This window comes from Pristis pectinata, chromosome 25, assembly GCF_009764475.1.
Source record: "Pristis pectinata isolate sPriPec2 chromosome 25, sPriPec2.1.pri, whole genome shotgun sequence".
Classification (NCBI taxonomy): Eukaryota; Metazoa; Chordata; class Chondrichthyes; order Rhinopristiformes; family Pristidae; genus Pristis; species Pristis pectinata.
This window is the reverse complement of record NC_067429.1, coordinates 31,592,456-31,659,849: the sequence shown is the minus strand read 5'-3', so window position 1 is coordinate 31,659,849 and position 67,394 is coordinate 31,592,456. Positions and strand designations below refer to the sequence as shown.

Sequence of the window (67,394 nt, the reverse complement as noted above, 5' to 3'; positions counted from 1 at the left end):
AACTTTCAGTGTGGAAGATTCTGCCTCATCATTGAAGTGGAGGTCGAGGTCAATAGCAGAGCAGGGATTATTTATGAGCATACTGGTAGGAGCCAGTGGGGAGAGTGCAGATTAATCCTGCAGAGGGTAAAAGAGCAGCAAACTGATCAGAATTAAATAGAGTCATAGAGCGAAACAGCATGGAAACAGGCCCTTTGGCCCAACTTATCCATGCTGACCAAGTTGCCGAACTGAGCGAGTGCCATTTGCCAGGGACATTGTGTTGTGCGACTGAATACAACACCAGGGTATCTTTGGACTGGTCAGGCTAATGTCTGTATTTGTGGTCTATAGCCGAGGTGACTAATGAGTATTTTGAAATGTAGGGGTGAACTTGGAATAGCCAATGTGAATGGTTAAAACTCAGTTAACTATTACGGTACATTGAGATATTTGGAGGGAGCTCAATATGATGCTTTACATGTTGCTTACTTAAAAACAGAGTAAATGACACAAGAATGTAGTGGGATGTGCAGAATGTTGGACAATGGACAGGAAACAGTTGGGGGCAAGTGGGGACTACTCAGACTATTGAATGCTTGAGTCTGATGGCACTCTGGTTCAATGTTTGGTTTAGTTTTATTCTCTGTGTAGAGAGATCATTTAAATTTTGGTATCAGAAACGCACTCTCAATATTTGTTGTTGACTGAAATGTAGAAAGGGTTGAAAAATAGCAGGGCCAGAAGATGGACTACTTATTGGAATGAGCTGATAGTGGCAGGTAACCTTCGGCATTTAATAGGTGTGGAAAACTTTGAGGCTAAAGAAGTGGCTGCACAGGTCTGTGTGTCCCCACACATGAAGCATGTGAAGCTCGGAACAAGTAATTAGAAAGACAAATGGGACCATTGTAATCAGGGTGCAGTACAAAGATCAGGAAATCAGGGCACTGGTGAAACCCACCCCTGGATTACCGTGTACAGTTCTGGTCTTGTTTCAGTGGGGCATACTTGCATTGGAAGTAGTGCAGGGAAATGATCCAGTGAATAGGAAACCAGAACTCTTTCAATGGTGAGATATAAATAAAGTGCAAAGTAAATGAATGCAGAGGGATTTGGGTGTTGGAGGCAAACCAGAGAAAGTTAATGTGCAGGAAGGTGTGGCATGGCAAAGAGATGCAATAAGGAAGTCTGCGATTAAGTTGGGCTTTGGAGGACTCATCTGGAGTATGTACAATAACTATCTCCATACCCAAAGAAAGGTGCACTCTCCTCAGAGGGAGTGTCGTAGACGTTCACTGAACTAATTTCCGAGATGAGGGAAAGCTCATTGAGAAGCGATCGAGAAGAATATCTCTATACTGGAGTGTCCTAATTGAGAAATATAAAATTCCTAGAAAGGTTTGACAGGGTTAATACGAGGTTTCTTTTAAGAGAGCCTAAGTATGTTGAGTCTTGCCTGCCTTCAGTAAAGGACGTTTGATTAGAGACTCAGTCCTTGTTACCTACCTAACTGAACAGCAATGTGTGGTGGCTATTTTGACAATAAGGATAGGGTGTTGATGGTGAGGAATAATAAGCAGTAACCATGGGTGAGAGAATAGACTTCCCCAGGCAGGTATGGTGGTACTTGCTGGGCATGTTGCCCAGCTGGAGAAGTATGAGAGCTCAACAGCTATTTGCTCTGTGGAAGGAACAGCTGGAGATGTTCCTGAGGAAAAAACAACATTGTTGAGATCTCAGAGGAGGACAGAACTGAACAACATGGACAGAAATGAAAAGAGGAAGGTGATACCTCAACTAGCAGTTGATCTGGAGATGTACAAAATGCTAGTGGGCTTATTAGTACTACAGACCATGAATAAAGACTTGTGAGGACATTATAAAAAGTTTGAAAGGACTTTTTAATCCTGTACCTTCAGAGATATTCAGTTCATGCCTTTGGTATGTGCAGAAGCTGAAGACCCTGGCGAAGAGGGGCAATTTCAAGACTTTCATTGACTGGGTGCTGTGGAATTGATTTGTGTGTGGGGGGTCATTGATGAGGAATCCAGGTGGAGCAAATTGACGTGGAATCCTCATGTTTGAGAGAGCATGGAGGATGGTCTCCATTGTGGAAGTGCTGTGCAAAAGTGTGAGGCAGCTTTGCTCGGGGTGTAATTCTGGAGGGCATGTGTTGGCCTTGGTCCACCATGGCCGACACCTGCCCTCCAGGAGAATCTGGTACAACCGTGGTGGGCAATGCCCAAGGAAGGAGTTCCACCAAAGCACACAAGTCAGTCTCCAAAATGAATGGTACCTTCCCAGAAGTAGATGCCGGACCAGGATTAGACATTTAGTTAAAATAAGTGATGGTTTTCATGGCTGCAGATGCCTTAAGGATGGGTTATGGTTGTTCATAAAGGTAGGCAGGAGAAAAGGGGAACTATAGACCTGTTAATCTGACATCAACGATAGGGGAAATGCTGGAATCTATAAATCAGGAAGTTTGAACTGGGCACTTGGAAAACGGGATTGTCCTGAGTGAACATGGATTTCTGAAAGGGAGATCATGTTTGACAAATCTGTTGGAGTTTGAGGCTGTGACCATCAGAACGCTCTTTTGATACTGGGGCGATGCCAGAGGACTGCAGGGTGGGAGTTGTTGTTTCCTTGCTCAAAAATGGAAATAAGGACAAGCCCAGTGGCCACAATTTCACCTTGGTGGTGGGAAAGCTTTCGGAAACACTGATCTGAGACAGGATTAACGGTCGCCTGGAGGAAAATGGGTTAATTAAGGCAAGCCAGGGAGGGCAAGGGCAAATCATGTTCAGCCAACTTGGAATTCTTTGATGAAGTAACCAAGGAAATGAGGGTAATGTGGTTGATGTGGACTTACTGAAGGCTTTTGATAAGGTGCCATGTAACAGGCTTACAAGTTACAACAGGATTCCGTTCCTGATCACTGTTCATATCCCGAACTGTTTGTAAGTCAGAAATGAACAAACATCTGTGACGGGAGAGCAAGCAGGCGGGGGGAAGAGCGGCCGCCAGCTGGTCTCACTGACTCAGTGAGTGAGCCCACAGATCCATCCCTGTCCATCCCGCCCCCCCCCCCCCCCCCGTTCTCCCAAACGCTGGTCTGTAGGTACGGACTGTCCAAAAGTCGGGCGTTCGTAACCCGGGGAGGACCAGTATTAAAGTTCAAACATATGGGGGTAACACAGTGATGCAGCAGGTAGTGTTGCTGTCTCATAGCTCCAGCAGCCTGGGTTCAGTCCCAACCTCCAGTGCTATCTCTATGGAGTTTGCACGTTTTCCCCATGACTGTTTAAGTTTCCTCCAAATGTTCAGGTTTCCTCCCACATCTCAAATGTACACAGGCTGACAGGTTTCAGTGGCCACTGTAAATTGTCCCTAGTGTGTAGTTGAGTGTGGAATGATGCCTAGTTGATGGGCACGTGAGAAAGAATAGATTACAATGGGATTGATGAGATTTCTATAAGAACCGGCATAGCCTTAAGGGGCCAAATGGACCCTTTCTGTGTCATGAGAAAACCTGATTATAAAGGGGACATTGATGGCATGGTTCAGTAACAGGCAGCAGAGGGTGTTTCCTGACTGGAGAAGGTGAGGAGTGGCGTTCCCTAGGGGTCAGTGTTGGGGCTGTTGCTACTTTGATCTGTGTTAATGACCCAGCTTTGGGATGCGAAGCATAATTTCTAGATTTGTGAATGACACAAAACCCGACAGTATCGTGAGCTGAATGGAGGGTGGAAATGGATTGGAATAGGATATAAACAGGCTGGCGGCAGACCTGTGGCAGATGAAGCTTCACACGGAGAAATGTGAGGTGACGCATTCGGCTGGAGGGGATGAGGAGAGGCAATGTACGATGAAGGCTACTGCTCTAAAATGGATGCAGGAGCAGGAGGACCAGGGTTAGGGTGTACAAGTCATCGATAGGGGCAGGACAAGTGGAGGAAGTTCTGTCTCACCTGCTGCCCACTCCCACTTTTTATTTCCGATTTCCAGCCCCTGTGTCACTTCCTCCTGAGCTCTTCCATCTGCATTTAAATCTCAGCGGACCTTATAGCCACTTGGTCAGCGCCAGGGCAGCACAGTGGCTGCTGCCTCCTAGCTCCGGGGATCTGTGTTTGTGCCTGACCTCCAGCCAGCGCTGTCTGTGTGGAGTTTGCACATTCTCCCCATGATGTGTGGGTCTCTGGTTTTCTTCTACATCCCAAGCTGTGCTGGTAGGTTAACTGGCCCCTATAAGTTACCCGCCAGGGTAGATAGGCGGCCAAAAAAATCAAAAGTGAAGTCGCTGGGCGTGCAAGAGAAGTTGCAGGAGTACAGGGAATTTAGAGGGGGATAGGGATGATGGGATTGGGTGAGTGTGTACTGGCATGGAATTGATGGACGAAATGGCCACCATGTCATGGCAAGTACCCCGGAGACTTGGGAAGGGAGCTCCTAACTCATTCCAGCCAGGAGCTGATGGTGATGGGTTGCAGGCCACTAATCTGACTGGTTTCACATGTGATTTGGAAGGCTAATTCTAGTGTCTGGCAGGTTCTGACAGAGCCCCACATGTAGGAAATGTTTAGAGGAAGATGTGCCAAACACAGGCAATTGGAACTAGCTCAGGTAGGCACTTTGTTCAGCATGCATGAGTTGGGCCAAAGGGCCTGTTTCCATGCTGTATTTGTCTCTGGGGCATCGAGTATAAGGGTCAGGAAGTCACGTTGTAGTTGTGTAAAACTTTGGTTATGCCGCACTTGGAGCATTGTGTGAAGTTCTATCTTCCCACTACAGGAAGGATGTGGAGGCTTTGGAGAGGGTGCAGAAGAGGTTCACCAGGATGTTGCCTGGTTTAGAGACTATTAGCTATGAGGAGAGGTTGGACAAACTTATTTCCTCTGGAGCCCCAGAGGCTGAGAGGAGACCTGATAGAAGTTTATAAGATGACGAGAGGCATAGATAAGGTAGATGGTCAGAGTCTTTCTCCAAGGGTAGAAATGTCAAATACTGGAGGGCATAGGTTTAAAGTGAGAAGGGGAAAGTTTAAAGGAGATGTGTGGTGCAAATTTTTTAACACACAGAGTGGTGGGTGCCTGGAACGTGCTGCCAGGGGAGATGGTGGAGGCAGACACAATGGTGGTGTTTAAGAGGCATTGAGACAAGCACATGAACAAGCAGGGAGTGGAGGGATATGGACCATGTGCAGGCAGATGGGATTAATTTTAGTATCATGGTCAGCACAGACACTGTGGGCTGAAGAGCCTGTTCCTGCGCTGCACTGTTCTATATTCAATATGAATCAAAGGGGAAGTGATTCAAAACAAATGTTGGAGAAATTCCTGGAGCGAAGCGGAATAGAATGAGCACATCATGCTGGCATCTCTGTCCCCGCCTCACGGATTGCTCCAAGACCCTTAACCTCAGCGATGCAACTTAGTCCATTAATGGAAGCATTTATTGCTTTACTGATGAGTTAAATGATCTATACTGTTCCACGTCTGCATAATGAGCTGAGAGACCATCACAAGGACAAGAGGTGCCAGACACAACTTTTGCAACACACCCAATTGCTGTGTGTTGCGTTCCAAGTGTTGCTTATTCAGTCTTCAATAGAGAAGATCCATTTTTTTTAAATATAGGGATGCATGGAGTGGCTTCAGGCAGGGTAGTAGGACATTCACCTGAGGGATAAATTACTGGATGTAATCCAGAGATGTGGGGCTAATCCCACCAATTTGTTCAACCCCTACCACATTGGACTGGGAACTTTAGATGAGAAGGCCTGCTGTCAGTGAAGGTGCCCTGGAGTTGGACGGAAGCCCATTTGTCCTTGTGCAGTCAGGTTTAAGTGTAATGGCTCCTACTTGCTGGCTGCCCTCTGACTAATTTAACAAACCACTCAAAACTGCTGTTGATTGTTAAGTGGTGCTGCAACAATAACCTTGCACTCAGCATCAGCAAGACCAAGGAACTGATTGTGGACTTCAGGAAGGGGAAGTCGGGAGGACACACACCAGTCCTCATTGAGGGGTTAGCGGTGGAAAGGGTGAGCAGCTTCACATTCCTGGGCATCAACATCTCAGAGAATCTATCTTGGGCCCAACACATTAATGCAATCACAAAGAAGGCACGCCAGTGGCTCTACTTCATTAGGAGTTAGAGAATATTTGGTATGTCACCAAAGACCCTTGCAAATTTCTGCAGATGTACAGTGGAGAGCTTTCTGACTGGTTGTATTACAGCCTGGTATGGAGGCTCCAATGTGCAGGATCGAAAGAGGCTGCAGAGGGTTGTAGACTCAGCCAGCTCCATCACGGGCACAACCCTCCCCACCATTGAAGACATCTTCAAGAGGCAGTGCCTCAAGGCAATGGCATCCATCATTAAGGACCCTCACCACCTGGGACATGCCCTCTTCTCATTACTACCAGGAGCCTGAAGACCCACACTTAACGTTTCAGGAACAGCTTCTTCCCCTCTGCCATCAGATTTCTGAACGGTCCATGAACCCACGAACACTACCTCATTATTCCTCGTTTGCACTATTTATGTATTTTTGTAACTTATAATAATTTTTATGTCTTTATGTCTTGCACTGTACTGCTGCTGCAAAACAACAAATTTCACAACATATGTCAGTGATAATAAACCTGATTCTGATAGCCCAAGACCCACATCCCCATCCTGGGTCACGGTGAAGCTTGGGTTTGCCGGTGACACCGAGAACGTGGGTCAATGGAAATAATTGTTTCATTTAATCTCACAGTTAAAATGATCACACAACCTTAAATCTACACACACATTCCACTGATCTCACCTCATTTTATTGTTACATTTGCATTAGAAAAGCAATCAGACTTTTAGGCAGAGATGATGTACATAAAGAACAGTAACAAGGAGTTAATACCAGAAGTTGTTAGAATGTTTGGAGACACAAAAAAGTTCAAGAATTCTTCCACTGTTATAGTTAAAACAGGTGCTGCCACATTCAGAGATCAATTAATCTGAACAGCATTTGCTTTTTTTTGCATCAGCACTCTTCTGTTCCTTCTTCTGTACCTGGAGATGACGGTGTGTCAGCGGCACTGGATGCTGTGGGATTCTGGCTGCTTTAATCCCACCAGTGAAAAGTAGTAATCTGGCATCTGGGGTTTGGAGGCAGACTGTAGTGTCTACAATGGCAGCGATGGGATGTCTCGCTGTGTGTACAGGGATGCAGCACATTGGTTGCCTTATTCCCCATGTACAGGATTTTGCCTCAGGCTCCATCTGAAGATTGTAGCAAGGACATTGCCCTTGTAGGGAGTATAGGAAGGACATTAATGAAGTAAAAACACTGCAGAAACTGGAAATCCAATATTAAAACAAAACGTGCTGTAAGTGCACAGCAGGTCAGGACACTGTGTTGGAGAAAGTTGGGGTTTCAGGTCAGTGATGTTCACCAAGGCCATGAAGGTCATGGCTCTCCACAAAAACCTAAACTCTCCACAAACACAAACCAACATGCTGAGGATTCCCAGCAGTATCAATGGGACACAGCCCCTGACCGCAGATATGGGTGCAGGAGGGAAGCTGCCCCTACCTGTGTACACGGGGACCAGGGGGATGAAGCCCCTGCCTGTGTACACAGGAACCAGAGGTACAAACCCCCTGCTTGTGCACACATACTGTATGTGCCGATGTGTCACACAACCCCAGGATTCCACTTCCTTTTTCTCCCATCCTACTCCAATGGCGGCTACAAAGGGCTACTCTAGATCTGCGAGCGAACTACAGTGGGGTTTCCACACTAATCTGTTCCACTGAGCTGGAACACTCAGTTACGCCACTTCCTTGTGTTCTGCACTGGACTCATTAATTATCTGTGGGCAGAGAAGCGAAACAAGAGTTAGACTAAGCGTGCAGGACGAGCTTGCTGAAATCCGATGAGGTGTGGTGTCGGGGGCTGAAAGATGTATTTTAATTTTTGTAAAACTTCAACAAGGTGTCCAACATAATGTCATAATGTCCAACAAAACAGGCATGATCTAACCACCCGATGAGATTGGTGACTGGCTGTTAAGCACAAGGCCACGTCACCACAGCTTCGAGAGCCACGGCCACCTCGCTCCTGGGGGAGTGCAGCTATACCTTAGGTGCCATCTTTCAGGTGAGGTACCAAGGCCTCAGTGGCTCTCTTGGTGGTGTGCCATAGGTCCCGTGGGCAGGATTAGGGTATGTGCTGGCGTGATGCTAATATTTAATCCACAACTAACATCAATCGAAAACCTGTTAACTCATCAGATGGGAATATTTGCACAGAACAAAACTGTGAAAGTACTTCATTGTCTGTGCAGAATGTTGGAACATTCAGGTTGATGAAAGACACTCCTTCCTTTTCATGTAATCCAGGGGAGACTTGCTGTACTTAACAAAAATGAGCTATGCCTATTTTCCTCAGTTTAACACAGCCCCAGAACAAAAACCACAGCAGTGTTGGAGTCCTTGCTGGTGAGATTGGGGCCAAGTAACGTCAGGACTGAAGACAGCCCTGGGCATGGGTGGGGAGACGGGGGGCAGCACAGTGACACCTCGCAGGGCAGCTACAGATTGCAGCAGGTCCTTACTTCAGCTGGTGTCACTCGGTTTGTCCACTCACCTGCCCATCGCGGGTCTCCACCGTTTTTATCAGAATATTCCTTCTTGCTTGAACGTCAGTGGAACCTTTAGATTCCAGGCTTGTCTCTACGGTAACAAAGCATGGATCACTTAACGTCGATACCCAAGCCCAGGGAGAGAGAACAAACATACACCAGGGGTCTGCCCCACGGCAAGAGTGGAAGACAATCCAATCTTCGGAAGGACTTGGGAGAAGGGATAAAGGAGTTTTACTCCGAATCCAACCTGCGCTCTTCCTGCTTTGGGAACTGGTCCAGTGTAGAGACTGTCAGTGTCCTACAGCACAGAAACAGGCCCTTCGGCCCACCACATCCATGCCAACCTCTTTGTTCATCTTCACTAATCCCATTTGCCTGCATTAGGACCATATCCTTCTCTGCATTGCCTATTTAAGTGTCTGTCTAAATGCCTCTTAAATGCAGTGACTGAATCTGATTGTACCACTTCCTCTGACAGAGTTCCAGTCACTAGCCACTGTGTAAAAAACCTACCCTCAGGTCCCCCTTAACGTGCTTTCACCTTAAACCTTTTCCCCCCTTCGGACCCCTACCATGGTAGAAAGATTTTGATTATCTACCTCTCTCTTATCTCTGCCTCTCATAATCTTACGTACTTCTGTCAGTTCACCCCTCAGCCTCCTTCACTTCAGGGGAAAAACAGGCCCAGTCTATCCAGCCTCTTAACATAGCTAAAGTCGCCTCATCCAGCCAACATGCACTCTGCACTCTCTCCAGAGCAATCACATCCTTCCCATATTGCACACAATACTCTAAGCCAGGCCTAACCAGTGTTTTGTAAAGTTACAACATACCATCCCAGCTCTTATATTCTATGTCCTTACCTCTGAAGGCAAGCGTGTCATATGCCTTCTTCACCAGCCTATCAGGGAACTATAGACTAGGTCCTTCTGTTCACCAACATTCCTTAGTGCTCTACCATTTACTGTAAAGGCCCTACCCCTATTTGACTTCCCAAAATGCATCACCTCACATTGGTGAGAATTAAATTCCATCTGCCAACATTCTGCCCAACTTTCCGACTGATCTATATTCTGCTGTAGCCTTAGACAATGTTCCTTGCTGTCAGCAAAATGACACCACCAATTTTTGTGTCATCTGCAAACATACTAAATCATACCTCTTGCATTCACTTCCAAGTCATGAATGTATATTGTAAACAGTAAATTCTGACCTGAAGTTTGTGGCTAGTGGTGTGTCACTGCACCAATCCCTGTGATACACCACCAGTCACAGACTTCAAATCAGAAAAACATCCTTCCACGACTGCCCTCTGCCCCCTATCACCAAGCCAATTTTGGATCTAATTAGCCAGATCACCATGTACCTTAACCTTCTGGACCAGCCTGCCATGTGGACCCCTGTCAAAGTTAGCAATCGAGAGAGTACAGAAAAGATTCACCAGGAGGCTGAGGGGTGACCATATAGAGGTTTACAAAACTATGAGGGACATAGATAGGATAGATAATCAGGCTTTTTCCTAGTTTATGGGAGTCTAAAACAAGACAGCACAGGTTTAAGGACAGAGGGGGAGAAATTTAAACAAAGGGGACCTGTGGGGGAAATTTTCACAGTGAGGAGTGGTGAATATTTGGAATGAGCTGCCAGAGCATGTGGTAGAGGAAGATATTATTACAACGTTTGAAGGGCATTTGGACAGGTACTTGGATAGGAAAGGAGTACATAGAACATAAAGCTGTACAGCACAGGACCAGGCACTTTGGCTCACGATATCTGTGCATTTGTCTATATTACCTTCAATTCCCTGCCTGTTCATGTGCTTGTCTAAATGCCTTTTAAATGTTGTTATCATACCTGCTTCCATCACCTGATCTGGCCGCACTTACCACACTCCATGTAAAAAAAACTTGCCTCGTAAATCTCTCCTTTAAACTTTCTCCCTCTCACCTTAAAACTACGCCCTCTAGTATTTGACATTTCCACCCTGGGAAAAAGATTGACCATCTACCCTGTCTCTGCCTCTCATCGTTTTATACACTTCTATTAACTCACCCTTCAGCTTCTGACGCTCCAGAGAAAACAATCCAAGTTTGTCCAACCTCTCCTTCAAGCTCATACCCTCCAATCCAGGCAACAATCTGCTGAACCTCTTCTGCACCCTCTCCAAAGCCTCCACACCCTTCCTATAGTGCAGTGACCAGAACTGCACACAGTACTCCAGATGTGGCCTAACCAAAGTTTTATACAGCTGCAACGTGACTTTCTGACTTTTATACTCAATGCCCCGACCAATGAAGGCAAGCAGGCAGTACGCATTCATCGCCACTCTATCTACTTGTGTTGCCAGTTTCAGGGAGCTATGGACCTGCACCCCAAGACCCCTGTATATATCAATCCTAAGGGTCCTCCCATTTACTGTGTACTTTCCTCTTACACTTGACCTCCCAAAGTGCAACATCTTACACTGTCTGGATTAAACTCCATCGGCCATTTCTCTACCCATATTTCAAACCAGTCTGTGCCCTGCTGTATCTTTTGGACAACCTTCCTCACTATCCACAACTCTGATAACTTTTGTGTCACTGGTATACTTATTCATTAGCCCAGGTATATTTTCATCCAAATCATTTGTATATATCAAAAACAATAGAGGTCCCAGCACTGATCCCTGCAGAACACCACCAGTCACAGGCCTCCTGTCAGAATGACACTACCTATGGCCAAGCCAATTTTGACTCCAATCTGCCAACTCACTGTGGATCCCATGTGCCTTAATCTTTTGGATCTGCCTAGGGACCTTGTCAAATGCTCTACTAAAGACAACATCCACTGCCCAATCCTCATCAATCATCTTTGTCACCGCCTCAAAAAACTCAATGTTTGTGAGACGTGACCTCCCCTGCACAAAGCCATGCTAACAATCCCTAGCAAGTCCATGCTTTTCCACATGTGAGTAGAATCCATCCCAAAGAATCTTCTTCAGTGATGTCCCTACCACTGACATAAGGCTCACCGGCCGATAATTTCCAGAGGGTAGAGGGACACAGGCCCAATGGGATCAGCACAGATAGGCATTGCAGTCAGTATGGGCATGGTGGACCACAAGGGCCTGTTTCTGTGCCGAAGGGTTCTAGGATTCTATGAAATGCCTTACTCAAGTCCATACAGACAACATCCACCACTGTACCTTCAACAGTTTCCTTTTCAACACCTCAGAAAGCACAAGCAAATTTGTGAGGCTGGATTTTTCCAGACACAAAGCCATGCTGACTATCCTTAATCAGTCCCTGCCTTTCCAAATGTACACTAATCTTGTCCCTTAGAATTTTCTCCAATAATTTTCCTACCACTGATGGAAGGCTCACCAGCCTGTCGTTACTTGGCATATCCCTGCTGTCCTTTATTTAATAAAGGAACTACATTAGTTACCCTTCAGTCTTCTAGCACTCTGCCTGTGGCTAATGGAGACAAAAATCTCCATCGGGGCCCTAGTTTCCCATGGCATCCTGGGACAGATCTCATCTGGCCCTGGGGATTTATCCACCCTTATGCATTCCAAGACGTCTAACACCTAATACTGACATGCTCCAGTTTATGAACATATCCCTCCTGGAACTCGCTCTCCTCCACCTTGGTGAATACAGATGAGCAGCTTTTATTTAGGACCTCGCCCACATCCCCTGGCTCCACATATCCCCACTCTTACCCTGGCTGCCCTCTTGCTCCTGTGTTTCCCCCAGCACCCCTTGCCGACCTATCAAAGAACCTGACAGCCTCTGGGTTCCCGACTCAAAGTGCCCCCCTTCTTGCAACGTGGGGAAAGCAGCAGCCTGTCCATGCACAGCAGGATCCCACAGTGATGATCAGCCTGACCTCGCTCTGTTGACTCAGAATTAAAACCCCAACCCTGGTCACCCCCTGCCCCTCTCTCAATACCAGCCATGGGACCTTGAACATCCACCTGACAGGACAGGGTTACTGGAAGTGAGGAGGGACCTACCCTCTGTGTTTAACCGATGCTGTTCCTGTCCTGGGAAGGTGTGATAGTTGAGCGCAGAGGTAGATTTACTGTGTTTAACCCATGTGTTACCTGCCGTGGGTGGAAAACTGCAGAGTGTCTCTAGTATCAAATCCCCTGATGCCACTGAACGGTACAAATACAAGCTGTTGTTGTGCACGCTTACCTCGTATGTGGAGAGTGGAGAAACTCTGGATTGGCATTGAAATTCTGCAAACAGAGAAACATTGAGCTTTCAGACTGAATGACTCCTCCGTCACATCAGAGCTCCTTCACACTGAGGGGGTATACGTCGGGGCTTGCAGGGCTGTGGTAGTGAGGAGATACTGAGCTGAGTGAGGCAGCGCCTGTGCCAGTGACAGCAGAGGGCAGTTATGGGACCAACAGCCCAGGAACACGTGTGCCAATCCCCTGCCTTGGACGTCTGGTGATCACACTGGGCTGGGTCATGCTCAGAGTTCCACCCAGAACCACCGGCTTGCTCCAGTAGGTGGATAAACAAAGGACTGCAGATGCTGGAATCCAGATACACAATGATGCTGGAGGAACTCAGCAGGCCAGGCAGCATCAGTGGAGAAAAGCAGGCGGTCAACGTTTCGGGTCAGGACCCTTCTTCAGGACTGAAGATAGGAAAAGGGGAAGCCCGATATATAGGAGGGAAAAGCAGAGCAGTGATAGGTGGACAAAAGAGGGGAGGCGGGGTGGGCACAGGGTGGTGATAGGTAGATGCAGGTAAGAGATAGTGATGGGCAGGTGTGGGGGAGGAGGGGAGAGCAGATCCACCGGGGGATGGGTCAAAGGGAAGGAGAGAAAGTAAAACAAAAAGATGGAGAATCAAAGAGGCTGGGTAAAGGAAGAAGAGAAGCAGCGTGGGGGTGGGGGGGGGGGTTTGTGGGGATTACTTAAAGTGGGACAATTCAACTGACCCATCCCCCGGTGGATCTGCCCTCCCCTTCTCCCCCGCACCTGCCCATCACTATCTCTTACCTGCATCTACCTATCACCATCTTGTTCCCACCCACCTCCCCTCTTCTGTCCACCTATCACTGCTCTGCTTTTCCCTCCTATATATCGGGCTTCCCCTTTTCCCATCTTCAGTCCTGAAGAAGGGTCCTGACCCGCAACGTTGACCGCCTGCTTTTCTCCATAGATGCTGCCTGGCCTGATGAGTTCCTCCAGCATCATAATGTTTATCATCCGGTAGGCGGATCACTTGTCCTGAGGTGCCTGTACACTGTGGCACAGAATGCGGGCTAGATCAATGCGCGTGTCTCGCTCTGCCCCCCAAGGTAACAGTGGATCCAGTGGGGATCCTGGATGGTACTGAACTGAGGAGGTGGATACAACTGGTCCAACCTTAACACCAGCCACAGCATGCAGTGAACTGGGCAGCCACCCTCAATGGAGAGGGCAACGGCTTGCTATTTTAAAAGTAAATTACGTTAATTCATGTTTTTAATTAATTTGTTATATTTAATGTTTTCAATTAATTTCTTTTTAATTAATGCTTTAAAAATTATAGATGTTTTCACTGTTATTTGTCTCTGATCTCGAACTGGTGGACAGGACAGGCTCTGACTGCACAAGCTGTGTGTAGGATCGTCACGTCAAGGTAGAGGCCCAGCTGGTCACACACACCCCCAGCTTCTGATCAGAAACCAGAAACATTCCCGGCCCAGCTGTCTCTGTGGCTGGAACAGAAACAGCCCCGCAGTATCTCCCCTTTGCCCTTCCCACCTGTGTAAAACAGCAAGTCTGGGCAGTGGGGGGAGGGGGACTGGTAGGTGGTGGTGATAATCTGGGCCTGGGGTCAGCCACACAGAACCAGGCCCCACATTGGCACGTTGCTTTTGTGCAGTGAATGGTTTTCATTTTATTTGATTCCAAGATATCCTGTGAGAGAGAGAGAGCGAGAGAGAGAGAGACAAGACAATAGGTGCAGGAGTAGGCCACTCAGCCCCTCAGACCTGCCCTGCTATTCAATGTGACCATGGCTGATCTGCCCCAGGCCTCAACTCCTCTGCCAGTTCCCCAGAACCCCCAATCCCTCGATCTTTCAAATATTCATCTATCACCACCTTAAATATATCCAATGATCTGGCCTCCACCACCCTCAGGGGCAGAGAATTCCACAGATTCACTATTCTCTGAGAGAACATTTCCACGTACCTCAGTTTTAAATGACTGGCCCCTTATTCTGGAGTTATGTCCCCTTGTTTGTGACTCTCCCACTAGTGGTAACATCTCGAAGTCCACCCTGTCAACCCCCCTTAGGAGAGAGAGAGGGAGAGAGAGGGAGAGACAGAGAGAGGGAGAGACAGAGAGAGGGAGAGACAGAGAGAGGGAGATTGTTTGCAATAGCAATTTGTTTTTTCTCAAAAATGGTAAACGTGATGTTTCAGTGACCATAGTCAACAATGAAGTGCTGGTTAGATCAGCAACACAGAGCAGTGCGACATGGGATGGATGAGGGTTGAGGACGATGAGAATTTGTCTGGGGGGGTTCAATACTCGTAAACAAGAGTGGACGAGCAAACCAAAATTCGTCTCTTAAAATTATCCATAGTTCAAGAATCAGAAAATTTGTGACCGTATATGCAGAAGAATAGTAGACAAAAAGGAAAAAAGTACAGGAGCTGGAGGCCTGACAATGATAGCAGGTGGATTAGAGGGAGGAGGTATGGAAGTGCTTGTGGGATGAACGGGAAGTGTTGGAATGTGCCTCTCCCGCAGCCTTACCGGCTCTCCTCGCCCTCCAGCAGCTTCCTGTAGGTGGCGATCTCGACGTCCAGGGCCAGCTTGACGTTGAGCAGGTCCTGATACGCCTGCAGGTGACGTGCCATCTCCTCCTTCAGGTTCTGGATGTCAGCCTCCATGTGGCTAACGGTGTCCTGGTAATTATTTGTCTCGTAATTGAAGCGCTCCTCCATCTCACGCAACTGGCGTTCTAATGACTCGTTCTGTCAGAAACCAAAACCAGGACCAAGAATCACATCCAGATCCCAGCAACGTGCTCTGGATCCCAGCTCCCAGTGTTGGATTTACTAAAGTGTTATGACTTTAGCCACCACACCCCAATCCTTTCCCCGTCTCTCCATAAATATCAGGCATGTGCTGCGGCAAAGACATTGGACAGGCCGTTATTCTGTAACTGTTAACCTGAGATGCAATTATTGGCGTTTAGTCAAGATAGACATTGGACACAAGCTTAATCCCACATCTGTCCATGTCCACACTTGTAAATCCCAGGAGCAGGAGTGCTCCCGATCCTGACCTTGAGTTTTCTATGGTCCTGTTCAGAGGGTTTACTCAGCTTAATCTGTGATAGGCAGAAGCTTTGTGAACTCAGCCAAAAGGACAGGAATAAGGGCAGCTGCCTGCCCAGATCATCCAGAGATCTCTACAATCCTCAAATTTCAGATATTCCAAGGTTAATCCTGGAATTCTGGAGGCACTGTGGAACTTGTGAATGAAAGGCATGTTGTTCTGTATTCCTCACTCGTGGTATTTACATTCAAAAGGAATCAAGGGACCAGTGTGCATTGTGCATAAATCTTTGAAGTGGTAGGCTAGACCACAGCAAATCATACATCAGGCTGCTGTTTATTGATTACAGCTCGGCGTTCAACACCATCATCCCCTCAAGCTTCAAAACCTGGGCCTCTGTACCTCCCTCTGCAACTGGATCCTCGACTTCCTTATAGGGAGACCACAGTCAGTGCGAGTTGGTAGTAACATCTCCTCCTCACTGACAATCAACACAGGCGCACCTCAAGGATGTGTGCTTAGCCCACTGCTCTACTCTGTCTGTACTCGTGACTGTGTGGCTAGGCACAGCTCAAACACCATCTATAAATTCACCGATGACACCACTGTTGTTGGCAGAATCTCAGATGGCGATGCGGTGGCGTACAGGAGTGAGATAGATCGGCTGGTTGAGTGGTGTCGCAACAACAACCTCACACTCAACGTCAGCAAGACCAGGGAATTGATCGTGGACTTCAGGAAGGGGAAGTCGGGAGAGCACATATCAGTCCTCATTGAGGGGTCAGCGGTGGAAAGGGTGAGCAGCTTCAAGTTCCTGGGTGTCAACATCTCAGAGGATCTATCCTGGGTCCAACACATTGATGCAGTCATGAAGAAGGGACCCCAGCGGCTCTACTTCATTAGGAGTTTGAGGAGATTTGGTATGTCACCAAAGACTCTTGTATATTTCTACAGATGTGCGGTGGAGAGCATTCTGACTGGTTGCATCACCACCTGGTCTGGAGGCTCCAATGTGCAGGATCGCAAGAGGCTGCAGAGGGTTGTAGACTCAGCCAGCTCCATCACGGGCACAACCCTCCCCGCCATCAAGGGCATCTTCAAGAGGCAGTGCCTCAAGAAGGCGGCATCCATCACTAAGGACCCTCACCACCTGGGACATGCCCTCTTCTCATTACTACCATCAGGGAGGAGGTACAGGAGCCTGAAGACCCACACTCAACATTTCAGGAACAGCTTCTTCCCCTCCGCCGTCAGATCTCTGAACGGTCCATGAACCCATGAGCATGACCTCATTATTCCTTTTGTTTGCACTATGTATTTATTTTGTAATTTATATTAATTTGTATGTCCTTGCACTGTACTGCTGCCACAAAACATCAAATTTCATGTCATACAAGTCAGTGGTAAGAAACCTGACTGATGTTGGCAGAGCAGTTAGTAAAGCAGGTGGGATCCTGGCATCCACAATTAGAGGCATGGACAACATGAGCATGAAGGTTCTGTTGAACTTGTACCAAACACTGGTTAAGCCACTTCTGGATTAATGCAATTCTGCCCAGCATATTAGAAAGGCCATGAAGACTGTAGACAGGGCGCAGAGGAGATTTACTAAAAAGCGGTTCCAGGGAAGTTAAGATTGTGGCCACAGTTGGAGCAACGGATATTGGGAGATTTGATGGATATGTCCAAGAGAGGGATGTTGCTCTCATGAAAGATGCTTCAAGGGCCAGAAGGTAGGAAGCGAATGGCAAAATATACAGATGTGATGCCAAGAAAACATTTAATTAAAGAAAAAAAAACCTGAATAAGCTCTGGAACTCACTGGCTGCAACAGAGTCACACAGGAAAAAGAGACATCCAGGAATTGGAAAGGTATTTGAGGGAAATAATTTGTAGGTCTCTGGGGAAAGAGCTGGCAATGAGGCCAAATAGGTTGATCTTCAAAGTGTTGGCAGCCTCCTGTGTTTTAATGATTACATTTCATACACATTCCAAACTGATTGACTCTGAAATATTGATTAAACATTAAGTCTGTTTCTTACAGTTCTCTCCCATGCCCTTAATTTTTGCAACACAAAATGAAGCAAGATGTCGGGTACAGAGTAAAACTCCCCCTACACCCGTCACGTCCAAACTTCCCTGAGCTGGTGCTGTGAGGTTAGGTACAGAGTGATGCTCTCTCAGTTTGGCACCAAATCCCCACCATCTAAAGACCTTTTACACCATGTCAAGTCTGTGCTATGCTTTAATTAGGAGTGTTTGAAAGTGACAATGGGTACTCAAGGGAAATGGGGAAAAAAATTAGGCTCTGGTTGGCAGAGCTAATTACAGGAGAGAATAATTGTCTGCAAGTTGTCCTTGTCTCTGTACGCTCTACTGTGGAACTAAACATGTAGAGGCAAGTGAACTGGCAAATAATACTGACAGATATGTGAGGTACCAATTTAATTGCTCAGTGGTGTTGTTCTCTCCGATGAGAAGAGAAATTCCCTTTTCAACCCAAAGTACATGTTCAATGTTTTGGATTTCCCCAGAATTGACCTGGTCAGCTGGAGAGGTTGCCCCTGTCCAGTTTCCAGGGAGAACTCACCGTGCCCCTCAGACCCTCCAGGTCACACGTCAGGGACTGGATCTGCCTGCGATAATCGTTCATCTCCTGCTTGGCCTGACGCAGTGCTTCAGACTGGCGAGTAGCAGCATCGTTCAGATCGGAGAACTGCGCACAGAACGTCAAGGTTAGGGCTTAACAGCACATTGGGCACCAGCGGGTGCGGACAGGGGTCCAGGCTGTTTCTATCAGCCGGCACGGGACAATAGCCCACCCTCCCAGCAAGCCCAGCACCTCTGCTTCCTCAGAAGGCTAAAGAAATTTGGCATGTCCCCTTTGACACTCACCAACTTTTATTGATGCACCATAGAAAGCATCCTATCTGGATGTATCACGGCTTGGTACGGCAACTGCTCTGCCCAGGACTGCAAGAAACTGCAGAGAGTTGTGGACCCAGCACAGCGCATCACAGACACCAGCCTCCCCTCTTTGGACTCTGTCTTTACCTCTCGTTGTCTTGGTGAAGCAGCCGGCATAATCAAAGACCCCACCCACCCGGGTCATTCTCTCTTCTCTCCTCTTCCATCAGGTAGAAGATACAGGAGCCTGAGGGCACGTACCACCAGACTTAAGGACAGCTTCTACCCCACTGTGATAAGACCATTGAATTGTTCCTTTATACCATGAGGTGGACTCTGACCTCACGATCTGCCTTGTTGTGACCTTGCACCTTATTGCACTGCACTTTCTCTGTAGCTGTGACACTTTACTCTGTACTGTTATTGTTTTTACATGTACTACATCAATGCACTCTGTACTAACTCAATGTAACTGCACTGTGTAATGAATTGACCTGTACAATTGGAATGCAAGACAAGTTTTTCCACTGTACCTCGGTACGAGTGACAATAATAAACCAATACACATCACATAAAGGAATATTAACAAGTTAGTGAGCAGAGGGGTTACAGACATTGAATGTATTCAACACTGCACTAAATCTTTGGACTGCAGGGGACTTGAGCATTATGGGGCACAGGCAGAAAAGTGGAGCAGAGGGCAAGATCAAACCCGCCCTGATCTAATGATGTAGTGAAGCAGGACGGAGGTAAAATGGGCAGTTCCTGCTCCTGTGCAATACTCACCCTACTCCAAACAAACCTGAAAATTATTCCCAGTTTAACATCTGTTTGATTTTGGAAAGTTGATTCCCAAAGTGAACCTTGCATAAAAGAGTTGTTGTCGAGTTATCATTTGGCTTCCTGGTGTTTGGAATTCAGCCGGTGTGCGGTAAAGTTGATGACAGTGGAAAGCCAATTCGCATTCAGAACTGGAGTCTCTGATACCTGTCTGACAAGCAGTGGCCCCGTGGGAACAGATTAAAGGTCACATTCCCTAGCTGTACTGGATGCGGAGGTTTAAGCTTCCACCTGCCCCGCAGTCAGAATAAAATGATGATCTTAAAAATAAAAGCAACTATTCTAGAAGATTCACTACCCTGATAGTGAAGGAAGTTTTCCTCCCCTCAGTCTAAACAGCCTACCCCTTGACTTCAAACTGTGGCTCTGATCCTAGACTCCTCAGTCAGCACTGTGCACGGTTTCAGTCTTATTTTGGAAAGGATGTATTTGCCAATGGGAGTGCAGTGAAGGTTCGTCAGACTGGTTCCAGGAATAGTGAGTTTGCCGTATGAGTGGATCCTTCCTGCATCCAGACTGTCAGCCCTCTTAAGAACTTTGTACATTTTGATAAAATCTCTCATTCTTTTAAACGCCAAAGAAAACAGTCCATGCCTACAAAATCTCTGCTCATACGGCAAACTCACTATTCCTGGAACCAGTCTGACGATCCTTCACTGCACTCCCATTGGCAAATACATCCTTTCTAAAATAAGCCTGAAACTGTGCACAGGGCGGCAGGTACAGCCTTACCAAGGTCCCGTACAGTTGCAGAAAGACTATCGTAATCCTGTCAAACTTACCCATAATAAAAGCTAACATACCATTTGCCCTTTTAACAGCTTCCTCTCCCTGCACGTTGGCCTTCAGTGATGTGTGTACAAGGATATCCAGGTCCCTTTGAACATCAACACCACCCAATCTCTCACCATTTAACAGATTCTGTCTTTTTGTTTGGTGCACCAAAGTGACTGAAGCACTACCTGTATTCCATCTGCCATGTTCTCTCCCACTCACTCAGCTTGTCCATCATCCCCCTCTGTACTCACCTAGTTTAGTATCAACAGCAAACTTGGAACCATGATGTTGGTCCCTCAGTGGAGATGGTGGGGGATTCTTCTGGTGTGCTGTTTGTGTGGGATTTCCAGGCAGTCATCCATTTACCCACACCGGAAGCTTTGGAGACTGCTTCCATTGTGGTTTGGCATGGGGCTGCTTCAGTGTGTGAAGGATTTGGTGGCGTTTATTTGTGCATTTGCTCATTGCTGCAGGATTCTGACTCAGCCGTAGTTGTGTGTTAAAACTCTCTGGGAAGAACCGTGGTTGCGAAAAGCTCTTTATAAGTGCTGTCCTCTCCTTTTCAGAGGGAAGCTTGTGTGTGACCACCGAGTGCAGAACGCGCTCACCTTGGCCTTGTACCACTCTTCAGCTTCCTGCATGTTCTTGCTGGCAACGGATTCATACTGAGTGCGAATGTCCTTGAGGGCAGTGGTGAGGTCAGGCTTGGAGACATCCACCTCAACGTGGACCTGCTGCACCTGCAGCTGTTCCTGCAGCTCCTGAATTTCCTGAAGGATCAAGAAGAGGAAATGGATCAGACAGACCATGTCTCTGATAAACCAGTCTATCCTGATCACGGTTCCGGTCACTCGAGGCCCATCCCTGGCCACAGTGGGGCAAGTCTCCTCACCTCATCATGGATTTTCTTCAGGAAGTCAATCTCGTCCTGCAAGGAATCGATTTTCCGCTCCAGATCAACCCGAACCAAAGCAGCATCATCAATATCCTGGGGACATGAGGGTGGAGAAGACAGGATTAGGTACACCGCAAGAGATATCAGTAAAGGTGCCCACCAGGAATTGCCACCTGCAGGATGCCTGGTCCCAGAAGTTTCAGGGTGAGAGAGAATCCTGAAATGGACAAGAGGACATCAGAGAGTATTGTGAAGGGAGGGTTTCCATTTCTCACCAGTTATTTGCTGACTAACACCAGTCAGGTTCTACACTCCCCAGCCTCAGTAGGTGGGGGGGGGGGGGGGGGGGGTGGTTCTGGGCCAATCTGCTATGATGAAGGTATTCGCACTGCACGAGAGAACGGTCACAGAACGATAAGATTTCTTTATTAGTCACATGTACATCGAAACACACAGTGAAATGCATCTTTTGCGTAGAGTGCTCTGGAGTCTGACCAGGGTCTCCAGGTCAGAGCAGGAACCCAGAGCTTCGTCCCACGGCAGCAGCGAGGGAGAACACCAGCTCCATTTACCGCCTGCACTACCCTGAGCCAAGGTCTTCTCCAGACGCCTTGGTTGCTGCTGATAACCCTGTCACCGTTCCCCTCGTGAATGGGGGAAGGGGAGGACATCGATTCAGACTCTGTAGAAGCTAGTACTGTCTAATCCAGGCGACGTCCCGCTGCTGCACCCTCTCCAACAGAGGGGGTTCATTTTGTTCCATGCGGTCAGTCACATTCTCAGCACTCACGCCACCCTTGGGTGGACTGGATGGGGAGAGGGGAGGGCTTGGTCCTTCAGATCACTAACCTGCTGCCTATTGCCAGCTTTGGCAAACAAGTAGAGGTGATGTGAGGTTCTCCTTACACTCTTTAGAGATATATGGGACCTAAGTTAAATTAAGTTACACATTTGGCCATACGGCCCATCAAATTGTCCTAACAGTTCTGAGGCCAATCCAAAGCTAAGCCAGGTGTCAATCTCAGTCTAACCCTCCTTTGTTCACCCTTTCTCGGCGGTCCCTCAGGATCAAACATAGAACACAGAACAGTACAGCACAGGAATAGGCCCTTCGGTCCACCATGTCTGCACTGACCAGGATGCCAATGTGGACTAATCCCATCTGTCTGCACGTGGTCCATATCCCTCTATTCCCTGCCTTCATATGCCTGTCTAAATGTCCCTTAAACATCACTTTTGTATCTGCTTCTACCACCTCCCCTAGCAGTGTTTTCCAGCCGCCTACCACTCTCAGTGTGAAAAAAAATGCCTCACAAATCTCCTTAAACTCTCACCTTAAACCCATGTCCTCTAGTTCTCTAAAATTTCCACTCCGGAAAAAAGACTCTGTCTACCCTATTTATGCCACTCATAACTTTATATCCTTCACCCCTCAGCCTCAGACACTCCAGAGAAAACTATCCAAGTTTGTCCATCCTCTCCTTATAGCTAGTACTCTCTAATCCAGGCAGCAGCCTGGTGGACCTCCTCTGCACCCTCTCCAAAGACTCCGCATCCTTCCTGTAATGCAGCGACCAGAGCTACACACAATACTCCAAATGTGGCCCACCCAATGTTTTATACAGCTGCATCGTGACGTCCCAGCTTTTATACTCAGTACCCCAATCGACGAAGGCAAGCCTTCTTTACCATCTTATCCACCTGTGTTGCCACTTTCTGGGAACTATGGACTTGACCCCAAAGGATGACTTGCTTCAACTCAGATTTTGTGGATCCGAGGTGTCCGATGTGGAACCACAGACTCTTCCAAAGATGGTGCAGGAGATGTCTGACAGGGCAGGTGGTTTGTGAGGTGGTGCACTCCTTCCACTGCTTATTCATGGTTTCTGTGTGCTTCTGATGCATGGCCTTGAAGTTCTCAGTACCATTGTGGTTGTCGGTCAAAGACTCCTGGGAGTTGGTGGGGATGTTGAACTTCAAGGCAGATTTCGGCACATTCTTGAATCTTTCCTTCTGTCGGCCTGGTAATTCCTTACCAGGCAGACTTACCAGTAAGACTGCCTGCCTTACAAGAGGATGTGGAATACAGTGACTGCTTTGGGAGCCCAGTGTTGAGCAGGTGAAGGGAGTAGCTGACTGAGAGATAGCAGGACCACTACACGAGGAGTGCTGGCCTACCAGAGGAGTCTGATGTTAATTTGCTCTTCCTTCCATTGAATTTGGATGAATCTTCAGAGACAGTGTTAGGGGCGTTTTTCAGTGCCGTGAGATGCCCACTGTAGGTAGTCCAGCTCTCAGAAGCACACAGGTGGGCAGCAGTCATGGCTGCCCAGTGGATCACGAGATTGGTGCCAGGTCTGAGGCCACCACCTTCAAACATCCTTTCCCTCAATTGACCCAAGGCTGTGCTGGCACATTGAAGCTGAAGGTAATTTTCATCTTCACTGGGAAGTGGCTCCCAAGAATGGTCCACATTTTCCAGGGTGTGAACCTTTATTGTCGGAGAGCAGTGTGGTGCATGGGTGTAGAGGGCATTCGCCTTATGAATGTAGAGTTTTAGGCTCATCCTATCATCTGCTTCGGTGAACAAGAGCATCGTCTGCAACCTGCAGATCCACCACCGAGGTCCAGGCAACCTTGGTTCTGGAGCGTAGCCACCAAAGGGCAAACAGTTTCCCATTAGTTCTGAAGCTTAGCACAACTCCCCTGGGAAGTTGGAGTGAGGTGCAACATTGCAGCAAGAAAGATTGAGGCAATGACCCAACTATGGTTGATGCCGGTCTGTACCGAGAGTGCTTTAGTTGTGGACCCTTTGGGATCAGGGTTTGCATATCATTGTGAAGCAAGCACAAGAGGGAAGTGAACTTCTGTGGGCTGTGGAATTCGAGGAGGATGTTGCACAGTCCCTCCTGACTGATGGAGTCCAATGACCAGGTGTTCAGTCCCTGCACCTTTCTTGGAGTTGTCACATGGTGAAAACCATGCCCAACGGTGCCCCTGGATGGATGGATGGATCACACTGATTCAGGGAGCACCTCTTTGACGACCGCGAGAAGGTAGTTGATGAGGACTCTGGCATTGATTTTCCCTCTGGAAAACAACAGGGAGACCCTCTATAGGAAAATTTTGTCACTATCTACCTCATCTCTGTCTCTCATAATTTTGTACACCTCTCTCAGTTTCCCATTCAGTCTCTTCTGCTTCAAGGAAAAGAGACCCAGCCTCTCCTCATAACTGAACCACTCCATCCCGGGCAACCTCCTGGTGAGTCATCTCTGCACCCTCTCCAGTGTAATCATGTCCCTTCTACAGTGTGGCAACCAGAACTGCACACAATATTCTAGCTGTGGCCTAACCAATGTTTTATAAAGTTGTACCAAGACTCCCTGCTCTTCTGTTCTATGCCTCAGTTAATCAAGGAAAGCATGCCATATGCCTTCTTCACCACCTGTGCTGCCACCTTCAGGGATCTTTGGACTTGTATGCCAAGGTCCCTGTAGTGTGAAAGTTCATGGCTGTCATGTGACTGTGACAACACCAACCCCTCTGGCTGGGATGACACCATTGAGCACATAGCCAAAAGCAACACCACTGTCAATCAAAGTCTGGCTCCACGCACCCATTAGTACACACCTTGACCATCGGGACTGGGTAAATACCCTTTGTACCTGGCCATGGCCCATTGGACATTTTTGAATCACCTAGGCTGGCTCCACCCAGCTCTCCGGCACTACAAAAAGTGCTGCATGTGCTGGTTCGTTCTCTCTCTCTCTGAGGATGTTGAGGTAAGCTGTGCACTACTTCAGGGTAGATAGTTAAAGATCCTGGGGAGCATTAGAGCCAATGTTTGTCCAGATTGAAGGTGTTCAGCCATTGTATTGTTTATCCCTTGATCGTTTGTAACCAGTTGTGTGTGTGTGTGTACGCATCTCACCCCTGTTGCAATTTCCCCCACATCTCGCAATCACCCGTGTGTATGTGTGCGTGAGTGTGCATCTGTTCCCATCCATTCTGTCCCTGCGTTTGTCTTTGTAAATAAATTTTCCCTCTTTAAACTATAAAGACTTGTGTCTGAAGCCCTCTGCCTTTAAGACCTGAAAGAACCTTTTCTCTCAACATTTGGCGCCGCGAGCAGGTTCTTAAAGGTCTTGGCTGGACACAGATGTGGGGAGGATGTTTTGGAACAGGGATAAGAAGGCTAGCGTAGGCACTGAGGAGAGAATTCCTGGTTGGACTGATGAGAGTGAGGGATTTGGGAGCTTGGCCAGTATGCTGGCAGACCACAGTAAGCCAGTGGACTGGGCCGAGCAGTTAGATCCACGTGGTGAGAAACTGGGGCACCATGTGTTTGCCCTCCTCCAGAAGTCGGGGTTCCCCAGGGCCAAAGGGGTGCCTTCTAGCTGCTTGCGTCCCTCCTGAGATGCCAAGCTGGGATTACTAGCCAGATGCAGAATACATGTCTCCAGAAATACATGGAGATAAAGGAGCTCCAGCAGCACTGCTGTGTTCTGCAGCAGGCAGTCCAGACTGCTCAGACCTGAGCCAGTGACCGAGGCCAGAGGGACTGAGGTCACCTGCAGGCTGATTCAGCTACAGCAGGCACAGGCAGCCTGCCAGTCTGGCTGGCAGCTAGACCCATTAAAAATTTGAGCCCTGGTCCAGCGCGGCAACAAGCTGGACACGTGGCTGGGGGATGGGGATATATGGATGGATACTGACGAGGAAGGGGTGCCAGAAGAGCCTGGATCCCATCACACCCGCCCTCCCCCCTACCCACCCAAACCCCTGCATGCTAGACCCGTCACCACGCTGTCCCGGGTCCGCCAGAGGGGAGGGGAGTCAGGATGAGGACCCTGTTGGGGGGGGGGTTGGGGGTGGGAGAGAGTGCCCATGGTCCCTCCAAGACTACGGAGACCTGGGATTTCTCCGTCAAGAAGCTCACCCAGCTGGCGGATCAGTACCACCAGCAGCCGGGCAAGTACCTGGCTACGTGGCTGCTCCGGCTGTGGGATGAGGGGGGCCCCTCAAACTTGAGCCTCTCATCAGGAAGCGAGCACCCTAGGGAGCTTGTCTGAACAACAGAGCATTAACAATGCCCTGTGGGCACCACTGGGAGGGGCTGGGAATGTCACTACCCTGTGGGATTGGGTAGTGACTGCAGTGAGGGTCTGGGACCCTACCCTCCTCGAATGGGACTTACACAGGCAACTGCAGTGGAGCACGGTCAGTGAGGGCACCAGGGTTGTCAGGGAATGGGTGCTGGTGACTGGCATCTGAGAGGCCCAGCAGTCACAAGCTGTTAGAAAACACCAGGGTGACCAGCGCGCAAACGGGATACCTGGTCACCACTGTGTGCCCCGATTTTAAGGCCAGTGGTCCTACCCCTCATGGGACCGGCTAATGGGAAGACAGTGTGGGATGCCATCACCCTCCTGGAAGGGCTAGAGTTCTTGCAGCAGGGGAAGCCCACCCAGGTCCGTAGGACAAAGATGAGGGCTGGAGACACAACCCCCCGTTTTACACACAAATGGCTATTCTTTGACCTGCTGCGCGCAGGGGTGGACCGTGCCAGCATAGATGGGATCCCAACCCCCACCATTTACACAGTTTGGAAAGAGCGTTGCGGGGGGACATCTGGCCAGGGGAAAACCCACAATCCCCCTGGGATCAAGCCTGACAACACTGCCCCTGTCCCTCCCCCACTCAAAACAATCTCTCCTGCCCCCAAGGCTGAGCTCCAGGACCTGCTGAGACAGGAAATAGCCCATCTCTGCCAGCAGGAACCTTCACCCACGGGGTGGCAGACCCCCACCCCCCCTCCCACAGGAAGGCGGCCAGGGGTCCCGGCACATTTGTTCCACTGCCCTCTCCTGCCTGGGAGACCTGAGGCCACATATACCCGTCGCTGTACATTGGGGAAGGGGGAACATACAGAGGTGGATGGCACTCATCGACATGGGTCCCCAACACACCATCATCCCGGGTAACCCTGCTGTGTGAATGGGGGCACAGATGCAGATAGAGGGGTTAGGGGGTTCCCTTTTGCCCGCGAAGGAGGTCACAGTCCACGTGGCCATCGGGAACCAAGCCCCTCGACCCATAACAGTGCTGATAGAAAACTTGCCCGAGTGCATCCTAGGGATCAATGTCTTAAAGGGACAGTCCCTCCATACTAACTGGGGCATGTTTACATTTGGGGTCACGCGGGCTACAGTCATGGTTGGGGCAGCCAAATGTGAACCAGTTGTTCCCCCTCCCTCCAAAGTTGGCTATAGCCGACAGTACAGAGTGCCAGGGAGATGCAGAGATATCACTGAGGCCATTGCAGGGGGCCTGGACAAGCCTTGGCAGGCAGTGGTAGATTTAGATATTCATAGCCCCACTATCTGCCATGGCTTAATCTCTTGTAAAAAAAAAGTCACATTCTTATGGGGACCTGAACAACAGGCCGCTTTTGAAGCAGCAAAGCAAGCTGTGGGACAAGCACTGCCACTTACTCCCCACCAGGCAGGTGTCCCTTTTGAATTGCAGGTCTCGGCCAGTGAGACGGTCACCGAATGGAGCCTCTGGCGGAAGATCCAAGGGCGCAGAGCTGCTTATGAATTCTCCAGCACCTCCAATCAATCAGACTGTGGGACTTGTGCCCAAACCCCAGCACACGCCGGTGAAGCTCTACCACTAACAGATCCCCCTGGATGATCTTCAAATGTACTGTTTACACAGACTTTTTGCCTGTCAGGTTTGGTATATTGGTTTTGGGGGGGTGGGTGGGGTTTGCCAGATGGCAGTTCCTCACCACTCCCCTCACCACTACAGCACATTCCTTCCAGTGATTCCCGATGGGGTGGGTGTTTCAGGAGCTGGTATTTCCCTTCTTACAATTTGACCTCAACCAGAGTCCCGACCCTCAGAGTCATCCAGTCAGCCGAGAGAATATTGCTGCAGACTCCAAAACAACCACACTTCCACCTTTCCAGTCAGCTACAGTGACTGCGAGAGCAACTGGTACCCAGGGGCCACAGCCAGCGGTGCCACTAAGCTGGAAACTCCCTGGACTTAGAATGGCATCCACTGGGTCTGCAGGCACCATGCCTACCTGTGGCTCCCCACGAGCTGGTACAGTTGCTGCTTCCCAGCGTTTGTGGTACCCTATATCAACGCACTCGATGACCTCTGGGAGCACCCAGCATATATCGACCATTGGAACAAAAGAGCCATCAATGAGACAGAGGTTCTGGATGATTGCCTTCCCCACATATGGTACAGCCCAACTGTCCCGTGAAGTCATCAAGATGACCAGTGTGCTCCAGACAATGGCTGATGAACAGAAACTGTCACTGCAGCATACCAAGTATGCCCTGACGCAGACAGCAGTGGAGCTGGCTGCCATCAGGCTGATGGCCCTTCAGAACTGGATGGTCCTGGACTACCTACTCACTGCAGAAGGTGGAACCTGAGCAGTGGTTGGGAAGGAGTGCTGTACCTTTATCCCAGATGCGTCCAGCAACATCATGGACCTGGCTGCTCACATTAGGGACTCGGTGGCCAAAATCCAAAAAGCAAGAGACCAGCTCCTCCAGCATGACAGCTCATGGGGAAGCTGGTGGCCATTTGGGTCTCTGGGGGGGTGGGGGGTGGATGGTGGGCAACTGTCATCCACTGGGCCACTACCCTCATTTTAATTGTTATGGCTATCTGTATTTTGTGCTGTGCTTGTCAAGTTATTAAAGCCACTTCTGCCTTCCATTAGTACTGCACCCTGACATACGTTTCTTAGTTTGGTTCTAGTTATTCCCTTGATTGGCATGTGATGTAGCTTTCGAGGGGTGGAATGTAGTGTGAAAGGTCATGGCTGTCACATGACTGTGACAACACTGACCCCTCTGGCTAGGATGACACCATTGAGCACATGGCCGAAAGTAACACCACTGTCAATCAAGGTCTGGCTCCACGCACCCATTAGTACACACCTTGACCATCAGGTGTATGTAAATACCTGTTGTACCTGGCCATGGCCCATTGGACATTTTTGAATCACCTAGGCTGGCTCCACCCAGCTCTCCGGCACTACAAAAAGTGCTGCATGTGCTGGTTTGTTCTCTCTCTCTCTGAGGATGTTGAGGTAAGCTGTGCACTACTTCAGGGTAGATAAAGATCCCGGGGAGTGTTAGAGCCAATGCTTGATGCTTGTCCAGATTGAAGGTGTTCAGCCATTGTATTGTTTATCCCTTGATCGTTTGTAACCAGTTGTGTGTGTGTGTGTGTGCGCGCGCACGCACATCTCACCTGTTGCGAGTTCCCCCACATCTCGCGATCACCGTGTGCGAGTGTGCATCTGTTCCCATCCATTCTGTCCCCGGTTTGTCTTTGTAAATAAATTTTCCCTTTTTAAAATACAAAGAATTGTGTCTGAAGCCCTCTGCCTTTAAGACCTGAAAGAACCTATTCTCACAGCAGTCCCCTTGTTCCTCAATACTCGAAGTACCTACTGTTCATTGTGTACGTCCTACACTTATTAGAACCCCCTCAAATGCATCACGTATCAGGATTAAAATTCCATCTGTAATTGCTTTGCCCAGTGTGCCAGGCTCTACCTCATTGTCCAGCCAGACTACCAACTGTCCCTCAAAAGATGCAATGAGGAGTTTCATCAACCCATAGAGCACGGAAAGTGACCAGCAGGCCCCAACTGTATTAATCCCATCTTCCAGCACTTGGCCCTTAGCCCTTAGCCTTCTATATCTAGGTGAAGAAGTCTCAACCATTTCTCGTGATAAAGCATCCAGTATTCAAATCTTTTTGACCACTTAATCACAGCTATGGACAAGTGGGATGGAGTAGCATACATCTCTGGGCATCACTAGGGTAGGATGTCAGTAACAGGCCAGTTCCAGCCAATTCATTCTCCTGCCCAAGCGCCCAAAATCTGGCCCTGGACATTACCTCCATTGTTGACCTGCACACTGGATTAACCAGCACGGATTCGGATTCTACTCCGCCACCTGTCCAACCCATTCTCAGTCAATCCTCCGCAGCGCATGGTTTTATCCTTGTAGAGTCCTGTCAGAGCCTGGATTTCTTACACCGTTTCTCACCTGTCTGTACGTGGCCAAGTTGTTCTCGGTTTCTGTACGCAGATTGATCTCGTCCTGTAACCTGCGGAACAGAATTTAGGGGAGTGACTCTGCTCAGTCAGATAAAGAGCGAGGAGTTCAGCGATAACTGCAACAGTTCAGGCTTTCAAAGTTGACAGCTCAAACTCACGAGGTATGCAGCAGACCCCACATGATTCCCAACAGGTGTCAATCTCTTATCTATAAGCTTCCTTCTAAGGGCTACTGACCCAGAATCAGTCAGCAATTACCCGTGAGTGATCAGTTCTCAAATTCTCTCTTAAATCCACCTCCTACCCAAGCATTGATCCCATGGAACATGTAAATTAGATAATGAGAGCCAATCAGATTACACCTTCATAAGTGCAGACATTTTTGTTGCTCATTCTGATCACCGGTACTGCCCACTCACTGGGACATCACTGCTGTGTCCCTCCTGAAGGAAGGAGCAGACTACAGAGTCAATGGGAAGTCAGCACTGACCCAGAGCTCTCGGTTTCCACATTGGGTGTGATTCCAGTCTGAGTGTCGTGTGACATCAGACAAGCAGTGTGGTCAATGGGTCAGGTCCTTCTTACCTCTGATGGTTCAGCCCAGACTGACGTGTGGAAGGAGTCTGGTCTTTGACCTCCATACCACAGGATGGCAGTGGGAAATGGGCAACAATGTCCAGTCGGAAAGAGAGGCTTTCAATTTTGTGTACCTTCCAGACTATGATTCCCTATCTGTTCACAGGCAAGAGATGAAGTAGTGATTGGAGATGCTGGTTGGAACTCCTGACTGTTAACTCCGGCTTGGTCAATGTAATACTCTTCCTCCAAACAGGAAGAGCTCAGTGCTGAAAGCTCTCCTAATGATGGCATGCAAGGCCTTCTGGCCTGAGATGTCCCAATTTCTACTGTGGTATGAAGATATGCTACCCAATTTTATTCCACAACCAGATATAATCTCATTTTAAGGTCTTTCCCAGTGTAGGTTTCTAACACACTATCAGATCTTTGGTTCATTCCAAACACCTCAGTTAGATCAACCCTCAGTGTTTGAAACCCAAGGAAATACAAGCCTGGTTCATGCAAACCGGCCTTCATTTAACAGGCAAATCTGTGCCCTGCAAGAGTCTGCTGCAAACTACCCACCCACTGCTCACTGGGACACACGGCAGGAAGGTAGCTGGAAGCAAGAGGCAAGAAAATGGCTGGGCTGGAGGTTGGTTAGTACAGAACCAATAGGATAGTTATTTCAAAGAGATGGGCCAAATGGCCTCTTTGTGTATGAGTCTAAGAATGGTGGATGTGGCAGAGTTCATCAAATTTGGAGTGCCCACTTGAGTAGACTGATCCTCAGCCCTTCCTGGGGGGAATGCACTCTCCCACAGCTGGGAGACTGAAGGTGGGCAGCTCCCTCCCAGAATATGTGGGGCCCGTACCTTTGTTTCAGGTTGTGGTGGTCCTCCAGCAGGTTGTCCCTCTCGATCTCCAGGCGAGCCTTGGCACTGTTCAGCTGGTCCATCTGCTGCCGCAGTTCCCGGATCTCGTCCAGGTACATCTCCCCCAGCCGGCTGGGCTCCTTCCCCTTGATCTGGTTGAGCTCGGTGGCCAGGACCTTATTCTGGTTCTCCAGGAAGCGCACCTTCTCAATGTAACTGGCAAAACGATCGTTTAGCTCCATCATTTCAAACTTCTCATTGGTTCGAGTTTCCTTGAACTCTGCGTTGAGGGCATCTGACAGGGTGAAGTTGACCTTCTCCTGGTACATCCCTGTGACTTTCGTTGGGTAGTTAATATGTTTCATCCGAACTACAGAGCTTCTGGAGGAGACTGGCAAAACAGGCCTGTGTAGGAAGGTAAAAATCGCCAAACAATAAAGTTTTAATTAGGACACACGAGACTGCAGGTGCTGGACTCTGGACCAAAAACTGCAGGAGGAACTCAGCAGGTCAGGCAGCATTGTGGAGACAAGGGAATAGTTGATTCTTTGGGTCGAGACCTGATTCATTTTAACTGCTTCACCCTACTACTTACCCCACCCCTGAGCTTTCCCAGTTAAGATACTTTATTCTTGTCTCATTTTCTCAAGCATTCTAGAGGTCTGAGACTGTAAATAACTTTGCCCTGTGGCCTCTCTGCCTGCAGTACATGGTTTGATAATGGGGTGAATCACAGCCAAAATCTGTGATTTCTCCTTGTTATCAACTGAACCACTGTCCTTGCAAATTAAATAACTAAGGGGCTGAGGAGAAGGTTTTAACTTAAGCAGCAGTGGTGGAGGAGGGAGTGGGTTCAGATGAGGGAAAGTGGTTTCAGGTGAATTTCCCAGTTCCAGTGAAGTGACTTCAACCCAAAATGTTAAATGCATCTTTCCACAGATTCTGCCTGACCTGCTGCATTTTTCCAGCATTTTGCTTTATTACTGATGAGGGGAAATTTAGCGAGAAGGGACAAGACAATGGTGTAGAGTAGCCCAATGAATAATGATAACTTGAGCTGATCAGGAAGGGAGAAAGTGTAGAACTTTAGGGATATATATCACTGACTGGGGTCAAACTGGGGAAAGTGGTGTAAAGAGGCAATACTAAAGGGTCTTTATTTGAATGCATGCAGCACACAATGGATGAATTAATGGCACAAATGATAAGGAGTAGCTACACAAGAAAACAGCAGCAGGAATAGGCCACTTGGCCGCCCCAAGCCTACCCCACCATTCAACACAACCAGACTGTTCCAGGAGTGACAGCTTTGTACATTTCCCAGACAACCAGTCCCTTCCAGGGGCACACTGGTCTGGGACTCCCAACAGGCAAGTCCTTTACAACCAACATCCCCTGCAAAGCAGTGATCCCAACACTTGACGACTCTCCCAGGTTCCCAAATCCTCTTCACCACATCCTGAGGCCCAGGCCCCAACCCGCTGGTCAGGTGCCTCAAGTCTCCGGCCTCCATCAATCACCTAATCGCTGGTCCCCATGTGGCTCAATCCCTTCCCCCCCCCCCCACACCCTCACCAACCACCACCACCCCCCCCACCCCCCAACTCCTCAGGCTGAGCACTTGCCTCTGACCCCTCTCCCACTGCCCCACTCCTGACCTAAGGTACTGCCCAAACAAAAATGTTCTCCAGCCACCCCAGTCCATTCACCGGGTCCTGGGCTCTGACCCAGGTGACAGATTGCACCCTGGACCTTCTAAAGGGTGGGGTAACAACGGCCAGATTCTCTCGTGCACCTTTTTGGGTGAAGTAGGATTTCAAAGCCAACATATCTGCAAGGTTCCTAATGGGATACGTGGTCATGAAGCTGCCGAAAGTGCCCACAATATAACAAGAAAGTGTAATAAGAGTCAGGCTGGACAGATCATCAGACGTCAGCTTCACGGGATTTGTTTGCAACTAAGGCTCTTGACTGGGAGAGCTGTTCCACACCAACGGGAGGTCAGGCAACTCACTGAATGCCTCTTAACCAAGGTTCCAGACTACTTAATCTCAGTCCTCATGTGTGTTCTGCTTCACTGGCAAGAGGAGACACATTAGAACAACAGTGGAGGTTTGGGAGTGGCCCTGGGAGTCCTCAACATTGACTCAAGACCACGATGTCTCATGGCATCAGGTCAAACGAGGGCAAGGAAACCTCCTGATCACCACCTCCATTCTCTGCTGATGAAGCAACAACCTTCCATGTTGAACAGCATCTCAACAAGGCGCAGGGTACAGAGGCCACAGTACTGAAATAAGCATCACGAAGACTTGGTCAACAGCATTGGTGGTGACTAGCCTGTCTGTGCTGAAGGACAGAGCTGCCGGACAGGATCTGGGCCAGTTAATCAACACAAGGAATTAAACCCACCTGTCCTGCTCCTCACCAACCTACCTGTTGAGTTAAAGTATTAGATGGAGTGCTTGATCAGTCTCAACTTCACATAGAGGACACCCTCCACTGTACTGTGCTAAATGGCAGCTTAGGAACCTGAAACCGGAAACTTCTCCCACGATGAGGGCAATCAGCAGTGTCAGAAGTGTATTCTACCAGAACCCAAAACCGCAGAACAAGGCACAGAGTGATACAGCATAGGAACAGGCCCTTTGGCCCACTGAGTCTGTGCTGTCCATTAACCCATTACGTTCATCCTATTTTATTCTCCCCACATTCCCATCCACTACCCTCAGGTTCTACCACTCATCTATAAACAGGGGACAATTTATAGGTGGCCAATTAAACGACCAACCCACATGTACTTGGGATGTGGGAGGAAACTGGAGCACTCAGGGGAAACCCAGGTAGAATGTGCAAACTCTACACAAACAGCACCAGAGGTCAGGATTGAACCCCATTCACTTGAGCTGTGGGCAGCAGATCCACTAGCTGAGCCATGTGTCTGTTCCTCTACATTTACTGGTGCTTAGGGAGACTTACTGTGAGGTTAAAACTCAATTATACATCACCCAAGAATATGAAATCTTTTCTGTGGTCTTTACAACAAGGATTATTGTCAAGTTCACAGGAGTTCACAGTCGACAGGAGTTCATGAATTGTCACAGTGAGGACTCTGCAGACAGACGGGGGAGGGTTCTGGAGACAGCAGTGCTTCAAGTCTTGCATAAACTCTGCTCCTACAGACACAGTGGCTGCTGCCAGTTTTAGTGCAATCAGTGCTCTCGATATCATATCATAAATCACAACACAATAAATTAGATAGACCTGCAGATGTTGAACTCAGCAGGAGAGCTGGAAACAACTCAGCCACCACAGACATTGTATTACAGAGATTCACTCAGAAAAGGGGGCAATTTCCAATGGGACATACATTCTCTGTCCTGCACCCAGTGCTCCTGGTGAGGTGTGCACTCACTGCCCTGCACCCAGTGCTCCAAGCTGGATGTGTACAGACTGTAATGCAGTAACAGCCCCCAATGGGGTGTACACTGCCTGTAACTTAGTAACTGTCCTCAATGGGGTGTGTTCTCACTATAATACCCCCCGTAGGATATCTACAACCTGTACTCCGATAACTGCTCCACATGGGTGTATATTCACTGTAGTTCATGAAATACCCCAATCAAGTGTACACTCACTTCTGTGCAGTAACAGCCACCAGTGATGATCCGACCAGACAGGAGGCTACACTCGACCTCCTCTCAGGAAGTGAGGCAGGGCAAGTGGCTGAAGTGTCAGTAGGGGAGCACTTTGGGACCAGTGACCATAATTATTTTAGATTCAACATAGTTATGGAAAAGGATAGGACTGGGATACAAGTTAAAGTCCTAAATTGGGGCAAGGCTAATTTTGATGGCATGAGACAGGAACTTGCAAAGGTTAATTGGGAGAGGCTGTCAGCAGGTAAAGGACAGTGGGTAAGTGGGAGGGATTTTAGAAATGAGATAGGGAGAGTTCAGCGTCAGCATGTTCCTGTTAGAGTGAAGGGCAAGGCTGGTCAATGAGAGATATTGTGATGCTGATCATGAAAAAAGGGGGCATGTACACATGCAGTGGTACAGCCACTGCCCCAGTCGTGGGACGTACACCCAGTGTGCTCAGTCACTGCCCCAGTGGTGGGGTGTACCCATTGCAGAGCAGCAACTTCCTGATTTCCAGTCTGTCCTCATGTTAGACACTGCATGTATCTCCCTGAGCCTGTACTGAGTGTTCTGCTGTAAATGCCCTGCTGGAATCTGTACCGACCATTGTGCACAAACAATATCCCCCCTGGCTGCACTCCCACAGAACACCGTAAACTGCCCCATTACCAACAGTGGCAGATCTGGCCCTTCAGCCCTTTATTTCCATTCTGCTGTTGAATAGAGCATGGCTGATCTCCCTCAGCACCACCCTCCTGGCATTGGACCCTTCGCGATTTATTCCCCAGTATCCAGAAACCTATGGGTCTCTGCACTGAATATGGAACACAGAACAGTGCAGCACAGGAAGAGGCCCTTCGGCCCACAACGTCTGTGCCGAACACAATGCCAGATTAAACTCATTCCTTCTGCCTGCACATGATTCATATCCTTCCATTCCCTGCATATTCATCTGTCTATTTAAAAGCCTCTTGTTTGCCAGATAAAACAATCTGCCTCCACCACTACCCCTGGCAGTGCGTCCTAGGCACCCACCACTCTGTATAAAATACTTGCCCCGCACATCTCCTCTCAATTTTTCCCCTCTCACCTTAAAGCCAAAACCTCTAGTATTTGACATTTCTACTTCAGGAGAAAGACTCTCACTGCCTACCCTATCTATGCCTCTCATAATTTTATAAACCTCTATCAGGTCTCCCCTCAGCCTCTGCTGCTCCAGAGAGAACAACCCAAGTTTGTCCAACCTCTGCTTCTTGCTTCCACCTGTCTCCTCTTCATCTGGGTGAAGACATCCTGAATGGTCAGAACTTTATTTTGACACAGTGACCCCTGGTTCCAGACACATCATGCAGGGGAACTGCAACTCTGTATCTGTCCTCCCAAGCTTCAGTAACAAAGATTGTGCATTTCAATGAGTCACCCCTCAATCTTCTAAACTCAGGTGACTACAGGTCCCCTCTGCTTAAACTCCCCTTGTAAGCGAGGCCATCCATCCCGTGAGCCAACCTGCCAAACATTTGGTGCACTGCCTGTCATAAATAAAGCCTTCCCTACTTCAGTAGAACAGACCAGTACATAGTATTCCAGAGGGAAAAAACAGATGACTAGCAGAGCTCTGTGGTTCCTCCAGAAGTAAGTTTGTTGCTCCAGATTCCAACATCTGGAATGTTGTGGACACTCAAAGAATTCCAGATGTGGTCTCACTGGGGTTTCATATAAATGGAGCAAAATGTTTTTAAATCCTCTTTCAATAAAGGTCAACATACTGGGTGTCTTCCTGATTGCTTGCTGAAGCAATGTGCTGACTTTCAGTGATCTGTGTACAAGGACACCCAGGTCCCTCTGAACACCAACACCTTTCAATCTCTTACCACTTCTATTTTTTTCCTACCAATAGTGCCTTGCCGTCAGCCCCCACAGGGATGTGTAACACTGCAAGCAGTACATGTATTCCTTAGTTGTATACTGACCACACCACCCCCCCCCCCCCCCCCCCGCCACAGTAAATGTCCCCAATGGGGCATCAATGCACAATATGTTAGCAAGTGGCCACTCTGGCATTAGAGTCACTGCAATGAAGTAACTTCACCCAGGGACGTGTCTGCTTACTGTTCTGCCGTGAATGCCCCCAGTAGGGTGTGTACTCACTATTCTACAGTATCTGCTGCCAGTGATGTTTATTCACTACACATCAGTAGAAAATCCAGCGTGGACATGTGCTGTACAGTGGTAAATTCCCTCAGTAGTGTACACTTTGAGGAACAGTGATGTGCATACTCTCCTAACAGAAGTAGCTGCCTTGAGTGGGGGCATACATCAACTGTAGTGCCTTACCAAATGCCCCCAGTTGAGGTAACATGGGTGCTCAGGTGAGTGGGACTCGAACTGTCAGGCTCTCTCTGGGAGGGCCAGGTACCATCTGCACAACATTGCCACCTAGTGGGTCCTGACCATCACTCACCCTTATTCCCAATCCAGTCACTCTCCAAGGCTGCTACACACAGCAGCCCATCAAGACAGTCACTAATGAGAAATATCCACCAAGAGTAGTAAAACAGTCACAATGTTTGACATCAAGGAACGCATTTTGGCTACAAATCTATCGAAGAAATCAGAGACTGTGTGATCACAGTGACCTGACAATAAACATCCTTCACAGGCACGTGAACAGCCAAGACCAGCAGGGTAATCGACCGAGGCAGGCATCCTGAACTTGGTTACCATTATCAGGTAGGCATACACAAGGATCCTTGATGATTCCAGGCTTTCCGAGCTGCTGAGATCACATGACTATTGAACTGGTTCTGAACTGGTGTCAGAGTGAAGGTGTTGGTGAGGTGACAACTGGGCATTTCTACCTTTCTCTACTACTTTCATTCATTGAAGTAAAGTAAAGGTTGGACTTTAGATTGTAGAAGGTTGTGCTTAGAGTGGAATTACACCCCCAGGGTAATTGGTTAGTACCTGAATTTACAATGCTCAGGTAATTCAGGAGTCATCTATAGCAGGAGAACTTGGACCCTTGGCATGTTCCTCCTCCAATAGGTGGGAGATCAGGGGGACTTCCAGCAGCCCTGGTGGCCATATATGCAGGAAGGTTGCCTAGCTGCAGCTACTTCCTGACCAGCAGGGGAGGAGAAAGACGAGGAGAGTTATAGTGATAGGGGGCTCGATTGTGAGGGGACTAGGCAAGACTCTAGAATGGTATGCTGCCTCCTTGGTGCCCAGTCAGAGATGTCTCAGAACAGGTGCAGGGCATTCTGGAGGGGGAAGGTGATCAGCAAGAAACTGCGGTGAGTTGTGGACACAGCTCAGCACATCACAGAAACCAGCCTCCCCTTCATGGACTCGGTCTACACTTCTCACTGCCTCAGTAAAGCAGCCAGCAGAATCAAAGACCCCACCCACCCAGGACATTCTCTCTTCTCTCCTCTCCCATCAGGTCAAAGACACAAAAGTCTGAAAGCATGTACCACCAGGAACAAGGACGGCTTCTGTCCTGTTGCTAAGAATATTGAACAGTTCACTAGTACGATAAAATGGACCCTTAACCTCAATCTACCTCGTTATGAACTTCACCTTATTGCCTACCTGCACTGCATATTCTCTGTAGCTGTGACACACTACTCTGCATTCTGTATTGTTTTACCTTGTACTACCTCAATGCACTGTGTCATGAATTGATACAGTCAGACAGGGGCGGCCGGTCCCAGTGTCGGCAGTCAGACATACAGACCACACCCAGAGTTGGCAGTCAGATGGGGCGGCCAGTCCCAGTGTAGGCAGTCAGACAGGGGCGGCCGGTCCCAGAGTCGGCAGTCAGACACACAGACTACACCCAGTGTCGGCTGTCAGACGGGGGCAGCCGGTCCCAGAGCTGGCAGTCAGATGGGGGCAGCCGGTCCCAGAGCCGGCAGTCAGACATACAGACTACACCCAGTGTCAGAGTCAAGCTATAAGGAGAGTTTGGACAGACTTGGGTTGTTTTCTCTGGAGGCTGTGGAGAGAACTGATAGAAGTTTTCTAAGTTTATGAGAGGCAATCAATGGAGTAGACAGCCGGTATCTTTTTCACAGTCGAAATGTCTGATACTAGAGGGCATGTATTCAAGGTGCAAGGTGGTAAGTTGAAAGGAGATGTGTAGGACAGGTTTTTTTTGAAAACAGAGTGGTGGAGGCCTGGAACACACTACCAGGGGTGGTGGTGGAAGCAGATACGATTGCAACAGTTGAACAGCATTTAGACAGACCACAAGCAGGCAGGAAACAGGGGGATATGGACCACGTGCAGTCAATTGGGATTAGTTTAATTTGGCATCATGCTGGCGAAGACAAGGTTGGCCACAGGGCCCCGATGGAGATACTTACATCTTCCCTGGCCACAGGTGAGGTGACAGATGACCAGAGAACAGTGAATGTCATACCTTTATTCAAAGCGAGGTTTCTGTGACTGAAAGCCAGTGACCAGTGGTGTGTACCACAGTGCTTGGTATTGGGACTCTTGCTGTTTGCTATTACATTAGTTGCTCAGGTGAATGGAGGTGGTATGATCAGTAAGTGTTGGTGGTGGTGTAGACAAGTGAGAACAGAGAGGACATTGACCAGCCAGTAAACTGGGCAGAGCAACAGCAGATGCAATGTAATCCTGTTAAGTGTGAGGTGATGCACTTCAGGAGGTCCAATAAGGGAGAACATACATACCAACAGTAGATCCCTGGAGAATACTGAGGGACAAAGGGACATTCGTGTATTAGTTCACAGATCCTAAGGTAACAGCATGGAGAGATAGAGTGGTGAAGAAGGGATACCAGATGCTTGCCTTCATTAGTCAGGGCATAAGAGCAGGGAGGTCTTGGCACAACTTTATCAAACTTTGCTTTGGTAGCAGCTGGAATATTGAATGCAGTTCTGGTTGCTACACTGTTGGAAGGACATGATTGCACTGGAGAGGGTGCAGAGGAGATTCACCAGGACACTGCTTGGGATGGAACATTTCCATTATGAGTAAGAGACTGGATAAGCTGGGTTTGTTTTCGCTGGAACAGAGGAGGCTTGGGGGGACCTTACAGAGGGGTACAAAATTACAAGAGGCATAGGTAGAGTAGATGGTAAGGATCTTTTCCCTGTGGCAGAGGTCTCCAGGACCAGAGGGCATGGGTTTAAGGTGAGGAATAGGAGTTTGAGGGGATCCGAAGAGGAATTTTTTCGCCAAGGAGCCGGTTAAAATCTGGAACACACTGCCCAAGAAGGTGGTGGATGGAGGCACTTTATCAACATTTAAGCAGCATCTGGACAAGCACCTGAATCACTGAGGCATAGAAGGCTACGCACCAAGTGCTGGTGAATGGGATCGGTATAGATGGGTACTCGAGGGTCAGCATGGACATGGTGGGCCAAAGGGCCAGATTCTGAGCTCCATAACGGTCACAAAATCTGTTGATATCAGTTTGCTCAGCACAGGTCAAGAATCACACACCAGAATCAGCTGTTAAATTGTACTGTTAAACCCAAGTCAAAGGTTGAGCAAGGCTGAATTGAAGCACCATCTGTCCGATTAACTTAGCGCTGCCCCCCCTTTTGGTTCCCTCAGTGGATAATCCACAATGCAATTTAGTCCATCTTTCTAATTTAGTTTTCAATCAAAAACCTTGTGAACCAGTGCCTGGGACCATCTGGCCAATCCAATGACTCTCACTGTGTGCAATCATTTCTTAGCGGCCAGACCAGGGTAACTTCGGAAAGTTTGTCCATTTATCTTTTGCCAGATATGAAACTCTATGCCCAGGGAACAAGGCGGCAAAATATCAGCATTTATATAGTGGGTCATCACACAGCATCTTGGGAAGTACCAAAGTACTGTCACTGGAAACTTGGAGCTCAACTTGCACTCAGCAAGCTCCCACAGGTAGCAATGTGACAAGGTCTAGATGATCTGTTACTGTGGTGTGAGTGAAGGGCCAGAACAGCACAAGAACACAAGAACCTGGAGGCAGAGGAGGCCACTCATCCTTCCAGCCTGCTCCACCATTCATCAAGGTCATGAATTATCTTCTACCCCACATTTCACTGCAGTATCCCCAGAAAAGCAATGCAAGATGACACCGGAGCGTGGATCTACTCATTACCCTTACTATAATCGTTCTACACTTTTAAATTTAAACTCTATGTCACTAACTATTACTAAATGTTCTTTTAAATCTTCTCACAGGGCTGGCGATCTTCCAACCTCCAGGAACGACTACGAAGCGGCCCTTATATGATGAGATGGACTATGGCCTCACGATCTACCTTGTGTGACCTTGCCCCTTATTGCACTACACTTTCTCAGTAGCTGTGACACTTTACTCTGTACTGTTATTGTTTTTACCTGTACTACCTCAATGCACTCTGTACTGTGTAATGAATTGATCTGTATGATCGGTATGCAAGATAAGTTTTCACTGTACCTCAGTACAAGTGACAATAGTAAACCAATACCAAGACACCATTGGTCTATTTTGAACCAACTCAGTGATTGCGCCTCCACATCCCTCCAGCACAGAGAGCTCCAAAAATTTACCATCCACTGAGTTGAGAAATTCCTCCTCACCTGATTGGTCTGCTCCTTGTTCTGAAACTGATCTCAGGTCCAACATTCCTCAGGCAGGGAAACATCTCCCTGCATCCAACCTGCCATGCCCTGTGATAACTATGGACATTTCAATGAGAATGTTCTCAACTGTAGAGAGTACAGACTCGTCTCCTCAATCTCTCCTCATATGTTAAACCTGCCGTCACTGGAACCAGACTAGTGAACCTTCCTCTTTGAAGAGTACATCCTTTCCTAGGCATGGAGACCTGAACTGTCCACAATACTCCAGGTGCAGAGTCACCAAGGTGCCATATCATTGCAGTAACACTTCCATAATCGTGTATTCAAACTCTTGAAATAAAAAGGTCAACTTAACCATTTCCTTTCCTAATTGCTTGCAGGACCTAGGAGTTATCATTCTGTACAAGGATGTCTCATCCCTCTGAACTTCAGTATCTCACCATCTAAAATACATTCTCTTCTTTATGCACCAACTTAGATGTCCTCAGACTTTTCCAAATTACAGTCCACCTTCCGTGTTCTCACTCACTCAGCTTGTCCATGTCCTCTCGAGTCTCCTCCCTACTCACAGTGCCGCCTAACTTCCGTACCCTCAGAAAACTTGGAAATGTGACATTTAGTACCTTCAGCCAAATCGTTGGTGCAGACTGAACAGCTGGGTCCTTACACTGATCCCTGCAGAGCCCCTGCCAACCTGAGAAGGATCTGTTTATTTCCAGTGTTTGCCTCCTATCCCTCACCCACTCCCTATCTGTGTCAGTATATTACCCCCGATCCACGTCCTCCAACCTCAGTGACCAATCTCCAGTGTGGGACCTTATCAGCTTCTGAAACTGTATAAATACACCTCATCCAGTCACACCCTCAAACAACTCCAATACAGTCACAGATCCATACTGACTACTTCACCCCGTTATCCTTTGCTCGTTGTTCTGACACTGCATCCTTCATCCTAGATGTGGGAGCTTTCTCAGAAGGGTGGGGCTCCTCTTTGAAATTGTGCCTTGGGATCTTTTATGTCCGAGAGGGCAGCCGGCCATCAGTCTGTCCTCTCATCAATTTAGTTCTAGTCTAGTTTACCCTTGCCACTGGGCTCTTTACACTGTGGGTTTTGAGGCAGGGAACTGTCAGCAGTCGTCAGCATTAACCCAGCATCAGGGAGAGAAGTCAGTGACAATGGTCCCTGTGCAACTGCAGCTCAGCTCCTCCCCCATCCCTCCTCAACACACCCCCCTCCCCCATCCCTCACCACCTCAGCTGACTCTCTCTCTCAGCCTCGCCCTCTCAGCCATTGTCTCCCCTCTGGACTGCCTCTCTCATCCACTCCGCATCTGTTTCCTCTTTCACTCATCGTTTGGACTCCTGCCGCCCCTCTCCCTGACCCCTCTCCCCTATCCCACTGTCTGTGACCCCTTTAATGAGTCCTCCCTTTCTCCTATCTCACTTCCATCTTTATTTTGTCCTCACCTCCCCCCCCCCCCCCATTCAGTGACCAGTACACATTCTGCTTTATTTCACATTATTATTCACAGTGAATTAGTTACGTTGCACCCAGCTGAGAGGTTTCACCGCTCCAGAATTCTCACACCACCGGGATGCGCCACTTGCTCAAAATCACCCTGCGGGCTCTGGGGGTGGTGGGGGGGGGGGGGGGCAGGTGAGGGGAGAGACCCTCCGGGCTCTGGGGGTGGTGGGAGGGGGGGGAGGGGAGAGACCCTCCGGGCTCTGGGGGTGGTGGGAGGGGGGGGGAGGGGAGAGACCCTCCGGGCTCTGGGGGTGGTGGGAGGGGGGGGGGGGGGAGGGGAGAGACCCTCCGGGCTCTGGGGGTGGTGGGAGGGGGGGGGGGAGGGGAGAGACCCTCCGGGCTCTGGGGGTGGTGGGGGGGAACGGGTGAGGGGGGGAGACCCTCCGGGCTCTGGGGGTGGGGGGGGGGAAAACGGGTGAGGGGGGGAGACCCTCCGGGCTCTGGGGGTGGGGGGGGGGGGGAAACGGGTGAGGGGGGGAGACCCTCCGGGCTCTGGGGGTGGTGGGAGGGGGGGGAGGGGAGAGACCCTCCGGGCTCTGGGGGTGGTGGGAGGGGGGGGAGGGGAGAGACCCTCCGGGCTCTGGGGGTGGTGGGAGGGGGGGGAGGGGAGAGACCCTCCGGGCTCTGGGGGTGGTGGGAGGGGGGGGGGAGGGGAGAGACCCTCCGGGCTCTGGGGGTGGTGGGAGGGGGGGGAGGGGAGAGACCCTCCGGGCTCTGGGGGTGGTGGGAGGGGGGGGGAGGGGAGAGACCCTCCGGGCTCTGGGGGTGGTGGGAGGGGGGGGAGGGGAGAGACCCTCCGGGCTCTGGGGGTGGTGGGAGGGGGGGGAGGGGAGAGACCCTCCGGGCTCTGGGGGTGGTGGGAGGGGGGGGAGGGGAGAGACCCTCCGGGCTCTGGGGGTGGTGGGAGGGGGGGGGAGGGGAGAGACCCTCCGGGCTCTGGGGGTGGTGGAGGGGGGGGAGGGGAGAGACCCTCCGGGCTCTGGGGGTGGTGGGAGGGGGGGGAGGGGAGAGACCCTCCGGGCTCTGGGGGTGGTGGGAGGGGGGGGAGGGGAGAGACCCTCCGGGCTCTGGGGGTGGTGGGAGGGGGGGGAGGGGAGAGACCCTCCGGGCTCTGGGGGTGGTGGGAGGGGGGGGAGGGGAGAGACCCTCCGGGCTCTGGGGGTGGTGGGAGGGGGGGGAGGGGAGAGACCCTCCGGGCTCTGGGGGTGGTGGGAGGGGGGGGAGGGGAGAGACCCTCCGGGCTCTGGGGGTGGTGGGAGGGGGGGGAGGGGAGAGACCCTCCGGGCTCTGGGGGTGGTGGGAGGGGGGGGAGGGGAGAGACCCTCCGGGCTCAGGGGAGAGAGAGACCCTCCGGGCTCTGGGGGTGGTGGGAGGGGTGGGGGGGGGAGGGAAGGGGAGAGACCCTCCGGGCTCTGGGGGTGGTGGGAGGGGGGGGGAGGGAAGGGGAGAGACCCTCCGGGCTCTGGGGGTGGTGGGGAGGGGGGGAACGGGTGAGGGGAGAGACCCTCCGGGCTCTGGGGTGGTTGGGAGGGGGGGGAACGGGTGAGGGGAGAGACCCTCTGGGCTCTGGGGTGGTGGGAGGGGGGGGTTGCGGGTGAGGGGAGAGACCCTCCGGGCTCTGGGGGTGGTGGGAGGGGGGGGTTTTGCGGGTGAGGGGAGAGACCCTCCGGGCTCTGGGGGTGGTGGGAGGGGGGGGGAGAGGGAAGGGGAGAGACCCTCGGGCTCTGGGGGTGGTGGGGGGGGAACGGGTGAGGGGGGGGAGACCCTCCGGGCTCTGGGGGTGGTGGGGTCGGGAACGGGTGAGGGGGGGGGAGACCCTCCGGGCTCTGGGGGTGGTGGGGGGGAACGGGTGAGGGGGGGGAGACCCTCCGGGCTCGGGGGGTGGGGGGGGGGAACGGGTGAGGGGGGGGAGACCCTCCGGGCTCTGGGGGTGGTGGGGGGGAAACGGGTGAGGGGGGGAGACCCTCCGGGCTCTGGGGGTGGTGGGGGGGAAACGGGTGAGGGGGGGAGACCCTCCGGGCTCTGGGGGTGGTGGGGGGGGAAACGGGTGAGGGGGGGGACCCTCCGGGCTCTGGGGGTGGGGGGGGGGAAACGGGTGAGGGGGGGAGACCCTCCGGGCTCTGGGGGTGGGGGGGGGAAAACGGGTGAGGGGGGGAGACCCTCCGGGCTCTGGGGGTGGGGGGGGGAAACGGGTGAGGGGGGGAGACCCTCCGGGCTCTGGGGGTGGGGGGGGGAACGGGTGAGGGGGGGAGACCCTCCGGGCTCTGGGGGGGGGGGGGGGAACGGGTGAGGGGGGGAGACCCTCCGGGCTCTGGGGGTGGGGGGGGGAACGGGTGAGGGGGGGAGACCCTCCGGGCTCTGGGGGGGAACGGGTGAGGGGGGAGACCCTCCGGGCTCTGGGGGGGAACGGGTGAGGGGGGAGACCCTCCGGGCTCTGGGGGTGGGGGGGGAACGGGTGAGGGGGGAGACCCTCCGGGCTCTGGGGGTGGGGGGGGGAACGGGTGAGGGGGGAGACCCTCCGGGCTCTGGGGGTGGGGGGGGAACGGGTGAGGGGGGAGACCCTCCGGGCTCTGGGGGTGGGGGGGGAACGGGTGAGGGGGGAGACCCTCCGGGCTCTGGGGGTGGGGGGGGGAACGGGTGAGGGGGGAGACCCTCCGGGCTCTGGGGGTGGGGGGGGGAACGGGTGAGGGGGGAGACCCTCCGGGCTCTGGGGGTGGGGGGGAACGGGTGAGGGGGGAGACCCTCCGGGCTCTGGGGGTGGGGGGGGGAGAACGGGTGAGGGGGGGAGACCCTCTGGCTGGGGACCTTCAGCAGGTCAGCTAAAGGTGAAACAAAATGAGCAATTCGCACTCTCTCACCCACAGTGAGAGCTCCCTCAGTTGCAAGACCCCACCACCATTGCCTCCCCCAGTACCACTCCCAGTCTGTCTCTGTACCAAGACTCCACTCCTCCCAACCCGACTCTCCCTACCATACCAACATCTGTCTCTGCACCGACCACACTCCCTCCCCAATCCCGATCCCGGGTACCAGACCCCTCTCCCCACATCCCTTTCCTTGTTTCTCCTCTGTAGCGACCTCACACTCCACACAACATTAAGAATTCAGTGACCCCTCCCCTGAGACCGCATTCTCTCTCCATACCTGAGCCCCACCGCCTTCTCTCCCTCATTCCCACCCCAATCCCCGGCTGATGTATATCCAGCACTGAGCTAACAGAGACACAGTTGGAATAAACATCCCGAGTTTCAACAGCTCCGCCGCCAGCGAGGTACCGGAGCAGATCTGCCGTGCGGAGCACATGGAGTTTAAACAACGGGGACTGGACGTCTGACCATGGACACAGGCACCGAAAACCCATCAGGACTTCACCCTGTGGGAGAGCCCCTCCAGTGCCGAGGGAAGAGCACATCAGGCCGGGCGGAACCAGACCAAATCCCAGCAGGTCCAGTCCCTGCCTCCGGCCACTGTCCGAGCTGGGGAGGGGGTCACCAACAGCCTGAGGGAGACATGACTTGTACCTCTTGGTGAAGCTGTATCTGCTCGCAGGAGCGGCGCTCAGAGCCCCAAATCTCCTTCTGTAGGACGAGGTCTGCGTGGATTCGAAACTCATACTCATTCTGCAGAGTGTCCGGTGGATCACTGCGGGACAGGCTGACACCTAGCCCGGGGCAGCCGCTTATATACAGGGTCCGGCTGGGACACAGGCTGCAGGGCGGGCGGGCAGCGCCCAGGGTCCTAGCGCCACCTCGGTTCGCGTGGTCACGTGCCCGCCAGAAGCCCCTCATCCACAAAGGATGTTAAAATATTAATATTTAACAATGGCTGCAATCATGGCGATACAAATCGGGGTGAAATAGATTGAGTCTGGTTTGGGTCGGGGACCAACTTGCATGTATCGATTGAGCAAAGGATGCAAGTTTGGCAACAGGTCAGTTCCTCTCTGAGAGATGAACGCCCTGAGATAGGAACCGCCTGATACAGGAACCCCCTGAGAAAGGAACGCCCTGATACAGGAACCCCCGATAAAGGAACGCCCTGATACAGAAACCCCTGATATAGGAACCCCCTGATATAGGAACCCCCGATATAGGAACCCCTGATAGGAACCTCCTGATACAGGAATCCCCTGATAAAGGAACCCCCGATATAGGAACCCCTGATAGGAACCCCCTGATATAGGAACCCCTGATAAAGGAACACCCTGATATAGGAACCTCTGATAGGAACCTCCTGATACAGGAACCCCTGCTAAAGGAACCCCTGATATAGGAACCCGGGATATAGGAACCCCCTGATACAGGAACCCCAGATACAGGATCCCCTGATAAAGTAACCCGCTGATATAGGAACCCCTGATATAGGAACCCCCTGATACAGGAACCCCCTGATATAGGAACCCCTGATATGGGAACCCCTGATAAGAACCTCCTGATACAGGAACCCCCTGATAAAGGAACCCCTGATATAGGAACCCCCTGATATAGGAACCCCTGATATAGGCACCCCCAGATATAGGAACCCCAGATATAGGAAACCCTGATAGGAACCCCCTGATACAGGAACCCCTGATAAAGGAACCCCCTTATATAGGTACCCCTGATAAAGGAACCCCCTGATACAGAAACCCTGATACAGGAACCCACCGATAAAGGAACCCCTGATATAGGAACCCCTTGATATCGGAACCCCTGATATAGGAACCCTTGATAGGAGCCCCCGATACAGGAACCCCCTGATAAAGGAACCCCTGATATGGGAACCCCTGATAAAGGAACCCCTGATACAGGAACCCCCTGATAAAGGAACCCTTGATATAGGAAACGCCAGATATAGGAACCCCTGATATAGGAACCCCTGATAGGAGCCCCCTGATTTAGGAAACCCCCGATATAGGAACCCCCAGATATAGGAACCCCTGATATAGGAACCCCTTCTGATTTAGGGATCTTTCTGATAAAGGATGTCCTCTCTCCGCCTCCCCCCCCCCCCCCCCCCCCCCGATATAGGAACCTTCTGATATAGGAGCCCCCGATATATAAAGCCCCCATGTAAATATCCCTGAGAAGAAGAGGGGTTTAGAGGGACACAGGCAAATGAGACTAGCTTGGTGGGCACTGTGGTCAGCATGGTCGAGTTGGGCCGAAGGGCCTGTTTCCGTGTTGTATTACTCTGATTCTCTCCGATTCTATGATAATGGAATCCCAGATACAGAAATATCCAGCTCAGTATGATTAGGACCTTGATGTTGGGGATGTTGGGCTGGGAGAGTAACCTGATTTTGGTTCACTTATGCTGTCAGTGGATTTGGAGATACGGTGTTGGTGGGATCCCTCCAGTACTTTCAGCTCCTGCTGCAAGTTATTCAGGAGGGCAGGGGTCTCTGCTGCCCTGTAGACCGTGTTGTGTGCCAGGTCTGAGGTGTTGATCTCCAAATCCTTTTTCCTCAGATGTCCAAAGGTGGTTCTAAGTGCACTGCCAGTGATGATGAATTGTTCATCGATGCCCACCTTCGCTGAGGGGTGACTCCCGTTACATAGGGGATAATGCAGACCAAGTCATTCATGAACCCAACACCAGACACCCGAAACAGTCTGTTCTGAACTGTCCATGGACAGAGGAATGGATTCAAGGGAGTTCTCAAAACTTCCTTTTTGAAATGCAACATTTCATCTGCTGGTCCCTGGGAATCTCTGGCCCATGACCATTCAATGTGGAAAAGGAGCATTTGGGATGGGATTGAGAACCTCGAGTCCATACACTGGGTGCACAGAGTTCCTGTGTTAGCAGCAGGAGTGGACCACCTCACAAACTACCCACCCGCCCACCCCACCAAGCAGCTCCTGCACTGACCACATCCAACAGAGAACCAATGAGCAGGACCCAACAGAGGGGGACTGAATCTGTCCGATAAGGTGGAATCTCTAATGAGGGACGTTGACCATATTAGCTATCTCTATCAATGAAGTACTGGCTACATCCAACATAGGGGCATTGACAATATGTAATCAAGAGGAATTTTCAGTATCTAAGAGAGATGAACTGACCATGCCCAATAAAGGGACAGTGACCATACCTAACAATGGGTCACTGACCATAGCGAGGAGAAGAGGGTGAATCCATATCCAGCATGGTGGTTTTAACACTGGGGAGTTTTGTAGAACAGAGGGACCTAGGAGTACAAGTACATGGTTCCCTGAAAATAGAGTCACGGGTAGGCAGGGTGGTGAAGAAGGCTTTCGGCACGCTGGCCTTTATCAATCAGTGCACTGAGTGTAGAAGTTAGGATGTAATGTTGCCGTTGTGCAATATGTTGGTGAGGCTGCATAGAGTCACAGAGTCATACAGGCTCTTCAGCCCAACAGGACCATGCAGACCAAGATTCCCCTCTAAGCCATTCCCATGTGTCTGTGCTTGGCCCATATCCCTCCAAACCTTTCCTATCCATGTACCTGTCCAAGTATCTTTTAAACGTTGTTAATATACCTGCCTCAACCACTTCCTCTGGCAGCTTGTTCCATATACTGACCACCCTCTGGGTGGAAAAAGTTGCCCCTTGGGTTCCTATTGAATCTCTCCCCTCTTCATCTTAAATCTATGCCCTCTAGTTCTTGATTCCCCAACCTTGGGAAAAAGACTGTGCATTGACCCTACCTATGCCCTTCATGATCTTATACACCTCTATAAGATCACCTCTCATTTTCCTATGTTCCAATGAAAAAGGTCCCAGCCTGCTCAATGTCTCCCTATAGCTCAGTCCCCCAGGTCGCGAAAAAATTCTCGTTAATCTCCTCTGCACTCTTTCCAGCTTAATGACATCTATCCTATAGTAAAGCAGCAACCATACCTATAGGAGGGTCTTTCATATATCTACCAGAGGGATAATGATCATGTCTTGGAGATGGTGGCGATATGGGATCATGAACACAGCTCACTGTAAAACTGGCTGCCTTGGACTGCTCTCTCCTTAAATTTAGCCTGTGAATTATTTCCACGGGTTTGGATGTGACGAATACTGTACCAAGGGTGCAGATGATGCCTTTACTCTCAGACCTGGGCTGTAGACTAAAAAATATCTTTTCCCAAATCTCCTGGCAGTGGTACTTGATTTGACCCGTCGCCAGGGCTATCTTAGGAGGTCCCACAACAGTTAGCTACCCAGCAGCCAAGCCTTGGGTGATCCAGTATAGGCAGCCTGCCTTTATCTGTGTGTACTTCTATTCAGTGGCCACTTCATGGGAATGATTTGTGGAAAAGCATACACAAAGCACTGTTGACAGCTGTAATGGGAGCCAATTCCCCCCCATGATACCTGCGTACAAGCCTTGAACATTGGAGTTACTTCTAATCTGGCTGTTGTTTTGTATTCTGGGGACACAAGAAGACGGTTGTAAGCAAACTCTCGCAGAGCTTCTGACTCCAGTGAGTGCAGAGCACTGCACACCTCCATTATCAGGAAGTCTACCTGATCTCTGCTGAGGAACCCTGGCCGGCAAACTGGCAGGAAGTGGAGGTGAGAGTCACCACCCGGGTAGGGTGTTGGACAGGACTGCTCCGAGTTACCTTCAGGGGTCAAACACTGGTCATAAACCAACTGGTGACCTCCATGCTGCGGTACGGTCGGTCACTTTGGTCCCACTCCCTGCCTTTGTTGCCAAGATCCGGAAGAAGCTGATGGGTTTCTTCCAGGACAAGAGGGAGCACTGGGTCTCTGCTGTGGTTCTGAGTCTCCCAGTTGAGGAGGGCGGTCTCTGTCCGGACTCAGGTGGTGACTCTCTGCCTTCAGACCCTGGGTTATTTCTGCCAAGGGTGCTGCCTTGACCCAACTCCAAATGGCAAGAATCAGCCTCACTGCTCTGCAGGAGATGCCTGTCTTTTACTGGAACCTTTTCTGAGTCTGGGACATGGTCGTCTTTGGTCAGGACACTCCCCTGCCGGTGGAGGGAGGTGTCCTGGCTGCCAGAGTGGCCAGGCGAAGGGACGGACTGGACAGTGGACCCAGTCCAGCAGAATATGTTGGAAATGCTCCCCATGCCCTCCTCTGCTGCGAGAAGCACTTCCTGTGCGGGCTGCTCCTGCACACACCCTCCACTTCCTCACCCTCATCTGCTGTCCAGACACGTCATGGCGGTCCGTTCCGTAATCTGGCCGTGGGGGTGGGGGTGGGCATGGGAGGTGGTCCCAGTGAGGTTTCTCCATGTGGGGGCCATTGACAATTTCTCTCCCCCCCAACAGATGCTGCTCGACCCACTGGTGGTGGGGGGTTGGGTGGGTGGAGGGTCTGCATGTCACCTCCGTTCCACTTCCAGGGGGATGACAATCTTGTTGCACTGACTTTTCAGCCAGAGATCATGGGGATCAAGGAGCTTGTGCCGGGCCACTTGCTTCACCTCACCGTGTGATTGGACAGTGTGTCACTGCATTTTGTGATCGTGTACGTCCCCAGACTTGGTGGGACGCAAACAAGCTTGTTTCGAGAAGTTTCCGCTCTCTTGAGCACCATCGATAGCAGTGATTGCATCGTCCTTAGTGGGGATTTCAACTGCACCCTCAAAAAGAGAGATTGCTTTGGGCCCCAGTGCGGCCAATCGTCGGTGGAGAAGTTGAGGGAGCTGTTTGACTTCCTTAGCTTGGTGGACATCTGGTGAACCCTCCATCCTGACTCCAGCACTTTCTCCTGGCGGTCTCTGGGGAGGAGGCTCTCGAATTGACTGTCTGTACATTTGGCAGGCGTACGTCTCCTGTGCCTTGGTGACCTCCGTGCAGCTAGTGCTGTGGTTGGACCCTGCCTGGTGTGCGCAGATGGGCAGGATCTGCGTGCTGGCACTTTAACAACTGCCCGCTGGAGGATGGCCGATTCTGGGATTCATTCTGTCAGTTCTGGGTCACCTGGTGAAGGAAGCTGGAGGGCTTCCCCTCCTTGAGGCTGTGGGCAAGTCTCACACCCGTTTCTTCTGTCAGGAGTATGGGGTCAACCAAGACGGGGTCTGACATCAAGTCCCTTGAGAGGAAAGTGGACAATTTGGAATCCTACCTGGGTCGAGCCGTCGTGGACCCGACCCTGTGGCAGGCGTACAAAGAGAAGAAGGGTGTGCTGAGGGACCTGCAGCTTGCGAGGTCCCAAGGCGTGTACAATTTACTCCCACAGAGCTGGTCTGACAGTTGCCCATTTCTCCCCCAACCAGGACACAAGGGTGGATCACAAATACATTTTCGGGACACTGCATGCATTCAGACGCAAGCCACATTTTGTGGCCGGGTCCAATTTTCGTACATTGCCACAGAGTGCCAGGTGAAAGTCCATGGGTCCGTGATGGCACCCTTTCACGTTTGGAGAGGGATACGTCAGGGATGCCCCCATGTCCAGCCAGCGGTGATCCATCTGCATGGAGCCATTTCTGTATCTTCTGTAGTTGACGGGATCTGGCTATGCATGGGCTGGGTGTGGAGCTGGTCCTCTTGCCTCACACGGACAACGTGCTTCCTAGTGGTCATAGTTCCTGTTGTCCTTCAGAGGATGCGTGAGTACCAGCTGGTAGCTGCTGGCCACATCTTTCCACTGGATCAGTTGGGAGAAATGTTCTGGACTCCCTGGCAGGTCAGTAGTGGGGAGACTCCTTGCTGGAAGAGATGAGACCATTTGTGTGGAACACCACACACCTCCTCTTTCTGGGAGTGTACCTGAGCCCAATTGAGGAAACCCTGGCCAGCAGACTGGCAGGAGGTGGAGGCGAGAGTCACCACCCTGGTAGGGTGCTGGATAGGACTGTTCTAAGTTACCGACAGGAGCCGAGCACTGGTCATAAACCAATTGGTGACCTCCGTGCAGTGAGTGAACCCGGCTGGTCACTTTGATCTTACTTTCTGCCTTTGCTGCTAAGATCAGAAGAAGCTGGTGGATTCCTGGGACTAGAGGGAGCACTGGGTCTCTGTCATGGTTCTGAATGTCCCAGTCGAGGAGGGCAGTCAGTCACTGGTGTGTGTCTGGACCCAGGTGGTGATTCTCCGAGGTACCTGTACCCTGGGCATCCTCCCAGATGGTGCGCACTGGTTCCGCTGGGGCACTGCCTTCAGGACGACACGCCTTCCCGGCAGTGAGCATCCTGCTCTGCAGGAGTTGCCTGTCCTTTACTGGGAGCTCCTCGGAACCTGGAGCGTGTTCGGCTCCAGTCAGAGTGCTCCCCCACCGCTGGAGGGAGGTTTTCTGTCTGACAGGGTGGCCGGATGAAGGGACGGACTGGATGGTGCAACTTGCTAGCGAGGCTCATGGCCCGAGCCTCCAGCCGGCCTGTCACAACGGGTGTCGAGAGGGCAGGTGAGTGCAACATGATTCTGACTGGGCTGATCCCCACCCAGCTGGAATTGTACATTGGACCTGGTCCCCAAAACCCTGCTCGGGAGCTGGACTTGCATAACACGAGCCGTCTCTCAGAAATGCCCTCCCTGTGGCAGTCTGTTCTGCCATTTGGCAGTGAGGGGGGTGCCCAGTGGAGATCTCTGTACGAGGGAGTCCTCCCCCTTTACACTGGGGTCCTGTGGTGGAGAGTGTTGCACAGAAACCTCCAGAAAGAGGAGGTGTGTGGTGCAAACAGGTTTGTAAGTTGGTTCACGGACCCCCAGGCCCCTGCCTTTTCCGCAGCCTGGAGGAGTCCGTGTTCCATGTATGTACTGAGTGTAAGAGGCTGCACCCCCTGTTCAAGTGTGTGAAGGGGCTGTTCCTCAAGCTCTGGTTACACTTCAGCCCCACTCTCCTGATCCTCGGGCACCCAGTGCGGAGGGGGTTGTGTTGGTTAGTGGACCTCCTCGTCGGTCTGAACCCGAGCCTGACCAAGGGGGGTTGTCACAGGTTCGGGCAGCGGGCCATTGGGGGGTACCACCCAAGCCGAATCCCTGCCCCTCTTCCGAGGATACGTCTGTGCCGGGTGTCCTTGGAGATAGAGCCTGGAGTGTCCACTGGCTCTCTGGAGGCCTCCCAGCACCACTGGGCACTGCAGGGGCTGGAGTGCATACAGACAAGGATAGTTGTGTTATAATTTGAATTTTGTATATGTTCTGATGGATATGATGTAGATATTGTGAAATGCAAATAAACATTTAAATCCGGAGGAGATAGGTGATTTGTTAGGCTCCTTTTATGGGGTTCTGTTCTCTCTGGGATACACGCAGTGAGGATGTGTTCAGAGTTTAGTGCAAGGACCTGCCAAAGTTCAGCTCAAGAGGGTATCCACTGACTGGACGTACTGCTGATTTTGACAGAGCTGAACGGTGCCCTCCAAGTCCCCAGGATGGATGGGCTGACTGTGGAGGTCCTCAGGGCTTTCTGTGATATCCTGGAGGTGGGTTTGGGGTGGGTGGGGGGGGGTGTCGACAATATGCGGGTGCTGGGTCAAAGCCTGGTAACTGGGGAGAGATGCTCCTTTCATGGTCAAGGCAGTCAATATCTAAAAGGGGCAATCGCCAACACTTGTGAAACTGGTGCCTGGTCTCCCTCCTCAGAATGGATTACAAGGCCTTTGCCTGGCTCCTGTCCACCAGTCTGGGCTCTGTGCTGGACCGCCTGATCCATCACTACTACAGGGTCCCAGACCGATTCATTTCATCCTTAAAAAGGAAGTGTTGGTGGTCTAGAGGCAGATAAAGGTGGATAAATCCTCGGAACCTGAGTTAATGTATCCTGGATCGTTGTAGGAAACAAGGGAAGATATTGCTGGGGCCCTGGCAGAGATGTCTGTATCTTCCTTAGCCACAGGTGACGTACTGGAAGACTAGCGGTCACTTAATGTCGTACTTCATTTAAGAAGGGCCAAGGACAAGCCAGGGAACTTACAGGCCAGTGAGTCTAATATCAGTGGTGGGAAAATTACCGGAGGCGTTGCTGAGAGACGGGATCTACCTGCATTTGGAAAGGCAAGGATTGATTAGCGATAGTCAACATGGGTTTGTGTGTGGGAAATCTTGTCTGCTGAATTGGATTGAGTTTTTTGAAAAGGTAAGATAAGCTTCCGCTGCCAACATATCATGCCCTCAACTTCCTAACCTGTACGTCTTTGGAATGTGGGAGGAAACCGGAGCACCCGGAGGAAACCCACGCAGACACGGGGAGAACGTACAAACTCCTTACAGGCAGCAGCCGGAATTGAACCCGGGTCGCTGGCGCTGTAATAACGTTATGCTAACCACTACACTACCGTGCCAGCCCCCTCATCAAGAAGATTGATGAGGGTAGGGAGGTAGATGTTGTCTACATGGACTTTAGCAAGGCCTCTGACAAGGTCCTGGATGGTAGGCTGGGCCATAGAGTTAGATCACATGGGATCCAGGGTGAGCTAGCCAATTGGATACAAAATTGGCTTGGTGGAAGGAGTCAGAGGGAGGTAGCTGGAGGGTCATTTTTCAGATTGGAGGTCTGTGACCAGTGGTGTGCCGCAGGGATCAGTTGCTGGGTCCTCTGTTGTCTGCCAGGTATATTCACGATTTGGATGAGAACGTAGGTGGCATGGTTAGTAATATGGACGGCACCAAAACTGGTGATGTAGTGAACAGTGAAGAAAGACATCTAACATTACAACGGTATCTAGATCAACTGGGAAAGTGGGCAAAGATACAGCAGGTGTAATTTAACTCAAGCAAATGTGAAGAGGTACATTTTAGGAAGTTAAACCAGGGAAGGACATATGCAGCGAATGGCAGGGCCCTGGAGAGTGTTGTAGAACACAGAGACCCTAAGGTACAAGTGCATAGTTCCCTGAAAGTAGTAACACAGGCTGATGAAGAAGGCATATGGAACACCTGCCTTCAACAGTCAGGACATTGAATACAAAACTTGGGATGTCATATTACAAGACGTTTAGAGGCTGAGGGGTGACCGTATAGAGGTTTATAAAATCATGAGAGGCATCAATAAGGTGGATAGTGACAGTTTTTTTCTCAAGTCTAAAACCAGAGGCCATAGGTTTAAGGTGAAAGGGGAAGATTTAAAGAGGACCTGAGGGGCAGGTTTTTTCACACAGAGGGTGGTGGGTAAATAAAATAAGAAGAAATGGCAGAGGTGTGTACAATTACAATATTTTAAAGATATCTGGGTAGGTTCATGGATAGGAAAGGTTTAGAGGGATATGGGCCAAATGCAGGCATATGGGGCTAGCTCAGGTAGGCACCTTGATTAGCATGGACGAGTTTGGCGAAGGGCCTTGTTTCCATGCTGTATGACCCGATGACTCTTTGACTCTATGACAACATCCATCTGGACCAGGATCTGGTCCATCTTTCTCTCCCTCAACCAGGAGAAGGCGATCAACAGGGGTGGATCATGAATGCTTTTCAAGACTCTATGTGTGTTTGGACTAGGAGTACAGTTTGTGGCCTGAATGTGACTTTCATACACTGCTGCAGAGTGCCTGGTGAATGGTAATGGGTCTTTGACTGCACTCCTTCACTTGGAGGGAGGACTACCCCGTGTCTGGGCAGTTGTATTCCATCTGCATGGATCTATTCCTGTGTCTTCTTCAGAGGATGTTGTGTTTGCCTCTGAGTGGGCCAGACATGAAAATCGTTCTCTCCGCTCACAATGCCGACGTGCTCTTCATAATCACAGATCCCATTGACCTTGTGAGGTTGAATGAGTGACTACGGGTCTTCTCTGCTGCATCAGGTATGGATCAAGTGGGAGAAACGTTCCAGGCTCTTGGTAGGTCAGTGGCAGGTGGACTCCTCACCAGATGAGATGAGACCATTCTCAAGGAGTATCACCCACCTCCTCTGTCCTGAGCTTCACCAGGGAAGTCTGGCTGGCAAATTGGCAGGAGTTGGAAGTGAAGTCCCCACTCAGCTGGGGTGCTGACCAGGACTGCTCTGAGTGCTTTCTTACAGGGGCTGGGCACTGGTCATGAAATAATTGGCGTGGGACCTTCCTCCTGTTTTTGTTACCAAGATACAGAAGGAACTTGTTGATTTCTTCTGCTCAGAGCAAACATCGTGATTGATTTGGCATGTCCCCGTCGACCTTCACCAATTTTTATCGATGCCCCATAGAAGGCATCCTATCTGGATGCATCACGGCTTGGTACGGCAATTGCTCTGTCCGTGACTGCAAGAAACTGCAGAAAGTTGTGGACACAGCCCAGCACATCACGGAATCCAGCCTCCCCTCCATGGACTCTGTCTACACTTCTCGCTGCCTCAGTAAATCAAAAGACCCCACCCACCCCAGATATTCTCTCTTCTCCCCCAGAAGATACAAAAGCCTGAAAGCACGTACCACCAGGCTCAAGGACAGCTTCTATCCCACTGTCATAAGACTACTGAATGGTTCCCCAGTACGATAAGATGGACTCTTGACCTCACAATCTACCTCGTTATGACCTTGCACCTTACTGTCTGCCTGCACTGTACTTTCTCTGTAGCTGTAACACTTTATTCTGCATTCTGTTATTGTTTTACCTTGTACTACCTCAATGTGCTGTGTAATGAATTGATCAGTATGAATGGTATGCAAGACAAGTTTTTCACTGTACCTCCTCAGTACATGTGACAATAATAAACCAATTCCAATTCCAATAATGTGATACACCAGCAATCCTTTTCTTCAGCTGGGGCACTGCCTTTAGGATGACACTGCAGCTCCCAGTGGCAGACATCAGCTGCACTGTCCTCAGGATGGTGCCTATCTTTTACCAGGACCTTTTCAGAGTCTGGAACATGTGTGTCTCCAGTCAGAGTGCTCTGCCAGAGGCAGAGGAGGGAGCTCTGGCTATCAGGGTGGGCAGACCCACAGACCGACTGGACAGTGGAAGTGGAGGCTGAAACCGCCAATGCCCCATCACTCTGAGTCTCAAAGGGTCTCAGATACGGGGTGCAATCCCAACCAAGCCAGCCCTTGCTTGGCCAGAATTGCTCATCAGACCCAGGCCTTGAGCCGGTCCTCCCATGCAGTTTGAGCCAGCTCTTGAACATGTCTTCTGGTACAAAGAGGTTTCCTGCACAGGCTGCTCCTGCACTCCCTCCATTTCTTCACCCTCATCTGCTGTCCAGACACACTGTAGTGGTCGTCTCTGCCATCGGGCAGTGAGGGGGTTCCTAGTGGAGGGCTCTCTGTATGAAGACATAGGAGACTGCAGATGCTTGGAACCTGCTGGAGGAACTCAACGGGTCGAGCAGCATCTGTGGGGGGGAATGGAGTTGTCCACATTTCAGGATGAGGACTGCTCCTGACCTGATGCAGGGTTTCGACATGAAACGTCGACAGTTCCTTTCCCCCACAGATGCTGCTCGACCTGCTGAGTTCCTCCAGCAGACAGTTTGTGTATTTCTGCATGAACACCTTTACCTTTACCCGAGGGACTGTGGTGGAGAGTGCTGCACAGAGCAGTCTCGTGCAGACAACTTTTTAAACAGGTTTATAGATTCTCAGGCCATCCATAATTTCGTCAGCTTGGATGTGTGGAACATGGGAGGTTACAGCCTCCCGTTGATAATTTAGTCGGAATCAGAGTCAGGTTTACTATCACTGACGTATGTCGTGAATGTGTTGTTTTGCGGCAGCAGTACAGTGCAGGACATAAAGACGTAAAAAATAAACTATGTTACAAAAATAAGTAAATAGTGCAAAAGAGGAATAACGAGGTCGTGTTCATGGGTTCGTGGACCGTTCAGAAATCTGATGGCGGAGGGGAAGAAGCTGTTCTTGAAACATTGAGTGTGGGTCTTCAGGCTCCTGTACCTCCTCCCCGAGCAAGTTCTGGTGTCAGGGTTAAGGACATCTCCTTAGGGCTGTAGAGGAATGGAATGGGAGGGATCCATTTGCAGTAGTCCATATGTGATGTGATGATATAGGTAGCAAAAAGAAGTAGCTAGTGTACTCTGTCTGGGAGGATGCTCCATATACAGGTATCTCTGAAGGGTCTGAAGGTGAAGAATTACAACCTAGGTATGGACAGACAACGGCGATTCCTTATTTGGGAGACTCAGAACTGTGACAGAGACCCAGTGTAGAGATAAAGAGATTCCTGGGGTCTAAATTAGAAAGCAGAGCCATAAGGGTAATAATCTCTGGATTATAACCTGAGCACATGAAAATTGGCATAGGGTTAATTAGATTAAAGAATTTCAGTGGGACAAATCCAATTGATCATTAATCTGCTCACCATGCCCGGGCTGGGATTTGCCAGGACCACCCAGCTCCTGATCTCATCACAGCCTTGGTCCAAACTCAGGCTAAAGAGCTGAATTCCAGAGCTAGGTGAGAGTGACTGCTTGACAACAAGGAAGAAGTTGACAGAGGGTGGCATAATGACACCCTGGTAAAACTAGTCTGTAGACGGCAAAAGGAGAAATCAGATGTTTGAATCCTACTTCATACAAAGGAAGCCAGCTGTGGTTGTTGAAGGTCAGTTATCCCAGCCCCAGTCAATGCAGAAGGTCCCTGACCAACTGTGTCCCTGACCAACTGTCTTCAGCTGCTTCATCAATGACCTTCTTTCCACCATAAGGTCAGAAATGGGGATGTTCATTGATGATTGCACAATGTTCAATTACATTCACAACTCCTCGGTAAATGATGCAGCCCATGCCTGCAGGCAGCAAGACCTGGACAACATTCAGGCATGGGCTGATGAGTGGCAATTAACATTTGCACCACAAAAGTGTCAGGAAAGAGGGTCATTTCATGAAGAGAGGATCTAGCCACCTACCCTTGATAGTCAATGGCACTACTACAGCTGAAATCCCATCATTAAGATTCTGGAGGTCATCACTGGACCAAAAATTCAACTGGACCAGCTACATAAATCCTGTGGCAACAAGAGCAGGCCAGAGGCTGGGTATCCTGTGGTGACTCACCTCAGCTCACTTGATTGGCATCCATTTGCCACCTGAACATTCGCTCCCTCCACCACCGGCGCACGGTGGCAGCAGTGTGTGCCACCTACAAAATATCAAGGCTACTCCAACCACACCTCCCTAACCTGTGACTTCTGCCATCAAAAGGAATAGGGCAGCAGCAGCGGGGTAAATCCATCACCTACAGGTTCCCCGCCTGACTGGGAAATATGTTGCCTGTCCTTCAACGTCGCCATGGTAGCGCTGTCGATGGAGGCTCTCCACCATCTTCTCCAGGGCGATCAGGGATGGGCAATAAATACTGGCCGTACAAGTCCCATCCAGATCCCAGAAATACATCTTAATAAAAGTATAAATCAGGAAACTGTGTTAAGGCAATTGCCATGGATGACTTCAGTCTACACTTAGACTTTCTCAATCAATATTTATTAGTCACATGTACATCGAAACACACAGTGAAATGCATCTTTTGCGTAGAGTGTTCTGGGGGCAGCCCGCAAGTGTCGCCACGCTTCTGGCGCCAACATAGCACGCCCACAACTTCCTAACTCGTACGCCTTTGGAATGTGGGAGGAAACCAGAGCACCCGGAGGAAACCCGCAGACACGGGGAGAACGTACAAACTCCTTACAGACAGCGGTGGGAATTGAACCCGGGTCGCTGGCCCTGTAATAGTGTTATGCTAACCGTTACACAGGACAGGCTATTTTAGTTCCAGTATTGAGAAAGGACAATTAATGATCCAGTGATTAAAGCTCCTTTAGGGACAGTCATAATGTGATAGAATTTTATATCAAGATTGAAAATGATTTACTTTGATGAGAAACTCAAGGCTTTAGCTCAGCTAAAACAATCCAAGAAGCAATGGGACACAGTGAGAGGACAGTGAGTGGTGACCTTGCAGTGAACTTCCTCAGATCCTTACAGGTAGCAGAGCAGGTCAATAAGGTAGCTCAAAGGGCATGTGAGTTATAGAATCACAGAATGGTTACAGTACAGAAGGAGGCCATTTGGTCCATCTTGTCTGTGCTGGCTATCTACTAGACTAACACTTGGCCTCTTCTCTGCAACTTTGCAAATTGGTGAGATGCTTTCCATGATCACAGGAGGTACAGCATATGAAAGGTGTGGGGTTACATTAGAACTGTGTACAATATTAGTTAGGACACAGCCTGACCACTGCCTTTTACCCTGGTCATCACATTAGGGAGGTGACTGTACTGGAGAGAATGCAGAGGGGATTCACCAGGATATTGCCTGGAGTAAGGTTACAGATCTGCGGAAAGATTAGATGGGCTGTGTTTGCTTTCTTTGGAACAGAGCAGGATGAGGGAGATGTAAAATTATGAGGGGCATCGATTGTATAATTAGTACCCCTTAGTAGAGGGGTCAAAAACTGTGGGGCAGAGACTTAAAGTGAGTGGTAGAAGAATTAGAGGGAAGGTTTTTTACCCAGAGCTAGTGGGGGTCTGGGACTCACTGCCCACACCCTCACTACACTTAAGCAGGACTTAAATCCATGACCTGCTGGACTACAGAGCCGGAGCTGGGAGCTGGGGTTAGGTCAGGGATCACTTTCTCAAGTACAGGCATGGTGGGCTGAGTGGCCTCTTTCTGCATCATAAATGTTGAAGGAATCTCTGATTCTATCTCTGACAAATCCTTGCTGATCTGATCTAACTTTGGTGTGGGGGCGAGGTGTCAGATTTTGAAGAGGCTCCCATGAACTGAGCTTGGAGATTTCACTGTGTTAAAAGTGCCTTATAAATGCAAGTCATTGTTCATTTTGTTGTAAGGAGGTGTTAGGTCACTCTCTTCCAGTCTTTCCTAGAAGTGGGAGCAGTGCCAGTGCCCAAGAGGATTAGAAATGTTATATCCCATAATACGATGAGAGATAAACCTGCCAGCCACAGTGTTCAGTCTAAAGCCAGTGGTGGGAAACTTTTCGAGACAATAATCTGAGACAAAATTAATTGGCCGTTACAATTCTTTGGCTTTTAATAAATCTCAGCTCAACTGGATTTGAGAAAAGAGAGTTCATGTTTTACTGACCTGATTGTGCACTTTGATGAAGTCATGAAGAAGCTTGATGGGTGCATTTGGGTAAATGGACTTTCATGAAGGGGCTTGGAAAAGTAATGCATGATAAACTAACAGCAAAAGGGAAGAAACAATGTGGATTTACCATTGGCTGAAGGTTCAAGAGCAGGGTGTGGTGTTGAGCAGTGTGGACTGAAGTACACGACTGTGTTCTCCAGAAATTGGTCTTTGGACATATTTTAATGACTTATACTTACTTCATAAAGGATAATGTTTATATTTAAAATGACTTAAAACTCAGAAGTTTAGTAAAGCTGTGAGGAATTTAGCAACAGAATCTGGGAGACTATAATACAGGCTGGCAAAATGGTCAGATTGATGAGGGTAGGGCAGTGGACATTGTCTACATGGACTTTAGTAAGACATTTGCCAAAATCCCTCATGGCAGGTTGATCAGGAAGATTAAGGTGCCTGGGATCCATTGTGACTTGGTAGATTGAATTCAGGATTGACTTACCCATAGAAAACAGAGGTTAATGGTGGGAGAGTGTTATTCTGGCAGGAGGTCTGCGACCAGTGGTGTTCCACTGGGATCAGTGCTGGGACCTCTGTTGTTTGTGATGTGTGGGTTAGTCAGTTTGCAGATAAGTTTGGTGACAAGAGATGAAATTACTGATTTAAGAATCCTGTTCTGATCCACTTGTTGGTCTTTTCAAAGGCTCAGAATCATTGACTGTATATCGATATGACATTTAGGAGGGAAACAGCCTCTTGACATGATGCCTAAGGTTGGCGGACAGCCACATTGGGGCAGGTGCTTCAGGGCTCTGCCAGCATTCACATTTCACCTGCTGGTGGGGAGGTTGGCAGAGCCCAGTTGAAGCACAAACGTTCCTACTGGATGACAATGCCAGAGCAGCTGCACTGGAATGCTGAACTCTCCAAGAAATGCCAACGTCCCTTCCCTGTGTAGTTCACAGCTTCCTGTGCAGGGCCACAGAAAAGCCAAGCCCAGTTTTAATGCCTCTGTTGTTGTTGCATCTTTCATCAGCTAATTGAACCCAGAAACCTCTGCCCTGAGTGGTTCTGGATGGTGCCCTCTGATTCCCCCCCACATCACAGAACCAGAGACGATGCCCTCTGACCCCATTCCAGAACCAGACGGTGCCCTCTGACCCCACCACAGATCTGGATGATGCCCTCTGACCTCATTACATAACCAGAGGCCCAGGTCACTGGCCCTCACGCATGCTCCGTGTCCACCACTGGCCGCTCAGAAACACTCTGAGAGAAGATGTTAGGTTGAGAGTATTATTTGAATGTCCAACCTCACTCTGCCAACAGTCTCCTCTTGGTGATTGCTGCTCTATTTCTGAATATCTGCTGGATAGTTATTGGAGAGGAATATTGTTGGCCATTGGTTGATGCAGAGCAAGTGTGGCACCAAACGTCTTGTGTGAAGAACATCAGTAGCTGAAGGTGAAATAAACAGAGTGAGCATTTCTGTGCAGTGAGTCCTACCTATGGTGTGGTGACCCACAGCTACTAGCAACCATGTCCATCCTTTCCAATCTGCTGATGTTCTTCTGGAGTGTTAGCTCTCTCTAGATGCTGAGGACGGTAGAAAAAATAATACGCATGTGTGAAAATAAATAGATAAAGTAAATGGACGAGCCCAGTCCAGATGAAGGGTCTCGGCCTGAGACGTCAACTATCCATTTCCCTCCACAGATGCTGCCTGACCCGCTGAGTTCGTCCAGCATCTTGTGTGTTGTGTGTTTGGGTGTGTGCTGAAACTGAATCACTCTTACTCATTTGGCAAGGTAAAGGAATTATCCATTCGTCGTGATGTATCACACCGGATCAGGTGGGTCTTATTCCGTGTACTGTAAATTATTGCCATGGTGATCACTTGTGCATTTCATCTCCATGCAGCCCTCTGTCTTGATGAAGCCGGGCCAGTGTAACAGCGTAACGCTATTACAGCACCAGCGATCCGGGTTCAATTCCCGCCACTGTCTGCGATGAGTTTGTACGTTCTCCCCGTGTCTGCGTGAGTTTTCTCCGGGTGCTCCAGTTTCCTGCCACATTCCAAAGACATACGGGTTAGGAAGTTGTGGACATGCTATGTTGGCACCGGAAGTGTGGCGGCACTTGCGGGCTGCCCCCAGAACACTCTACACAAAATGTGCATTTCACTGTGTGTTTTGATGTACACGTGACCAATAAAGAAATCTTATCGTTTACTGTCCCGAAGTAATCCCAATGGCTTTGTGCATCTCACACCCACCACCAGGGCTCTGGTTTTCTTCTCACACCTTCCTTTGGACTTCATATTCAGCCCCATAATTTTAGGTCTGCAATCTGACTCAACAGGAGTGCATTCCCTGCCACACATTGTAGCTGCAGGGATGAGGTATGAGGAAGCATGCATATGAAAGGGAGGAATCATGCAGTGAAGTATCAGAGAACAAGCTAAACCCAGGGCCACACCAATCACCTGAGAACTGCAGGTCCGTCAGGAGGGTGGTCCTGGTAGCAACAGCTATTCTGAAGGACTCAGGGAGGAATGTTAAGCAAAAAGCAAAGTGCTGGAGGAACTCAGCAGGTCAGGCAGCATCCGTGGAGGGAAATGGATGGTTAATGTCTCGAGTTGAGGCCCTTCATCTGGATTCAAGGGGATAGAAACAGGCAGTACAAAATAAGATCAGATTTCTTTATTAGTCACATGTACATCAAAACACACAGTGAAATGCATCTTTTGCTTAGAGTGTTCTGGGGGCAGCCCGCAAGTGTCGCCACGCTTCCGGCGCCAACATAGCACGCCCACAACTTCCTAACCCGTACGCCTTTGGAATGTGGGAGGAAACCGGAGCACCCGGAGGAAACCCACGCAGGCACAGGGAGAACGTACAAGCTTCTTACAGACAGCGGCAGGAAGTGAACCCGGGTCGCTGGTGCTGCAAAGCATTACGTTAACTGCTACACTACCATGCCTGGGGAACTATCAGGTTGGAGGCTGTGTAGGGGAAGTCTCCTGGGGTGATGGTACGGGAGAAGTGGCCTGATGTCCGTTGGTTGAGTCATGGTCAAGGGGCAGGTATGGGGAGGTGTCTGAGAGCCCTACAAGATAGGGGTCAGTCCACCAGACTACAAAGGCACTGCCCTTGTTGGTGGTTTTGTGGCGAGGTTGGGAATGATGCGGAGTGAGTGGAGACCTGCACATTCGGAGGGGGTGAGGGGAGCGAAGAAGTCAAGACGAGCTGATGTCCCGTCAGCAGTTGGACATGAAAAGGTCGAAAGAGGGTAACTGGCCAGAAGGGTGCGTCCAAGAGGAAGAGGAGTGTTGGAGATGGGAGAAAGGGTCATCAGTGGTTGGTGAGGGCTCCCTAACAAGGAAGTAGGCATGGAGGCAGAGGCAACGGAAGAAGAGCTCCACGACATGGCAGGCCCGGAACTTGCTGAGGTGCAGGCACGGGGGTACAAAGGTGAGGCCTCTGCTGGTAGGCTTCTGCCGTCTCTTGTGTCTCTGGGGGGAAGCATTTGCAAGGTCACAGAGAAGAGGTAGAGGATGGAAATAGACATAGAACATAGAACAGTACAGCACAGTACAGGCCCTTCGGCCCACAATGTTGTGCTGACATTTTATCCTGCTCTAAGATCTATCGAACCCTTCCCTCCCACATAGCCCCCTATTTTTCTATCATTCATGTGTCTACCTAAGGATCTCTCTATTGTCCCTAATGTATCTGCCCCCACAACCTCTGCCGGCAGTACATTCCACACACCCACCACTCTCTGTGTAAAAACTTACCCCTGACATCCCCCTTGTATCTTCCTCCAATCACCTTAAAATTATGTCCCCTCGTGTTAGCCATTGTCACCCTGGGAAAAAGTCTCTGACCGTTCACTCGATCTGTGCCTCTTATCATCTTGTACACCTCTATCAAGTCACCTCTCATCCTCCTTCTCTCCAAAGAGAAAAGCCCTAGCTCACTCAACCTATCCTCATAAGACATGCTCTCCAATCCAGGCAGCATCCTGGTAAATCTCCTCTGCACCCTCTCTAAAGCTTCCACATCCTTCCTATAATAAGGCGACCAGAACTGAACACAATACTCCAAGTGTGGTCTAACCAGAGTTCTATAGAGCTGCAACATCACCTTGTGGTTCTTGAACTCAAGAGACAGTTGATCTTTTGGTGGTCAGCATCGACATGTTGGGCCAAGTGGCCTCCTTCTACACTCTGGACATTCTATGATTGTGTGAAATGTTTCATACCCACGTGAACAGACAGACCAGGTAAACAGGAGCGCTGAAGTGTTAACCTGGATTATGTGCTCAAGCCCTGGGTTTTAAGCTTCTGACTCAGAGGTTCTAATGCTACCAATGAAACCCACCCTCTCAAAAACACTCTGAAAACTTTTAAAACATCCTCTTAACCTTCCTTCTCGATGAGAAAAGCCTGAAAATTCAAGCATTTCTTTGTAACTCTAAACATTCACTACTGGTATCATCCTATTGAAGTCTCCCTGCTTCCTTTCCAGGCCTCCGACCACCTTCCTACAGTGACGTCAACCAACTGTACACTAAACCTCAACTGTGACCTCATTACTGCTTTTAACAAATTCAGAGTAATTTTTTTGCTTTCATATTCAGTGAACCCACGTATTAAATACCACTTTGTCCTTGTACCCTCTGTAAGTGACATAGAAACCAGTACATCCCCTCTCCAAAGAGAACATGTGCTTTGCCAAGGCATTCACCTCCCATTGCAGTGTTGTTGCTCTCCCTTGTAAGCAATGAGCTGCTGATGTGGTTCAGTTGGTGGTCCACTCAAGCAGAAACCAGAGTGGGCTCAAGCACCATTCCAGACAGGCTGACACTGTGCGGTACTGTG

The 67,394-nt window shown here is 50.1% G+C and overlaps 1 protein-coding gene across 1 annotated transcript; it reads right to left on the bottom strand.

Moving 5' to 3' along the window:
- Positions 1-6,790: 6,790 nt before the first annotated feature.
- Positions 6,791-47,296, bottom strand: gfap (glial fibrillary acidic protein). The gene is made up of 10 exons (XM_052038857.1): positions 47,140-47,296; positions 31,862-32,266; positions 30,418-30,478; positions 21,320-21,415; positions 21,036-21,197; positions 18,494-18,619; positions 15,376-15,596; positions 12,803-12,846; positions 8,621-8,706; positions 6,791-7,844 (listed from the first exon to the last, which is right to left on the bottom strand). The coding sequence occupies exons 1-10, from the start codon at positions 47,235-47,237 to the stop codon at positions 7,803-7,805; spliced, it is 1,341 nt and encodes a 446-aa protein (XP_051894817.1). The 5' UTR covers positions 47,238-47,296; the 3' UTR covers positions 6,791-7,802.
- Positions 47,297-67,394: the final 20,098 nt, after the last annotated feature.

Bases quoted from the DNA above. Each gene is read 5' to 3' on its own strand.
- gfap (XM_052038857.1), bottom strand. From the start codon at position 47,237: ATGAGTATGAGTTTCGAATCCACGCAGACCTCGTCCTACAGAAGGAGA. The intron at 30,479-31,861 runs GTACGGGCCCCA...TCTGTTCCGCAG, and splicing joins CACCACAACCTGAAACAAAG to GTTACAGGACGAGATCAATC. The intron at 15,597-18,493 runs GTGAGTTCTCCC...GGTTTCTGACAG, and splicing joins TGGAGGGTCTGAGGGGCACG to AACGAGTCATTAGAACGCCA.